This window comes from Schistocerca americana, chromosome X (assembly GCF_021461395.2).
Source record: "Schistocerca americana isolate TAMUIC-IGC-003095 chromosome X, iqSchAmer2.1, whole genome shotgun sequence".
Lineage (NCBI taxonomy): Eukaryota > Metazoa > Arthropoda > Insecta > Orthoptera > Acrididae > Schistocerca > Schistocerca americana.
In genome coordinates this window covers 83,013,018-83,085,106 of record NC_060130.1, presented here as the reverse complement: position 1 = coordinate 83,085,106, position 72,089 = coordinate 83,013,018, and positions in this window count along the sequence as shown.

The window sequence follows — 72,089 nt, the reverse complement described above, 5'->3', positions numbered from 1 at the left end:
TTTCTGTGTTTCATAGTCAGTAAGAAGATCCAAGGTATACAGTAAATCTGAAGTGAAGCATCGGAATCTAAAACTGGACTCACAGGTGAGGTTCAAATCATAGAAAGTTAGGGTGTCAGTCCTCTTTTACTTAAGTCGGCATTGTGCCTTCTGTATTAAATTCGGATGCAATTTCTGTGTTTCATCGTCAATAAGAAGGTCCATGGGATACAGTAAACCAGAAGTGAAATATCGGAATCTAAAACTGGACTCACACGAGAGGTTCAAATCATAGAGTGTTAGAGTGTCAGTCCTCTTGTACTTAAGTCGGCATTGTGCCTTTTGTATTAAATTCGGATGCAATTTCTGTGTTTCTTCGTCAATAAGAAGGTCCAAGGGATACAGTAAACCTGAAGTGAAACATCGGAAACTTAAACTGGACTCACAGGGCAGGTTCAAATAAAAGTAAGTTGGAGTGTCAGTCCTCCTGTACTTAAGTCGGCATTGTGCCTTTTGAATTAAATTCGGATGCAATTTCTGTGTTTCATTGTCAATAAGAAGGTGCAAGGGATACAGTAAACCTGAAGTGAAGCATCGCAATCCAAAACTGGACTCACAGGAGAGGTTCAAATCATAGAAAGTTAGAGTGTCAGTCCTCTTGTACTTTAGTCGGCATTGTGCCTTTTGTATTAAAATCGGATGCTATTTCTGTGTTTCATCGTCAATAAGAAGGTCCAAGGGATACAGTTAACCTGAAGTGAAGCATCGGAATCTCAAACTGGACTCACAGGAGAGGTTCAAATCATAGAATTTTAGAGTGTCAGTCCTCCTGTACTTAAGTCAGCATTGTGCCTTTTGTATTAAATTCGGATGCAATTTCTGTGTTTCATCGTCAATAAGAAGGTCCCAGGGATACAGCAAACCTAAAGTGAAGCATCCGAATCTAAAACTGGACTCACAGTATAGGTTCAAATCATTGAAAGTTAGAGTGTCAGTCCTCTTGTACTTAAGTCGGCATTATGCCTCTTGTATTAAACTCGGATGCAATTTCTGTGTGTCATCGTCAATAAGAAGGTCCAAGGGATACAGTAAACCTGAAGTGAAAAATCGGAATCCAAAACTGGACTCACAGTAGAGGTTCAAATCATAGAAAGTCAGAGTGTCATTCCTCTTGGACTTAAGTCGGCATTGTGCCTTTTGTATATATTTCCGATGCAATTTCTGTGTTTCATCGTCAATAAGAAGTTCCATGGTATACAGTAAACCTGAAGTGAAGCATCGGATTCTAAAACTGGACTCACAGGAGAGGATCGAATCATAGGAAGTGAGAATGTCAGTCCTCTTGTACTTAAGTCGGCATTGTGCTTTTGTATTAATTTCGGATGCAATTTCTGTGTTTCATCGTCAATAAGAATGTCCAAGGGATACAGTAAACCTGAAGTGAAGCATCGGAAACTTAAACTAGACTCACAGGGCAGGTTCAAATAATATTAAGTTGGAGTGTCAGTCCTCCTGTACTTAAGTCGGTATTGTGCCTTTTGTATTAAATTCGGATGCAATCTCTGTGTTTCATTGTCAATAAGAAGGTCCAAGGGATACAGTAAACCTGAAGTGAAGCATCGGAATCTAAAACTGGACTCACAGGAGAGGTTCAAATCGTAGAAAGTTAGAATGTCAGTCCTCTTGTACTTAAGTCGGCATTGTGCCTTTTGTATTAGATTCGGATGCAATTTCTGTGTTTCATCGTCAATAAGAACGTCCAAGGGATACAGTAAAGCTGAAGCGAAGCATCGGAAACTAAAACTGGACTCACAGGAGAGGTTCCAATCATAGAAAGTTAGAGTGTCAGTCCTCTTGTACTTAGGTCGGCATTGTGCCTTTTGTATTAAAATCGGATGCAATTTCTGTGTTTCATCGTCAATAAGAAGGTCCAAGGGATACAGTAAACCTGATGTGAAGCATCGGAAGCTCAAACTGGACTCACAGGAGAGGTTCAAATCATAGAATGTTAGAGTGTCAGTCCTCCTGTACTTAAGTCAGCATTGTGCCTTTTGTATTAAATTCTAATGCAATTTCTGTGTTTCATCGTCAATAAGATGGTCCAAGGGATACAGTAAACCTGAAGTGAATCATCGGAATATAAAACTGGACTCACAAAGGGGTTCAAATCATAGAATGTTAGAGTATCAGTCCTCTTGTACTTAAGTCGGCATTGTGCCTCTTGTATTAAATTCGGATGCAATTTCTGTGTTTCATCGTCAATAAGAATGTCCAAGGGATACAGTAAACCTGAAGTGAAGCATCGGAAACTTAAACTAGACTCACAGGGCAGGTTCAAATAATATTAAGTTGGAGTGTCAGTCCTCCTGTACTTAAGTCGGCATTGTGCCTTTTGAATTAAATACGGATGCAATTTCTGTGTTTCATTGTCAATAAGAAGGTGCGAGGGACACAGTAAAGCTGAAGCGAATAATCGGAAACTAAAACTGGACTCACAGGAGAGGTTCGAATCATATAAAGTTAGAGTGTCAGTCCTCTTGTACTTAAGTCGGCATTGTGCCTTTTGTATTAAATTCGGATGCAATTTCTGTGTTTCATCGTCAATAAGAATGTTCAAGGGATACAGTAAACCTGAAGTGAAGCATCGGAATCTAAAACTGGACTCACAGGAGAGGTTCAAATCATATAAAGTGAGAGTGTCAGTCCTCTTGTACTTAAGTCGGCATTATGCCTCTTGTATTAAATTCGGATGCAATTTCTGTGTCTCATCGTCAGTAAGAAGGTCCAAGGGATACAGTAAACCTGAAGTGAAGCATCGGAATCCAAAACTGGACACACAGTAGAGGTTCAAATCATAGAAAGTTAGAATGTCAGTCCTCCTGTACTTAAGTCAGCATTGTGCCTTTTGTATTAAATTCGGATGCAATTTCTGTGTTTCGTCGGCAACAAGAACGTCCAAGGGATACAGTAAAGCTGAAGCGAAGCATCGGAAACTAAAACTGGACTCACAGGAGAGGTTCGAATCATAAAAAGTTTGAGTGTCAGTCCTCTTGTACTTAAGTCGGCATTGTGCCTTTTGTATAAAATTCGGATGCAATTTCTGTGTTTCATCGTCAATAAGATGGTCCAAGGCATACAGTAAACCTGAAATGAAGCATCGGAATCTAAAAATGGACTCACTGAATTGGTTCAAATCATAGAAAGTTAGAGTGTCAGTTCTCTTGTACTTTAGTCGGCATTGTGCTTTTTGTATTAAATTCGGATGCAATTTCTGTGTTTCATCGTCAATAAGAAGGTCCAAGAGATCGGTATCTAAAACAGGACTCACAGGAGAGGTTCAAATCATGGAAAGTTTGAGTGTCAGTCCTCTTGTGCTTAAGTCGGCATTGTGCCTTTTGTATTAATTTCGGATGCAATTTCTGTGTTTGATCGTCAATAAGAACGTCCAAGGTATTCAGTAAACCTAAAGGGAAGCATCGGAATCTAAAACTGGACTCACAGGAGCCGTTCAAATCATAGAATGTTAGAGTGTCAGTCCTCCTGTACTTAAGTCGGCATTGTGGCTTTTGTATGAAATTCGGATGCAATTTCTGTGTTTCATCGTCAATAAGAAGGTCCCAGGGATACAGTAAACCTGAAGTGAAGCATTGGAATCTAAAATTGGACTCACAGGAGAGGTTCATATCATAGAAAATTAGAGTGTCAGTCCTCTTGTACTTAAGTCGGCATTGTGCCTTTTGTTTTATATTCGGATGCAATTTCTGTGTTTCATCGTCAATAAGAAGGTCCAAGGTATTTAGTAAACCTGAAGTGAAGCATCGGAAAATAAAACTGGACTCACAGGAGAGGTTCAAATCATATAAAGTGAGAGTGTCAGTCCTCTTGTACTTAAGTCGGCATTATGCCTCTTGTATTAAATTCGGATGCAATTTCTGTGTCTCATCGTCAATAAGGATGTCCAAGGGATACAGTAAACCTGAAGTGAAGCATCGGAAACTAAAACTGGACTCACAGTAGAGGTTCAAATCATAGAAAGTCTGAGTGTCATTCCTCTTGGACTTATGTCGGCATTGTGCCTTTTGAATTTATTTCCGATGCAATTTCTGTGTTTCATCGTCAATAAGAAGTTCCATGGTATACAGTAAACCTGAAGTGAAGCATCGGAATCTAAAACTGGACTCACAGGAGAGGATCGAATCATAGGAAGTGAGAATGTCAGTCCTCTTGTACTTAAGTCGGCATTGTGCCTTTTGTATTAATTTCAGATGCAATTTCTGTGTTTCATCGTCAATACGAAGGTCCAAGGGATACAGTAAACCTGAAGTGAAGCATCGGAAACTTAAACTGGACTCACAGGGCAGGTTCAAATAATATTAAGTTGGAGTGTCAGTCCTCCTGTACTTAAGTCGGTATTGTGCCTTTTGTATTAAATTCGGACGCAATCTCTGTGTTTCATTGTCAATAAGAAGGTCCAAGGGATACAGTAAACGTGAAGTGAAGCATCCGAATCTAAAACTGGACTCACAGGAGAGGTTCAAATCATAGAAAGTTAGAAAGTCAGTCCTCTTGTAATTAAGTCGGCATTGTGCGTTTTGTATTAATTTCGGATGCAATTTCTGGGTTTCATCGTCAATAACAACGTCCAAGGGATACAGTAAAGCTGAAGCGAAGCATCCGAAACTAAAACCGGACTCACAGGAGAGGTTCGAATCATAAAAAGTTTGAGTTTCAGTCCTCTTGTACTTAAGTCGGAATTGTGCCTTTTGTATTAAATTCGGATGCAATTTCTGTGTTTCACCGTCAATAAGAAGGTCCAAGGGATACAGTAAACCCGAAATGAAGCATCGGAATCTAAAAATGGACTCACTGAATTGGTTCAAATCATAGAAAGTTAGAGTGTCAGTTCTCTTGTACTTAAGTTTGCATTGTGCTTTTGTATTAAATTCGGATGCAATTTCTGTGTTTCATCGTCAATAAGAAGGTCCAAGAGATCGGTATCTAAAACAGGACTCACAGGAGAGATTCAAATCATGGAAAGTTTGAGTGTCAGTCCTCTTGTACTTAAGTCGTCATTGTGCCTTTTGTATTAAATTCGGATGCAATTTCTGTGTTTCATCGTCAATAAGAACGTCCAAGGTATTCAGTAAACCTGAAATGAAGCATCGGAAACTAAAACTGGACTCACAGGATAGGTTCAAATCATAGAAAGTTTGAGTGTCAGTCCTCTTCAACTTAAATCGGCATTGTGCCTTTTGTATTAAATTCGGATGCAATTTCTGTCTTTCATCGTCAATAAGAAGGTCCAAGGGATACAGTAAACCTGACATGAAGCATCGGTATCTAAAACTGGAGTCACAGGAGAGGTTCTAATCATAGAAAGTCTGAGTGTCAGTCCTCTTGTACTTAAGCCGGCATTGTGCCTTTTGTATAAAGTTCGGATGCAATTTCTGTGTTTCATCGTCAATAAGAAGGTCCAAGATATTCAGTAAACGTAAAGGGAAGCATCGGAATCTAAAACTGGACTCACAGGAGACGTTCAAATCATAGAATGTTAGAGTGTCAGTCCTCCTGTACTTAAGTCGGCATTGTGGCTTTTGTATTAAATTCGGATGCAATTACTGTGTTCCATCGTCAAAAAGAAGGTCCCAGGGATACAGTAAACCTGAGGTGAAGCATCCGAATCTAAAACTGGACTCACAGGATAGGTTCAAATCATAGAAAGTAAGAGTGTCAATCCTCTTGTACTTAAGTCGGCATTGTGCCTTTTGTATTAAATTCGGATGCAGTTTCTGTGTTTCATCGTCAATAAGATGGTCCAAGGGATACAGTAAACCTAAAGTGAAGCATTTAAATCTAAAATTGGACTCACAGGAGAGGTTCATATCATAGAAAATTAGAGTGTCAGTCCTCTTGTACTTAAGTCGGCATTGTGCCTTTTGTTTTATATTCGGATGCAATTTCTGTGTTTCATCGTCAATAAGAAGGTCCAAGGTATTTAGTAAACCTGAAGTGAAGCATCGGAATTTAAAACTGGACTCACAGGAGAGGTTCAAATCATAGAGAGTTAGAATGTAAGTCCTCTTGTACTTAAGTCGGCATTCTGCCTTTTGTATTAAATTCGGATGCAATTCCTGCGTTTCATCGTCAATAAGAAGGTCCAAGGGATATAGTTAACCAAAAGTGAAGCATCGGCATCTCAAACTGGACTCACAGGACAGGTTCAAATTATAGAATGTTAGAGTGTCAGTCCTCCTGTACTTAAGTCTGCTTTGTTCCTTTTGTATTAAATTCGGATGCGATTTCTGTGTTTCATCGTCAATAAAAAGGTCCCAGGGATACAGTAAACCTGAAGTGAAGCATCCGAATCTAAAACTGGACTCACAGGATAGGTTCAAATCATAGAAAGTTAGAGTGTCAGTCCTCTTGTACTTAAATCGGCATTGTGCCTTTTGTATTAAATTCGGATGCTATATCTGTGTTTCATCGTCAGTATGTAGATACAAGGTATACAGTAAATCTGAAGTGAAGCATCGGAATCTAAAACTGGACTCACAGGTGAGGTTCAAATCATAGAAAGTTAGAGTGGCAGTCCTCTTGTACTTAAGTCGGCATTGTGCCGTTTGTATTAAATTCGAATGCAATTTCTGTGTTTCATCGTCAATAAGAAGGTCCAAGGGATACAGTGAACCTGATGTGAGGCATCGGAATCTAAAACTGGACTCACAGGAGAGGTTCAAATCATAGAATGTTAGAGTGTCAGTCCTCTTGTACCTATGTCGGCATTGTGCCTTTTGTATTAAATTCGAATGCAATTTCTGTGTTTCATCGTCAATAAGAAGGTCCAAGGTATATAGTAAACCTGAAGTGAGGCATCTGAATCTAAAACTCGACTCACAGGAGAGGTTCAAATCATAGAAAATAAGAGTGTCAGTCCTCTTGTACTTAAGTCGGCAATGTGCCTTTTGTATTAAATTCGGATGCAATTTCCGTGTTTCATCGTCAATAAGAAGGTCCAAGGTATTCAGTAAACCTGAAGTGAAGCATCGGAATCTAAAACAGGACTCACAGGAGAGGTTCAAATCATAGAAAGTTAGAATGTCAGTCCTCTTGTACTTAAGTCGGCATTGTGCCTTTTGTATTAGATTCGGATGCAATATCTGTGTTTCATCGTCAATTAGAAGGTCCAAGGGATACAGTGAACCTGAAGTAAAGCATCGGAATCCAAATCTGGACTCACAGGAGAGGTTCAAATCATAGAAAGTAAGAGTGTCAGTCCTCTTGTACTTAAGTCGGCATTGTGCCGTTTGTATTAAATTCGAATGCAATTTCTGTGTTTCATCGTCAATAAGAAGGTCCAAGGGATACAGTAAACCTGAAGTGAAGCACTGGAATCTAAAATTGGACTCACAGGAGAGGTTCATATCATAGAAAATCAGAGTGTCAGTCCTCTTGTACTTAAGTCGGCATTGTGCCTTTTGTTTTATATTCGGATGCAATTTCTGTGTTTCATCGTCAATAAGAAGGTCCAAGGTATTTAGTAAACCTGAAGTGAAGCATCGGAAATTAAAACTGGACTCACAGGAGAGGTTCTAATCATAGACAGTTAGAATGTAAGTCCTCTTGTACTTAGGTCGGCATTGTGCCTTTTGTATTAAATTCGGATGCAATTCCTGTGTATCATCGTCAATAAGAAGGTCCAAGGGATACAGTTAACCTGAAGTGAAGCATCGGAATCTCAAACTGGACTCACAGGACAGGTTCAAATCATAGAATGTTAGAGTGTCAGGCCTCCTGTGCTTAAGTCGGCTTTGTTCCTTTTGTATTAAATTCGGATGCGATTTCTATGTTTCATCGTCAATAAGAAGGTCCCAGGGATACGGTAAACCTGAAGTGAATCATCCGAATCTAAAACTAGACTCACAGGATAGGTTCAAATCATAGAAAGTTAGAGTGTCAGTCCTCTTGTACTTAAATCGGCATTGTGCCTTTTCTATTAAATTCGGATGCTATATCTGTGTTTCATCGTCAGTATGTAGATACAAGGTATACAGTAAATCTGAAGTGAAGCATCGGAATCTAAAACTGGACTCACAGGTGAGGTTCAAATCATAGAAAGTTAGAGTGTCAGTCCTCTTGTACTTAAGTCAGCATTGTGCCGTTTGTATTAAATTCGAATGCAATTTCTGTGTTTCATCGTCAATAAGAAGGTCCAAGGGATACAGTAAAACTGAAGTGAAGCATCGGAAATTAAAACTGGACTCACAGGAGAGGTTCAAATCATAGAAAGTTAGTATGTAAGTCCTCCTGTACTTAAGTCTGCATTGTGCCTTATTTTTAAATTCGGATGCCATTTCTGTGTTTCATCGTGAATAAGAAGATCCCAGGGATACTGTAAACCTGAAGTGAAGCATCCGAATCTAAAACTGGACTCACAGGATAGGTTCAAATCATAGAAAGTTAGAGTGTCAGTCCTCTTGTACTTAAGTCGGCATTGTGCCTTTTGTATTAAATTCGGATGCTATTTCTGTGTTTCATCGTCAATAAGAAGATCCAAGGTATACAGTAAATCTAAAGTGAAGCATCGGAAACTAAAACTGGACTCACAGGAGAGGTTCGAATCATAGAAAATTAGAGTGTCAGTCCTCTTGTGCTTAAGTCGGCATTGTGCCTTTTGTATTTAATTCGGATGCAATTTCTGTGGTTCATCGTCAATAAGAAGGTCAAAGGGATACAGTAAACCTGAAGTGAAGCATCGGAATCTAAAACTGGACTCACAGGAGAGGTTCAAATCACAGAAAATAAGAGTATCAGTCCTCTTGTACTTAAGTCGGCATTGTGCCTTTTGTATTAAATTCGGATGCGATTTCCGTGTCTCATCGTCAATAAGAAGGTCCTAGGTATTCAGTAATCCTGAAGTGAAGCATCGGAATCTAAAACAGGACTCACAGGAGAGGTTCAAATCACAGAAAGGTAGAATGTCAGTCCTCTTGTACTTAAGTCGGCATTGTGCCTTTTGTATTAGATTCGGATCCATTATCTGTGTTTCATCGTCAATAAGAAGGTCCAAGGGATACAGTGAACCTGAAGTGAAGCATCGGAATCTAAAACTGGACTCACAGGATAGGTTCAAATCATAGAAAATAAGAGTGTCAGTCCTCTTGTACTTAAGTTGGCAATGTGCCTTTTGTATTAAGTTCGGATGCAATTTCCGTGTTTCATCGTCAATAAGAAGGTCCAACGTATTCAGTAAACCTGATGTGAAGCATCGGAATCTAAAACAGGACTCACAGGAGAGATTCAAATCATAGAAAGTTAGAATGTCAGTCCTCTTGTACTTAAGTCGGCATTGTGCCTTTTGTATTAGATTCGGATGCAATATCTGTGTTTCATCGTCAATAAGAAGGTCCAAGGGATACAGTGAACCTGAAGTAAAGCATCGGAATCCAAATCTGGACTCACAGGAGGGGTTCAAATCATAGAAAGTAAGAGTGTCAGTCCTCTTGTACTTAAGTCGGCATTGTGCCTTTTGTATTAAATTCGGATGCAATTTCTGTGTTTCATTGTCAATAAGAAGGTCCAAGGTATTCAGTAAACCTGAAGTGAAGCATCGGAATCTAAAACAGGAATCACAGGAGAGGTTCAAATCATAGAAAGTTAGAGTGTCAGTCCTGTTGTACTTAAGTCGGCATTGTGCCGTTTGTATTAAATTCGAATGCAATTTCTGTGTTTCATCGTCAATAAGAAGGTCCAAGGGATACAGTAAACCTGAAGATAAGCATCGGAAATTAAAACTGCACTCACAGGAGAGGTTCAAATCATAGAGAGTTAGAATGTAAGTCCTCTTGTACTTAAGTCGGCATTGTGCCTTTTGTATTAAATTCGGATGCAATTCCTGTGTTTCATCGTCAATAAGAAGGTCCAAGGGATACAGTAAACCTGATGTGAAGCATCGGAATCTAAAACTGGACTCACAGGAGAGGTTCAAATCATAGAATGTTAGAGTGTCAGTCATCTTGTACCTATGTCGGCAATGTGCCTTTTGTATTAAATTCGGATGCAATTTCTGTGTTTCATCGTCAATAAGAAGGTCCAAGGTATACAGTAAACCTGAAGTGAGGCATCGGAATCTAAAACTCGACTCACAGGAGAGGTTCAAATCATAGAAAATTAGAGTGTCAGTCCTCTTGTACTTAAGTCGGCATTGTGCTTTTTGTATTAAATTCGGATGCAATTTCTGTGTTTCATCGTCAATAAGATGGTCCAAGGTATTCAGTAAAGCTGAAGTGAAGCATCGGAATCAAGAACTGGAGTCACAGGATAGGTTCAAATCATAGAAAATAGGAGTGTCAGTCCTCTTGTACTTAAGTCGGCATTGTGCCTTTTGTATTGAATTCGGATGCAATTTCCGTGTTTCGTCGTCAATAAGAAGGTCCAAGGTATTCAGTAATCCTGAAGTGAAGCATCGGAATCTAAAACAGGACTCACAGGAGAGGTTCAAATCATAGAAAGTTAGAATGTCAGTCCTCTTGTACTTAAGTCTGCATTGTGCCTTTTGTATTAGATTCGGATGCAATATCTGTGTTCCATCGTCAATCAGAAGGTCCAAGGGATACAGTGAACCTGAAGTAAAGCGTCGGAATCCAAATCTGGACTCACAGGAGAGGTTCAACTCATAGAAAGTAAGAGTGTCAGTCCTCTTGTACCTAAGTCGGCATTGTGCCTTTTGTATTAAATTCGGAAGCAATTTCTGTGTTTCATTGTCAATAAGAACGTCCAAGGTATTCAGTAAACCTGAAGTGAAGCATCGGAATCTAAAACAGGAATCACAGGAGAGGTTCAAATCATAGAAAGTTAGAGTGTCAGTCGTGTTGTACTTAAGTCGGCATTGTGCCGTTTGTATTAAATTCGAATGCAATTTCTGTGTTTCATCGTCAATAAGAAGGTTTAAGGGATACAGTAAACCTGAAGTGAAGCATCGGAATCTAAAACTGGACTCACAGGGCAGGTTCAAATCATAGTAAGTTAGAGTGTCAGTCCTCCTGTTCTTAAGTCGGCATTGGGCCGTTTGTATTAAATTCGGATTAAATTTCTGTGTTTCATCGTCAATAAGAAGGTCCAAGGGATACAGTAAACTTGAAGTGAAGCATCGGAAATTAAAACTGGACTCACAGGAGAGGTTCAAATCATAGAAAGTTAGTATGTAAGTCCTCTTGTACTTAAGTCGGCATTGTGCCTTTTGTATTAAATTCGGATGCAATTTCTGTGTTTCATCGTCAATAAGAAGGTCCTAGGGATACAGTTAACCTGAAGTGAAGCATAGGAATCTAAAACTGGACTCACAGGAGAGATTCAAATCACAGAATGTTAGAGTGTCAGTCCTCCTGTACTTAAGTCTGCATTGTGCCTTTTGTTTCAAATTCGGATGCAATTTCTGTGTTTCATCGTCAATAAGAAGGTCCCTGGGATACTGTAAACCTGAAGTGAAGCATCCGAATCTAAAACTGGACTCACAGGATAGGTTCAATACATAGAAAGTTAGAGTGTCAGTCCTCTCGTACTTAAGTCGGCATTGTGCCTTTTGTATTAAATTCGGATGCTATTTCTGTGTTTCATCGTCAATAAGAAGATCCAAGGTATACAGTAAATCTAAAGTGAAGCATCGGAAACTAAAACTGGACTCACAGGAGAGGTTCGAATCATAGAAAGTTAGAGTGTCAGTCCTCTTGTGCTTAAGTCGGCATTGTGCCTTTTGTATTTAATTCGGTTGCAATTTCTGTGTTTCATCGTCAATAAGAAGGTCAAAGGGATACAGTAAACCTGAAGTGAAGCATCGGAATCTAAAACTGGACTCACTGGCGAGGTTCAAATCATAAAATGTTAGAGTGTCAGTCCTTCTGTACTTAAGTCTGCATTGTGCCTTTTGTTTTAAATTCGGATGCAATTTCTGTGTTTCATCGTCAATAAGAAGGTCCCAGGGATACTGTAAACCAGAAGTGAAGCATCCGAATCTAAAACTGGACTCACAGGTGAGGTTCAAATCATAAATAGTGAGAGTGTCAGTCCTCTTGTACTTAAGTCGGCATTGTGCCTTTTGTATTAAATTCGGATGCAATTTCTGCTTTTTCATCGTCAATAAGAACGTACAAGGGATACAGTAAAGCTGAAGTAAAGCATCGGAAACTAAAACTGGACTCACAGGAGAGGTTCGAATCATAGAAAGTTAGAGTGTCAGTCCTCTTGTGCTTAAGTCGGCATTGTGCCTTTTGTATTTAATTAGGATGCAATTTCTGTGTTTCATCGTCAATAAGAAGGTCAAAGGGATACAGTAAACCTGAAGTGAAGCATCGGAATCTAAAACTGGACTCACAGGAGAGGTTCAAATCACAGAAAATAAGAGTATCAGTCCTCTTGTACGTAAGTCGGCATTGTGCCTTTTGTATTAAATTCGGATGCAATTTCCGTGTCTCATCGTCAATAAGAAGGTCCTAGGTATTCAGTAATCCCGAAGTGAAGCATCGGAATCTAAAACAGGACTCACAGGAGAGGTTCAAATCACAGAAAGGTAGAATGTCAGTCCTCTTGTACTTAAGTCGGCATTGTGCCTTTTGTGTTAGATTCGGATCCATTATCTGTGTTTCATCGTCAATAAGAAGGTCCAAGGGATACAGTGAACCTGAAGTGAAGCATCGGAATCTAAAACTGGACTCACAGGAGAGGTTCAAAACATAGAAAGTAAGAGTGTCTGTCCTCTTGTACTTATGTCGGCATTGTGCCTTTTGTATTAAATTCGGATGCAATTTCTGTGTTTCATTGTCAATAAGAAGGTCCAAGGTATTTAGTAAACCTGAAGTGAAGCATCGGAAATTAAAACTGGACTCACAGGAGAGGTTCTAATCATAGACAGTTAGAATGTAAGTCCTCTTGTACTTAGGTCGGCATTGTGCCTTTTGTATTAAATTCGGATGCAATTCCTGTGTATCATCGTCAATAAGAAGGTCCAAGGGATACAGTTAACCTGAAGTGAAGCATCGGAATCTCAAACTGGACTCACAGGACAGGTTCAAATCATAGAATGTTAGAGTGTCAGTCCTCCTGTGCTTAAGTCGGCTTTGTTCCTTTTGTATTAAATTCGGATGCGATTTCTATGTTTCATCGTCAATAAGAAGGTCCCAGGGATACGGTAAACCTGAAGTGAATCATCCGAATCTAAAACTAGACTCACAGGATAGGTTCAAATCATAGAAAGTTAGAGTGTCAGTCCTCTTGTACTTAAATCGGCATTGTGCCTTTTCTATTAAATTCGGATGCTATATCTGTGTTTCATCGTCAGTATGTAGATACAAGGTATACAGTAAATCTGAAGTGAAGCATCGGAATCTAAAACTGGACTCACAGGTGAGGTTCAAATCATAGAAAGTTAGAGTGTCAGTCCTCTTGTACTTAAGTCAGCATTGTGCCGTTTGTATTAAATTCGAATGCAATTTCTGTGTTTCATCGTCAATAAGAAGGTCCAAGGGATACAGTAAAACTGAAGTGAAGCATCGGAAATTAAAACTGGACTCACAGGAGAGGTTCAAATCATAGAAAGTTAGTATGTAAGTCCTCCTGTACTTAAGTCTGCATTGTGCCTTATTTTTAAATTCGGATGCCATTTCTGTGTTTCATCGTGAATAAGAAGATCCCAGGGATACTGTAAACCTGAAGTGAAGCATCCGAATCTAAAACTGGACTCACAGGATAGGTTCAAATCATAGAAAGTTAGAGTGTCAGTCCTCTTGTACTTAAGTCGGCATTGTGCCTTTTGTATTAAATTCGGATGCTATTTCTGTGTTTCATCGTCAATAAGAAGATCCAAGGTATACAGTAAATCTAAAGTGAAGCATCGGAAACTAAAACTGGACTCACAGGAGAGGTTCGAATCATAGAAAATTAGAGTGTCAGTCCTCTTGTGCTTAAGTCGGCATTGTGCCTTTTGTATTTAATTCGGATGCAATTTCTGTGTTTCATCGTCAATAAGAAGGTCAAAGGGATACAGTAAACCTGAAGTGAAGCATCGGAATCTAAAACTGGACTCACAGGAGAGGTTCAAATCACAGAAAATAAGAGTATCAGTCCTCTTGTACTTAAGTCGGCATTGTGCCTTTTGTATTAAATTCGGATGCGATTTCCGTGTCTCATCGTCAATAAGAAGGTCCTAGGTATTCAGTAATCCTGAAGTGAAGCATCGGAATCTAAAACAGGACTCACAGGAGAGGTTCAAATCACAGAAAGGTAGAATGTCAGTCCTCTTGTACTTAAGTCGGCATTGTGCCTTTTGTATTAGATTCGGATCCATTATCTGTGTTTCATCGTCAATAAGAAGGTCCAAGGGATACAGTGAACCTGAAGTGAAGCATCGGAATCTAAAACTGGACTCACAGGATAGGTTCAAATCATAGAAAATAAGAGTGTCAGTCCTCTTGTACTTAAGTTGGCAATGTGCCTTTTGTATTAAGTTCGGATGCAATTTCCGTGTTTCATCGTCAATAAGAAGGTCCAACGTATTCAGTAAACCTGATGTGAAGCATCGGAATCTAAAACAGGACTCACAGGAGAGATTCAAATCATAGAAAGTTAGAATGTCAGTCCTCTTGTACTTAAGTCGGCATTGTGCCTTTTGTATTAGATTCGGATGCAATATCTGTGTTTCATCGTCAATAAGAAGGTCCAAGGGATACAGTGAACCTGAAGTAAAGCATCGGAATCCAAATCTGGACTCACAGGAGGGGTTCAAATCATAGAAAGTAAGAGTGTCAGTCCTCTTGTACTTAAGTCGGCATTGTGCCTTTTGTATTAAATTCGGATGCAATTTCTGTGTTTCATTGTCAATAAGAAGGTCCAAGGTATTCAGTAAACCTGAAGTGAAGCATCGGAATCTAAAACAGGAATCACAGGAGAGGTTCAAATCATAGAAAGTTAGAGTGTCAGTCCTGTTGTACTTAAGTCGGCATTGTGCCGTTTGTATTAAATTCGAATGCAATTTCTGTGTTTCATCGTCAATAAGAAGGTCCAAGGGATACAGTAAACCTGAAGATAAGCATCGGAAATTAAAACTGCACTCACAGGAGAGGTTCAAATCATAGAGAGTTAGAATGTAAGTCCTCTTGTACTTAAGTCGGCATTGTGCCTTTTGTATTAAATTCGGATGCAATTCCTGTGTTTCATCGTCAATAAGAAGGTCCAAGGGATACAGTAAACCTGATGTGAAGCATCGGAATCTAAAACTGGACTCACAGGAGAGGTTCAAATCATAGAATGTTAGAGTGTCAGTCATCTTGTACCTATGTCGGCAATGTGCCTTTTGTATTAAATTCGGATGCAATTTCTGTGTTTCATCGTCAATAAGAAGGTCCAAGGTATACAGTAAACCTGAAGTGAGGCATCGGAATCTAAAACTCGACTCACAGGAGAGGTTCAAATCATAGAAAATTAGAGTGTCAGTCCTCTTGTACTTAAGTCGGCATTGTGCTTTTTGTATTAAATTCGGATGCAATTTCTGTGTTTCATCGTCAATAAGATGGTCCAAGGTATTCAGTAGAGCTGAAGTGAAGCATCGGAATCAAGAACTGGAGTCACAGGACAGGTTCAAATCATAGAAAATAGGAGTGTCAGTCCTCTTGTACTTAAGTCGGCATTGTGCCTTTTGTATTGAATTCGGATGCAATTTCCGTGTTTCGTCGTCAATAAGAAGGTCCAAGGTATTCAGTAATCCTGAAGTGAAGCATCGGAATCTAAAACAGGACTCACAGGAGAGGTTCAAATCATAGAAAGTTAGAATGTCAGTCCTCTTGTACTTAAGTCTGCATTGTGCCTTTTGTATTAGATTCGGATGCAATATCTGTGTTCCATCGTCAATCAGAAGGTCCAAGGGATACAGTGAACCTGAAGTAAAGCGTCGGAATCCAAATCTGGACTCACAGGAGAGGTTCAACTCATAGAAAGTAAGAGTGTCAGTCCTCTTGTACCTAAGTCGGCATTGTGCCTTTTGTATTAAATTCGGAAGCAATTTCTGTGTTTCATTGTCAATAAGAACGTCCAAGGTATTCAGTAAACCTGAAGTGAAGCATCGGAATCTAAAACAGGAATCACAGGAGAGGTTCAAATCATAGAAAGTTAGAGTGTCAGTCGTGTTGTACTTAAGTCGGCATTGTGCCGTTTGTATTAAATTCGAATGCAATTTCTGTGTTTCATCGTCAATAAGAAGGTTTAAGGGATACAGTAAACCTGAAGTGAAGCATCGGAATCTAAAACTGGACTCACAGGGCAGGTTCAAATCATAGTAAGTTAGAGTGTCAGTCCTCCTGTTCTTAAGTCGGCATTGGGCCGTTTGTATTAAATTCGGATTAAATTTCTGTGTTTCATCGTCAATAAGAAGGTCCAAGGGATACAGTAAACCTGAAGTGAAGCATCGGAAATTAAAACTGGACTCACAGGAGAGGTTCAAATCATAGAAAGTTAGTATGTAAGTCCTCTTGTACTTAAGTCGGCATTGTGCCTTTTGTATTAAATTCGGATGCAATTTCTGTGTTTCATCGTCAATAAGAAGGTCCTAGGGATACAGTTAACCTGAAGTGAAGCATAGGAATCTAAAACTGGACTCACAGGAGAGATTCAAATCACAGAATGTTAGAGTGTCAGTCCTCCTGTACTTAAGTCTGCATTGTGCCTTTTGTTTCAAATTCGGATGCAATTTCTGTGTTTCATCGTCAATAAGAAGGTCCCTGGGATACTGTAAACCTGAAGTGAAGCATCCGAATCTAAAACTGGACTCACAGGATAGGTTCAATACATAGAAAGTTAGAGTGTCAGTCCTCTCGTACTTAAGTCGGCATTGTGCCTTTTGTATTAAATTCGGATGCTATTTCTGTGTTTCATCGTCAATAAGAAGATCCAAGGTATACAGTAAATCTGAAGTGAAGCATCGGAAACTAAAACTGGACTCACAGGAGAGGTTCGAATCATAGAAAGTTAGAGTGTCAGTCCTCTTGTGCTTAAGTCGGCATTGTGCCTTTTGTATTTAATTCGGTTGCAATTTCTGTGTTTCATCGTCAATAAGAAGGTCAAAGGGATACAGTAAACCTGAAGTGAAGCATCGGAATCTAAAACTGGACTCACTGGCGAGGTTCAAATCATAAAATGTTAGAGTGTCAGTCCTTCTGTACTTAAGTCTGCATTGTGCCTTTTGTTTTAAATTCGGATGCAATTTCTGTGTTTCATCGTCAATAAGAAGGTCCCAGGGATACTGTAAACCAGAAGTGAAGCATCCGAATCTAAAACTGGACTCACAGGTGAGGTTCAAATCATAAATAGTGAGAGTGTCAGTCCTCTTGTACTTAAGTCGGCATTGTGCCTTTTGTATTAAATTCGGATGCAATTTCTGCTTTTTCATCGTCAATAAGAACGTACAAGGGATACAGTAAAGCTGAAGTAAAGCATCGGAAACTAAAACTGGACTCACAGGAGAGGTTCGAATCATAGAAAGTTAGAGTGTCAGTCCTCTTGTGCTTAAGTCGGCATTGTGCCTTTTGTATTTAATTAGGATGCAATTTCTGTGTTTCATCGTCAATAAGAAGGTCAAAGGGATACAGTAAACCTGAAGTGAAGCATCGGAATCTAAAACTGGACTCACAGGAGAGGTTCAAATCACAGAAAATAAGAGTATCAGTCCTCTTGTACGTAAGTCGGCATTGTGCCTTTTGTATTAAATTCGGATGCAATTTCCGTGTCTCATCGTCAATAAGAAGGTCCTAGGTATTCAGTAATCCCGAAGTGAAGCATCGGAATCTAAAACAGGACTCACAGGAGAGGTTCAAATCACAGAAAGGTAGAATGTCAGTCCTCTTGTACTTAAGTCGGCATTGTGCCTTTTGTGTTAGATTCGGATCCATTATCTGTGTTTCATCGTCAATAAGAAGGTCCAAGGGATACAGTGAACCTGAAGTGAAGCATCGGAATCTAAAACTGGACTCACAGGAGAGGTTCAAAACATAGAAAGTAAGAGTGTCTGTCCTCTTGTACTTATGTCGGCATTGTGCCTTTTGTATTAAATTCGGATGCAATTTCTGTGTTTCATTGTCAATAAGAAGGTCCAAGGTATTCAGTAAACCTGAAGTGAAGCATCGGAATCTAAAACAGGACTCACAGGAGAGGTTCAAAGCGTAGAAAGTTAGAATGTAAGTCCTCTTGTACTTAAGTCGGCATTGTGCCTTTTGTATTAAATTCGGATGCAATTTCTGTGTTTCATCGTCGAAAAGAAGGTCCCAGGGATACAGTAAAGCTGAAGTGAAGCATCCGAATCTAAAACTGGACACACAGGATAGGTTCCAATCATAGAAAGTTAGAGTGTCAGTCCTCTTGTACTGAAGTCGGCATTGTGACATTTGTATTAAATTCGGATGCTGTTTCTGTGTTTCATCGTCAATAAGAAGATCCAAGGTATACAGTAAATCTGAAGTGAAGCATCGGAATCTAAAACTGGACTCACAGGTGAGGTTCAAATCATAGAAAGTTAGAGTGTCAGTCCTCTTGTACTTAAGTCGGTATTGTGCCTTTTGTATTAAATTCGGATGCAATTTCTGTGTTTCATCTTCAATAAGAACGTCCAAGGGATACAGTAAAGCTGAAGTGAAGCATCGGAAACTAAAACTGGACTCACAGGAGAAGTTCGAATCATAGAAAGTTAGAGTGTCAGTCCTCTTGTACTTAAGTCGGCATTGTGCCTTTTGTATTAAATTCGGATGCAAATTCTGTGTTTCATCGTCAATACGAAGGTCCAAGGGATACAGTAAACCTGAAGTGAAGCATCGGAATCCAAAAATGGACTCACAGGAAGGTTCAAATCATAGAAAGTTAGAGTGTCAGTTCTCTTGTACTTAAGTCGGCATTGTGCTTTTTGTATTAAATTCGGATGCAATTTCTGTGTTCCATCGTCAATAAGAAGGTCCAAGAGATCGGTATCTACAACTGGCCTCACAGGAGAGGTTCAAATCATGGAAACTTTGAGTGTCAGTCCTCTTGCACTGAAGTCGGCATTGTGCCTTTTGTATTAAATTCGGATGCAATATCTGTGTTACATCGTCAGTAGGAAGGTCCAAGGTATTCAGTAAACCTAAAGTGAAGCATCGGAATCTGAAACTGGACTCACAGGAGAGGTTCAAATCATTGAAAGTTAGAGTGTCAGTCCTCTAGCACTTATGTCGGCATTGTGCCTTTTGTATGAAATTCGGATGCAATATCTGTGTTTCATCCTCAGTAAGAAGGTGCAAGGGATACAGTAAACCTGAGGTGAAGCATCGGAATCTTAAACTGGACTCACAGGAGAGGTTCAAATCATAGAAAGTTTGAGTGTCAGTCCTCTTGTACTTAAGTCGGCATTGTGCCTTTTGTATTAAATTCGGATGCAATTTCTGTGTTTCATCGTCAATACGAAGGTCCAAGAGATCGGTATCTAAAACTGGACTCACAGGAGAGGTTCAAATCATGGAAAGTTTGAGTGTCAGTCCTCTTGCACTGAAGTCGGCATTGTGCCTTTTGTATTAAATTCGGATGCAATATCTGTGTTTCATCGTCAGTAGGAAGGTCCAAGGTATTCAGTAAACCTAAAGTGAAGCATCGGAATCTGAAACTGGACTCACATTAGAAGTTCAAATCATTGAAAGTTAGAGTGTCAGTCCTCTAGTACTTATGTCGGCATTGTGCCTTTTGTATAAAATTCGGATGCAATTTCTGTGTTTCATCGTCAGTAAGAAGGTCCAAGGGATACAGTAAACCTGAAGTGAAGCATCGGAATCTAAAACTGGACTCACAGGAGAGGTTCAAATCATAGACAGTTTGAGTGTCAGTCCTCTTGTACTTAAGTCGGCATTGTGCCTTTTGTATTAAATTCGGATGCAATTTCTGTGTTTCATCGTCAATAAGAAGGTCCAAGGTATTCAGTAAACATAAAGTGAAGCATCGGAATCTAAAACTGGACTCACAGGAGAGGTTCAAATCATAGAATGTTAGAGTGTCAGTCCTCCTGTACTTAAGTCGGCATTGTGGCTTCTGTATTAAATTCGGAAGCAATTTCTGTGTTTCATTGTCAATAAGAAGGCCCCAGGGATACAGTAAACCTGAGGTGAAGCATCCGAATATAAAACTGGACTCACAGGATAGGTTCAAATCATAGAAAATTAGAGTGTCAGTCATCTTGTACTTAAGTCGGCATTGTGCCTTATGTAATTAATTCGGATGCAATTTCTGTGTTTCATCGTCAATAAGATAGTCCAAGGGATACAGTAAACCTGAAGTGAAGCATTGGAATCTAAAACTGGACTCACAGGAGCGGTTCAAATCATAGAAAATTAGAGTGTCAGTCCTCTTGTACTTAAGTCGGAATTGTGCCTTTTGTATTATATTCGGATGCAATTTATGTGTTTCATCGTCAATAAGAAGGTCCAAGATAATCAGTAAGCCGGAAGTGAAGCATCGGATTATTAAACTGGACTCACAGGGCAGGTTCAAATCATAGTAAGTTAGAGTGTCAGTCCTCCTGTTCTTAAGTCGGCATTGGGCCTTTTGTATTAAATTCGGATGTAATTTCTGTGTTTCATCGTCAATAAGAAGGTCCAAGGGATAGAGTAAACCTGAAGAGAAGCATCGGAAAATAAAACTGGGCTCACAGGAGAGGTTCAAATCATAGAAAGTTAGAGTGTCAGTCCTCTTGTACTTAAGTCGGCATTGTGCTTTTTGTATTAAATTCGGATGCAATTTCTGTGCTCCATCGTCAATAAAATGGCCCAAGAGATCGGAATCTAAAACTGGACTCACAGGAGAGGTTCATATCATGGAAAGTATGAGTGTCAGTCCTCTTGTACTTAAGTCGGCATTGTGCCTTTTGTATCAAATTCGGATGCAATTTCTGTGTTTCATCGTCAATAAGAAGGTCCAAGGAATTCAGTAAACATAAAGTGAAGCATCGGATTCTAAAACTGGACTCACAGGAGAGGTTCACATCATAGAATGCTAGAGTGTCAGTCCTCCTGTACTTAAGTCGGCATTGTGGCTTTTGTATTAAATTCGGAAGCAATTTCTGTGTTTCATTGTCAATAAGAAGGTCCCAGGGATACAGTAAACCTGAGGTGAAGCATCCGAATCTAGAACTGGACTCACAGGATAGGTTCAAATCATAGAAAATTAGAGTGTCAGTCATCTTGTACTTAAGTTGGCATTGTGCATTTTGTATTAAATTCGGATGCTATTTCTGTGTTTCATCGTCAATAAGAAGGTCCAAGGTATTCAGTAAACATAAAGTGAAGCATCGGATTCTAAAACTGGACTCACAGGAGAGGTTCAAATCATAGAAAGTTAGTATGTAAGTCCTCTTGTACTTAAGTCGGCATTGTGCCTTTTGTATTAAATTCGGATGCAATTTCTGTGTTTCATCGTCAATAAGAAGGTCCTAGGGATACAGTTAACCTGAAGTGAAGCATAGGAATCTAAAACTGGACTCACAGGAGAGATTCAAATCACAGAATGTTAGAGTGTCAGTCCTCCTGTACTTAAGTCTGCATTGTGCCTTTTGTTTCAAATTCGGATGCAATTTCTGTGTTTCATCGTCAATAAGAAGGTCCCTGGGATACTGTAAACCTGAAGTGAAGCATCCGAATCTAAAACTGGACTCACAGGATAGGTTCAATACATAGAAAGTTAGAGTGTCAGTCCTCTCGTACTTAAGTCGGCATTGTGCCTTTTGTATTAAATTCGGATGCTATTTCTGTGTTTCATCGTCAATAAGAAGATGCAAGGTATACAGTAAATCTAAAGTGAAGCATCGGAAACTAAAACTGGACTCACAGGAGAGGTTCGAATCATAGAAAGTTAGAGTGTCAGTCCTCTTGTGCTTAAGTCGGCATTGTGCCTTTTGTATTTAATTCGGTTGCAATTTCTGTGTTTCATCGTCAATAAGAAGGTCAAAGGGATACAGTAAACCTGAAGTGAAGCATCGGAATCTAAAACTGGACTCACTGGCGAGGTTCAAATCATAAAATGTTAGAGTGTCAGTCCTTCTGTACTTAAGTGTGCATTGTGCCTTTTGTTTTAAATTCGGATGCAATTTCTGTGTTTCATCGTCAATAAGAAGGTCCCAGGGATACTGTAAACCAGAAGTGAAGCATCCGAATCTAAAACTGGACTCACAGGTGAGGTTCAAATCATAAATAGTGAGAGTGTCAGTCCTCTTGTACTTAAGTCGGCATTGTGCCTTTTGTATTAAATTCGGATGCAATTTCTGCTTTTTCATCGTCAATAAGAACGTACAAGGGATACAGTAAAGCTGAAGTAAAGCATCGGAAACTAAAACTGGACTCACAGGAGACGTTCGAATCATAGAAAGTTAGAGTGTCAGTCCTCTTGTGCTTAAGTCGGCATTGTGCCTTTTGTATTTAATTCGGATGCAATTTCTGTGTTTCATCGTCAATAAGAAGGTCAAAGGGATACAGTAAACCTGAAGTGAAGCATCGGAATCTAAAACTGGACTCACAGGAGAGGTTCAAATCACAGAAAATAAGAGTATCAGTCCTCTTGTACGTAAGTCGGCATTGTGCCTTTTGTATTAAATTCGGATGCAATTTCCGTGTCTCATCGTCAATAAGAAGGTCCTAGGTATTCAGTAATCCTGAAGTGAAGCATCGGAATCTAAAACAGGACTCACAGGAGAGGTTCAAATCACAGAAAGGTAGAATGTCAGTCCTCTTGTACTTAAGTCGGCATTGTGCCTTTTGTATTAGATTCGGATCCATTATCTGTGTTTCATCGTCAATAAGAAGGTCCAAGGGATACAGTGAACCTGAAGTGAAGCATCGGAATCTAAAACTGGACTCACAGGAGAGGTTCAAAACATAGAAAGTAAGAGTGTCTGTCCTCTTGTACTTATGTCGGCATTGTGCCTTTTGTATTAAATTCGGATGCAATTTCTGTGTTTCATTGTCAATAAGAAGGTCCAAGGTATTCAGTAAACCTGAAGTGAAGCATCGGAATCTAAAACAGGACTCACAGGAGAGGTTCAAAGCGTAGAAAGTTAGAATGTAAGTCCTCTTGTACTTAAGTCGGCATTGTGCCTTTTGTATTAAATTCGGATGCAATTTCTGTGTTTCATCGTCGAAAAGAAGGTCCCAGGGATACAGTAAAGCTGAAGTGAAGCATCCGAATCTAAAACTGGACACACAGGATAGGTTCCAATCATAGAAAGTTAGAGTGTCAGTCCTCTTGTACTGAAGTCGGCATTGTGACATTTGTATTAAATTCGGATGCTGTTTCTGTGTTTCATCGTCAATAAGAAGATCCAAGGTATACAGTAAATCTGAAGTGAAGCATCGGAATCTAAAACTGGACTCACAGGTGAGGTTCAAATCATAGAAACTTAGAGTGTCAGTCCTCTTGTACTTAAGTCGGTATTGTGCCTTTTGTATTAAATTCGGATGCAATTTCTGTGTTTCATCTTCAATAAGAACGTCCAAGGGATACAGTAAAGCTGAAGTGAAGCATCGGAAACTAAAACTGGACTCACAGGAGAAGTTCGAATCATAGAAAGTTAGAGTGTCAGTCCTCTTGTACTTAAGTCGGCATTGTGCCTTTTGTATTAAATTCGGATGCAAATTCTGTGTTTCATCGTCAATACGAAGGTCCAAGGGATACAGTAAACCTGAAGTGAAGCATCGGAATCCAAAAATGGACTCACAGGAAGGTTCAAATCATAGAAAGTTAGAGTGTCAGTTCTCTTGTACTTAAGTCGGCATTGTGCTTTTTGTATTAAATTCGGATGCAATTTCTGTGTTCCATCGTCAATAAGAAGGTCCAAGAGATCGGTATCTACAACTGGACTCACAGGAGAGGTTCAAATCATGGAAACTTTGAGTGTCAGTCCTCTTGCACTGAAGTCGGCATTGTGCCTTTTGTATTAAATTCGGATGCAATATCTGTGTTACATCGTCAGTAGGAAGGTCCAAGGTATTCAGTAAACCTAAAGTGAAGCATCGGAATCTGAAACTGGACTCACAGGAGAGGTTCAAATCATTGAAAGTTAGAGTGTCAGTCCTCTAGTACTTATGTCGGCATTGTGCCTTTTGTATGAAATTCGGATGCAATATCTGTGTTTCATCCTCAGTAAGAAGGTCCAAGGGATACAGTAAACCTGAGGTGAAGCATCGGAATCTAAAACTGGACTCACAGGAGAGGTTCAAATCATAGAAAGTTTGAGTGTCAGTCCTCTTGTACTTAAGTCGGCATTGTGCCTTTTGTATTAAATTCGGATGCAATTTCTGTGTTTCATCGTCAATACGAAGGTCCAAGGGATACAGTAAACCTGAAGTGAAGCATCGGAATCCAAAAATGGACTCACAGGAAGGTTCAAATCCTAGAAATTTAGAGTGTCAGTTCTCTTGTACTTAAGTCGGCATTGTGCTTTTTGTATTAAATTCGGATGCAATTTCTGTGTTCCATCGTCAATAAGAAGGTCCAAGAGATCGGTATCTAAAACTGGACTCACAGGAGAGGTTCAAATCATGGAAAGTTTGAGTGTCAGTCCTCTTGCACTGAAGTCGGCATTGTGCCTTTTGTATTAAATTCGGATGCAATATCTGTGTTTCATCGTCAGTAGGAAGGTCCAAGGTATTCAGTAAACCTAAAGTGAAGCATCGGAATCTGAAACTGGACTCACATTAGAAGTTCAAATCATTGAAAGTTAGAGTGTCAGTCCTCTAGTACTTATGTCGGCATTGTGCCTTTTGTATAAAATTCGGATGCAATTTCTGTGTTTCATCGTCAGTAAGAAGGTCCAAGGGATACAGTAAACCTGAAGTGAAGCATCGGAATCTAAAACTGGACTCACAGGAGAGGTTCAAATCATAGACAGTTTGAGTGTCAGTCCTCTTGTACTTAAGTCGGCATTGTGCCTTTTGTATTAAATTCGGATGCAATTTCTGTGTTTCATCGTCAATAAGAAGGTCCAAGGTATTCAGTAAACATAAAGTGAAGCATCGGAATCTAAAACTGGACTCACAGGAGAGGTTCAAATCATAGAATGTTAGAGTGTCAGTCCTCCTGTACTTAAGTCGGCATTGTGGCTTCTGTATTAAATTCGGAAGCAATTTCTGTGTTTCATTGTCAATAAGAAGGCCCCAGGGATACAGTAAACCTGAGGTGAAGCATCCGAATATAAAACTGGACTCACAGGATAGGTTCAAATCATAGAAAATTAGAGTGTCAGTCATCTTGTACTTAAGTCGGCATTGTGCCTTATGTAATTAATTCGGATGCAATTTCTGTGTTTCATCGTCAATAAGATGGTCCAAGGGATACAGTAAACCTGAAGTGAAGCATTGGAATCTAAAACTGGACTCACAGGAGCGGTTCAAATCATAGAAAATTAGAGTGTCAGTCCTCTTGTACTTAAGTCGGAATTGTGCCTTTTGTATTATATTCGGATGCAATTTCTGTGTTTCATCGTCAATAAGAAGGTCCAAGATAATCAGTAAGCCGGAAGTGAAGCATCGGATTATTAAACTGGACTCACAGGGCAGGTTCAAATCATAGTAAGTTAGAGTGTCAGTCCTCCTGTTCTTAAGTCGGCATTGGGCCTTTTGTATTAAATTCGGATGTAATTTCTGTGTTTCATCGTCAATAAGAAGGTCCAAGGGATAGAGTAAACCTGAAGAGAAGCATCGGAAAATAAAACTGGGCTCACAGGAGAGGTTCAAATCATAGAAAGTTAGAGTGTCAGTCCTCTTGTACTTAAGTCGGCATTGTGCTTTTTGTATTAAATTCGGATGCAATTTCTGTGCTCCATCGTCAATAAGATGGCCCAAGAGATCGGAATCTAAAACTGGACTCACAGGAGAGGTTCATATCATGGAAAGTTTGAGTGTCAGTCCTCTTGTACTTAAGTCGGCATTGTGCCTTTTGTATTAAATTCGGATGCAATTTCTGTGTTTCATCGTCAATAAGAAGGTCCAAGGTATTCAGTAAACATAAAGTGAAGCATCGGATTCTAAAACTGGACTCACAGGAGAGGTTCACATCATAGAATGCTAGAGTGTCAGTCCTCCTGTACTTAATTCGGCATTGTGGCTTTTGTATTAAATTCGGAAGCAATTTCTGTGTTTCATTGTCAATAAGAAGGTCCCAGGGATACAGTAAACCTGAGGTGAAGCATCCGAATCTAGAACTGGACTCACAGGATAGGTTCAAATCATAGAAAATTAGAGTGTCAGTCATCTTGTACTTAAGTCGGCATTGTGCCTTTTGTATTAAATTCGGATGCTATTTCTGTGTTTCATCGTCAATAAGAAGGTCCAAGGGATACAGTTAACCTGAAGTGAAGCATCGGAATCTAAAACTGGACTCACAGGGGAGGTTCAAACATAGAAAGTAAGAGTGTCTGTCCTCTTGTACTTATGTAGGCATTTTGCCTTTTGTATTAAATTCGGATGCAATTTCTGTGTTTCATAGTCAATAAGAAGGTCCAAGGTATTCAGCAAACCTGAAGTGAAGCATTGGAATCTAAAACAGGACTCACAGGAGAGGTTCAAAACATAGAAAGTTAGAATGTAAGTCCTCTTGTACTTAAGTCAACATTGTGCATTTTGTATTAAATTCGGATGCAATTTCTGTGTTTCATCGTCAATAATAAGGTCCCAGGGATACAGTAAACCTGAAGTGAAGCATCCGAATCTAAAACTGGACACACAGGATAGGTTCAAGTCATAGAAAGTTCGAGTGTCATTCCTCTTGTACCTAAGTCGGCATTGTGCCTTTTGTATTAAATTCGGATGCTATTTCTGTGTTTCATCGTCAATAAGAAGATCCAAGGTATACAGTAAATCTGAAGTGAAGCATCGGAATCTAAAACTGGACTCACAGGTGAGGTTCAAATCATAGAAAGTTAGAGTGTCAGTCCTCTTGTACTTAAGTCGATATTGTGCCTTTTGTATTAAATTCGGATGCAATTTCTGTGTTTCATCGTCAATAAGAACGTCCAAGGGATACAGTAAAGCTGAAGTGAAGCATCGGAAACTAAAACTGGACTCACAGGAGAAGTTCGAATCATAGAAAGTTAGAGTGTCAGTCCTCTTGTACTTAAGTCGGCATTGTGCCTTTTGTATTAAATTCGGATGCAATTTCTGTGTTTCATCGTCATTACGAATGTCCAAGAGATACAGTAAACCTGAAGTGAAGCATCGGAATCCAAAAATGAACTCACAGGAAGGTTCAAATCATAGAAAGTTAGAGTGTCAGTTCTCTTGTTCTTAAGTCGGCATTGTGCTTTTTGTATTAAATTCGGATGCAATTTCTGTGTTCCATCGTCAATAAGATGGTCCAAGAGATCGGTATCTAAAACTGGACTCACAGGAGTGGTTCAAATCATGGAAAGTTTGAGTGTCAGTCCTCTTGCACTGAAGTCGGCATTGTGCCTTTTGTATTAAATTCGGATGCAATTTCTGTGTTTCATCGTCAGTAAGAAGGTCCAAGGGATACAGTAAACCTGAAGTGAAGCATCGGAATCTAAAACTGGACTCACAGGAGAGGTTCAAATCATAGAATGTTAGAGTGTCAGTCCTCCTGTACTTAAGTCGGCATTCTGGCTTCTGTATTAAATTCGGAAGCAATTTCTGTGTTTCATTGTCAATAAGAAGGTCCCAGGGATACAGTAAACCTGAGGTGAAGCATCCGAATATAAAACTGGACTCACAGGATAGGTTCAAATCATAGAAAATTAGAGTGTCAGTCATCTTGTACTTATGTCGGCATTGTGCCTTATGTAATTAATTCGGATGCAATTTCTGTGTTTCATCGTCAATAAGATGGTCCAAGGGATACAGTAAACCTGAAGTGAAGCATTGGAATCTAAAACTGGACTCACAGGAGAGGTTCAAATCATAGAAAGTTAGAGTGTCAGTCCTCTTGTACTTAAGTCGGAATTGTGCCTTTTGTATTATATTCGGATGCAATTTCTGTCTTTCATCGTCAATAAGAGGGTCCAAGGTATTCAGTAAACCTGAAGTGAAGCACGGAATATTAAACTGGACTCACAGGGCAGGTTCAAATCATAGTAAGTTAGAGTGTCAGTCCTCCTGTTCTTAAGTCGGCATTGGGCCTTTTGTAGTAATTTCGGATGTAATTTCTGTGTTTCATCGTCAATAAGAAGGTCCAAGGGATACAGTAAACCTGAAGAGAAGCATCGGAAAATAAAACTGGGCTCACAGGAGAGGTTCAAATCATAGAATGTTAGAGTGTTAGTCCTCCTGTATTTAAGTCTGCATTGTGCCTTTTGTTTTAAATTCGGATGCAATTTCTGTGTTTCATCGTCAATAAGAAGGTCCCAGGGATACAGTAAACCTGAAGTGAAGCATCCGAATCTAAAACTGGACTCACAGGTGAGGTTCAAATCATAGAAAGTTAGAGTGTCAGTCCCCTTGTACTTAAATCGGCATTGTGCTTTTTGTATTAAATTCGGATGCAATTTCTGTGCTCCATCGTCAATAAGAAGGCCCAAGAGATCGGTATCTAAAACTGGACTCACAGGAGAAGTTCAAATCATGGAAAGTTTGAGTGTCAGTCATCTTGTACTTAAGTCGGCATTTTGCCTTTTGTATTAAATTCGGATGCAATTTCTGTGTTCCATCGTCAATAAGAAGGTCCAACGTATTCAGTAAACATAAAGAGAAGCATCGGATTCTAAAACTGGACTCACAGGAGAGGTTCAAATCATAGAATGCTAGAGTGGTAGTCCTCCTGTACTTAAGTCGGCATTGTGGCTTTTATATTAAATTCGGAAGCAATTTCTGTGTTTCATTGTCAATAAGAAGGTCCCAGGGATACAGTAAACCTGAGGTGAAGCATCCGAATCTAGAACTGGACTCACAGGATAGGTTCACATCATAGAAAATTAGAGTGTCAGTCATCTTGTACTTAAGTCGGCATTGTGCCTTTTGTATAAATTTCGGATGCAATTTCTGTGTTTCATCGTCAATAAGAAGGTCCAAGGGATACAGTTAACCTGAAGTGAAGCATCGGAATCTAAAACTGGACTCACAGGGCAGGATCAAATCTTAGTAAGTTAGAGTGTCAGTCCTCCTGTTCTTAAGTCGGCATTGTGCCTTTTGTATTAAATTCGGATGCAATTTCTGTGTTTCATCGTCAATAAGAAGGTCCAAGGGATACAGTAAACCTGAAGAGAAGCATCGGAAAATAAAACTGGGCTCACAGGAGAGGTTCAAATCATAGAATGTTAGAGTGTTAGTCCTCCTGTATTTAAGTCTGCATTGTGCCTTTTGTTTTAAATTCGGATGCAATTTCTGTGTTTCATCGTCAATAAGAAGGTCCAAGGTATTCAGTAAACATAAAGTGAAGCATCGGAATCTAAAACTGGACTCACAGGAGAGGTTCAAATCATAGAATGTTAGAGTGTCAGTCCTCCTGTACTTAAGTCGGCATTGTGGCTTCTGTATTAAATTCGGAAGCAATATCTGTGTTTCATTGTCAATAAGAAGGCCCCAGGGATACAGTAAACCTGAGGTGAAGCATCCGAATATAAAACTGGACTCACAGGATAGGTTCAAATCATAGAAAATTAGAGTGTCAGTCATCTTGTACTTAAGTCGGCATTGTGCCTTATGTAATTAATTCGGATGCAATTTCTGTGTTTCATCGTCAATAAGATGGTCCAAGGGATACAGTAAACCTGAAGTGAAGCATTGGAATCTAAAACTGGACTCACAGGAGCGGTTCAAATCATAGAAAATTAGAGTGTCAGTCCTCTTGTACTTAAGTCGGAATTGTGCCTTTTGTATTATATTCGGTTGCAATTTCTGTGTTTCATCGTCAATAAGAAGGTCCAAGATAATCAGTAAGCCGGAAGTGAAGCATCGGATTATTAAACTGGACTCACAGGGCAGGTTCAAATCATAGTAAGTTAGAGTGTCAGTCCTCCTGTTCTTAAGTCGGCATTGGGCCTTTTGTATTAAATTCGGATGTAATTTCTGTGTTTCATCGTCAATAAGAAGGTCCAAGGGATAGAGTAAACCTGAAGAGAAGCATCGGAAAATAAAACTGGGCTCACAGGAGAGGTTCAAATCATAGAAAGTTAGAGTGTCAGTCCTCTTGTACTTAAGTCGGCATTGTGCTTTTTGTATTAAATTCGGATGCAATTTCTGTGCTCCATCGTCAATAAGATGGCCCAAGAGATCGGAATCTAAAACTGGACTCACAGGAGAGGTTCATATCATGGAAAGTTTGAGTGTCAGTCCTCTTGTACTTAAGTCGGCATTGTGCCTTTTGTATTAAATTCGGATGCAATTTCTGTGTTTCATCGTCAATAAGAAGGTCCAAGGTATTCAGTAAACATAAAGTGAAGCATCGGATTCTAAAACTGGACTCACAGGAGAGGTTCACATCATAGAATGCTAGAGTGTCAGTCCTCCTGTACTTAAGTCGGCATTGTGGCTTTTGTATTAAATTCGGAAGCAATTTCTGTGTTTCATTGTCAATAAGAAGGTCCCAGGGATACAGTAAACCTGAGGTGAAGCATCCGAATCTAGAACTGGACTCACAGGATAGGTTCAAATCATAGAAAATTAGAGTGTCAGTCATCTTGTACTTAAGTCGGCATTGTGCCTTTTGTATTAAATTCGGATGCTATTTCTGTGTTTCATCGTCAATAAGAAGGTCCAAGGGATACAGTTAACCTGAAGTGAAGCATCGGAATCTAAAACTGGACTCACAGGGGAGGTTCAAACATAGAAAGTAAGAGTGTCTGTCCTCTTGTACTTATGTAGGCATTTTGCCTTTTGTATTAAATTCGGATGCAATTTCTGTGTTTCATAGTCAATAAGAAGGTCCAAGGTATTCAGCAAACCTGAAGTGAAGCATTGGAATCTAAAACAGGACTCACAGGAGAGGTTCAAAACATAGAAAGTTAGAATGTAAGTCCTCTTGTACTTAAGTCAACATTGTGCATTTTGTATTAAATTCGGATGCAATTTCTGTGTTTCATCGTCAATAATAAGGTCCCAGGGATACAGTAAACCTGAAGTGAAGCATCCGAATCTAAAACTGGACACACAGGATAGGTTCAAGTCATAGAAAGTTCGAGTGTCATTCCTCTTGTACCTAAGTCGGCATTGTGCCTTTTGTATTAAATTCGGATGCTATTTCTGTGTTTCATCGTCAATAAGAAGATCCAAGGTATACAGTAAATCTGAAGTGAAGCATCGGAATCTAAAACTGGACTCACAGGTGAGGTTCAAATCATAGAAAGTTAGAGTGTCAGTCCTCTTGTACTTAAGTCGATATTGTGCCTTTTGTATTAAATTCGGATGCAATTTCTGTGTTTCATCGTCAATAAGAACGTCCAAGGGATACAGTAAAGCTGAAGTGAAGCATCGGAAACTAAAACTGGACTCACAGGAGAAGTTCGAATCATAGAAAGTTAGAGTGTCAGTCCTCTTGTACTTAAGTCGGCATTGTGCCTTTTGTATTAAATTCGGATGCAATTTCTGTGTTTCATCGTCAATACGAATGTCCAAGAGATACAGTAAACCTGAAGTGAAGCATCGGAATCCAAAAATGAACTCACAGGAAGGTTCAAATCATAGAAAGTTAGAGTGTCAGTTCTCTTGTTCTTAAGTCGGCATTGTGCTTTTTGTATTAAATTCGGATGCAATTTCTGTGTTCCATCGTCAATAAGATGGTCCAAGAGATCGGTATCTAAAACTGGACTCACAGGAGTGGTTCAAATCATGGAAAGTTTGAGTGTCAGTCCTCTTGCACTGAAGTCGGCATTGTGCCTTTTGTATTAAATTCGGATGCAATTTCTGTGTTTCATCGTCAGTAAGAAGGTCCAAGGGATACAGTAAACCTGAAGTGAAGCATCGGAATCTAAAACTGGACTCACAGGAGAGGTTCAAATCATAGAATGTTAGAGTGTCAGTCCTCCTGTACTTAAGTCGGCATTCTGGCTTCTGTATTAAATTCGGAAGCAATTTCTGTGTTTCATTGTCAATAAGAAGGTCCCAGGGATACAGTAAACCTGAGGTGAAGCATCCGAATATAAAACTGGACTCACAGGATAGGTTCAAATCATAGAAAATTAGAGTGTCAGTCATCTTGTACTTATGTCGGCATTGTGCCTTATGTAATTAATTCGGATGCAATTTCTGTGTTTCATCGTCAATAAGATGGTCCAAGGGATACAGTAAACCTGAAGTGAAGCATTGGAATCTAAAACTGGACTCACAGGAGAGGTTCAAATCATAGAAAGTTAGAGTGTCAGTCCTCTTGTACTTAAGTCGGAATTGTGCCTTTTGTATTATATTCGGATGCAATTTCTGTCTTTCATCGTCAATAAGAGGGTCCAAGGTATTCAGTAAACCTGAAGTGAAGCACGGAATATTAAACTGGACTCACAGGGCAGGTTCAAATCATAGTAAGTTAGAGTGTCAGTCCTCCTGTTCTTAAGTCGGCATTGGGCCTTTTGTAGTAATTTCGGATGTAATTTCTGTGTTTCATCGTCAATAAGAAGGTCCAAGGGATACAGTAAACCTGAAGAGAAGCATCGGAAAATAAAACTGGGCTCACAGGAGAGGTTCAAATCATAGAATGTTAGAGTGTTAGTCCTCCTGTATTTAAGTCTGCATTGTGCCTTTTGTTTTAAATTCGGATGCAATTTCTGTGTTTCATCGTCAATAAGAAGGTCCCAGGGATACAGTAAACCTGAAGTGAAGCATCCGAATCTAAAACTGGACTCACAGGTGAGGTTCAAATCATAGAAAGTTAGAGTGTCAGTCCCCTTGTACTTAAATCGGCATTGTGCTTTTTGTATTAAATTCGGATGCAATTTCTGTGCTCCATCGTCAATAAGAAGGCCCAAGAGATCGGTATCTAAAACTGGACTCACAGGAGAGGTTCAAATCATGGAAAGTTTGAGTGTCAGTCATCTTGTACTTAAGTCGGCATTTTGCCTTTTGTATTAAATTCGGATGCAATTTCTGTGTTCCATCGTCAATAAGAAGGTCCAACGTATTCAGTAAACATAAAGAGAAGCATCGGATTCTAAAACTGGACTCACAGGAGAGGTTCAAATCATAGAATGCTAGAGTGGTAGTCCTCCTGTACTTAAGTCGGCATTGTGGCTTTTATATTAAATTCGGAAGCAATTTCTGTGTTTCATTGTCAATAAGAAGGTCCCAGGGATACAGTAAACCTGAGGTGAAGCATCCGAATCTAGAACTGGACTCACAGGATAGGTTCACATCATAGAAAATTAGAGTGTCAGTCATCTTGTACTTAAGTCGGCATTGTGCCTTTTGTATAAATTTCGGATGCAATTTCTGTGTTTCATCGTCAATAAGAAGGTCCAAGGGATACAGTTAACCTGAAGTGAAGCATCGGAATCTAAAACTGGACTCACAGGGCAGGATCAAATCTTAGTAAGTTAGAGTGTCAGTCCTCCTGTTCTTAAGTCGGCATTGTGCCTTTTGTATTAAATTCGGATGCAATTTCTGTGTTTCATCGTCAATAAGAAGGTCCAAGGGATACAGTAAACCTGAAGAGAAGCATCGGAAAATAAAACTGGGCTCACAGGAGAGGTTCAAATCATAGAATGTTAGAGTGTTAGTCCTCCTGTATTTAAGTCTGCATTGTGCCTTTTGTTTTAAATTCGGATGCAATTTCTGTGTTTCATCGTCAATAAGAAGGTCCAAGGTATTCAGTAAACATAAAGTGAAGCATCGGAATCTAAAACTGGACTCACAGGAGAGGTTCAAATCATAGAATGTTAGAGTGTCAGTCCTCCTGTACTTAAGTCGGCATTGTGGCTTCTGTATTAAATTCGGAAGCAATATCTGTGTTTCATTGTCAATAAGAAGGCCCCAGGGATACAGTAAACCTGAGGTGAAGCATCCGAATATAAAACTGGACTCACAGGATAGGTTCAAATCATAGAAAATTAGAGTGTCAGTCATCTTGTACTTAAGTCGGCATTGTGCCTTATGTAATTAATTCGGATGCAATTTCTGTGTTTCATCGTCAATAAGATGGTCCAAGGGATACAGTAAACCTGAAGTGAAGCATTGGAATCTAAAACTGGACTCACAGGAGCGGTTCAAATCATAGAAAATTAGAGTGTCAGTCCTCTTGTACTTAAGTCGGAATTGTGCCTTTTCTATTATATTCGGATGCAATTTCTGTGTTTCATCGTCAATAAGAAGGTCCAAGATAATCAGTAAGCCGGAAGTGAAGCATCGGATTATTAAACTGGACTCACAGGGCAGGTTCAAATCATAGTAAGTTAGAGTGTCAGTCCTCCTGTTCTTAAGTCGGCATTGGGCCTTTTGTATTAAATTCGGATGTAATTTCTGTGTTTCATCGTCAATAAGAAGGTCCAAGGGATAGAGTAAACCTGAAGAGAAGCATCGGAAAATAAAACTGGGCTCACAGGAGAGGTTCAAATCATAGAAAGTTAGAGTGTCAGTCCTCTTGTACTTAAGTCGGCATTGTGCTTTTTGTATTAAATTCGGATGCAATTTCTGTGCTCCATCGTCAATAAGATGGCCCAAGAGATCGGAATCTAAAACTGGACTCACAGGAGAGGTTCATATCATGGAAAGTTTGAGTGTCAGTCCTCTTGTACTTAAGTCGGCATTGTGCCTTTTGTATTAAATTCGGATGCAATTTCTGTGTTTCATCGTCAATAAGAAGGTCCAAGGTATTCAGTAAACATAAAGTGAAGCATCGGATTCTAAAACTGGACTCACAGGAGAGGTTCACATCATAGAATGCTAGAGTGTCAGTCCTCCTGTACTTAAGTCGGCATTGTGGCTTTTGTATTAAATTCGGAAGCAATTTCTGTGTTTCATTGTCAATAAGAAGGTCCCAGGGATACAGTAAACCTGAGGTGAAGCATCCGAATCTAGAACTGGACTCACAGGATAGGTTCAAATCATAGAAAATTAGAGTGTCAGTCATCTTGTACTTAAGTCGGCATTGTGCCTTTTGTATTAAATTCGGATGCTATTTCTGTGTTTCATCGTCAATAAGAAGGTCCAAGGGATACAGTTAACCTGAAGTGAAGCATCGGAATCTAAAACTGGACTCACAGGGGAGGTTCAAACATAGAAAGTAAGAGTGTCTGTCCTCTTGTACTTATGTAGGCATTTTGCCTTTTGTATTAAATTCGGATGCAATTTCTGTGTTTCATTGTCAATAAGAAGGTCCAAGGTATTCAGCAAACCTGAAGTGAAGCATTGGAATCTAAAACAGGACTCACAGGAGAGGTTCAAAACATAGAAAGTTAGAATGTAAGTCCTCTTGTACTTAAGTCAACATTGTGCATTTTGTATTAAATTCGGATGCAATTTCTGTGTTTCATCGTCAATAATAAGGTCCCAGGGATACAGTAAACCTGAAGTGAAGCATCCGAATCTAAAACTGGACACACAGGATAGGTTCAAGTCATAGAAAGTTCGAGTGTCATTCCTCTTGTACCTAAGTCGGCATTGTGCCTTTTGTATTAAATTCGGATGCTATTTCTGTGTTTCATCGTCAATAAGAAGATCCAAGGTATACAGTAAATCTGAAGTGAAGCATCGGAATCTAAAACTGGACTCACAGGTGAGGTTCAAATCATAGAAAGTTAGAGTGTCAGTTCTCTTGTACTTAAGTCGATATTGTGCCTTTTGTATTAAATTCGGATGCAATTTCTGTGTTTCATCGTCAATAAGAACGTCCAAGGGATACAGTAAAGCTGAAGTGAAGCATCGGAAACTAAAACTGGACTCACAGGAGAAGTTCGAATCATAGAAAGTTAGAGTGTCAGTCCTCTTGTACTTAAGTCGGCATTGTGCCTTTTGTATTAAATTCGGATGCAATTTCTGTGTTTCATCGTCAATACGAATGTCCAAGAGATACAGTAAACCTGAAGTGAAGCATCGGAATCCAAAAATGAACTCACAGGAAGGTTCAAATCATAGAAAGTTAGAGTGTCAGTTCTCTTGTTCTTAAGTCGGCATTGTGCTTTTTGTATTAAATTCGGATGCAATTTCTGTGTTCCATCGTCAATAAGATGGTCCAAGAGATCGGTATCTAAAACTGGACTCACAGGAGTGGTTCAAATCATGGAAAGTTTGAGTGTCAGTCCTCTTGCACTGAAGTCGGCATTGTGCCTTTTGTATTAAATTCGGATGCAATTTCTGTGTTTCATCGTCAGTAAGAAGGTCCAAGGGATACAGTAAACCTGAACTGAAGCATCGGAATCTTAAACTGGACTCACAGGAGAGGTTCAAATCATAGAATGTTAGAGTGTCAGTCCTCCTGTACTTAAGTCGGCATTCTGGCTTCTGTATTAAATTCGGAAGCAATTTCTGTGTTTCATTGTCAATAAGAAGGTCCCAGGGATACAGTAAACCTGAGGTGAAGCATCCGAATATAAAACTGGACTCACAGGATAGGTTCAAATCATAGAAAATTAGAGTGTCAGTCATCTTGTACTTATGTCGGCATTGTGCCTTATGTAATTAATTCGGATGCAATTTCTGTGTTTCATCGTCAATAAGATGGTCCAAGGGATACAGTAAACCTGAAGTGAAGCATTGGAATCTAAAACTGGACTCACAGGAGAGGTTCAAATCATAGAAAGTTAGAGTGTCAGTCCTCTTGTACTTAAGTCGGAATTGTGCCTTTTGTATTATATTCGGATGCAATTTCTGTCTTTCATCGTCAATAAGAGGGTCCAAGGTATTCAGTAAACCTGAAGTGAAGCACGGAATATTAAACTGGACTCACAGGGCAGGTTCAAATCATAGTAAGTTAGAGTGTCAGTCCTCCTGTTCTTAAGTCGGCATTGGGCCTTTTGTAGTAATTTCGGATGTAATTTCTGTGTTTCATCGTCAATAAGAAGGTCCAAGGGATACAGTAAACCTGGAGAGAAGCATCGGAAAATAAAACTGGGCTCACAGGAGAGGTTCAAATCATAGAATGTTAGAGTGTTAGTCCTCCTGTATTTAAGTCTGCATTGTGCCTTTTGTTTTAAATTCGGATGCAATTTCTGTGTTTCATCGTTAATAAGAAGGTCCCAGGGATACAGTAAACCTGAAGTGAAGCATCCGAATCTAAAACTGGACTCACAGGTGAGGTTCAAATCATAGAAAGTTAGAGTGTCAGTCCCCTTGTACTTAAATCGGCATTGTGCTTTTTGTATTAAATTCGGATGCAATTTCTGTGCTCCATCGTCAATAAGAAGGCCCAAGAGATCGGTATCTAAAACTGGACTCACAGGAGAGGTTCAAATCATGGAAAGTTTGAGTGTCAGTCATCTTGTACTTAAGTCGGCATTTTGCCTTTTGTATTAAATTCGGATGCAATTTCTGTGTTTCATCGTCAATAAGAAGGTCCAACGTATTCAGTAAACATAAAGAGAAGCATCGGATTCTAAAACTGGACTCACAGGAGAGGTTCAAATCATAGAATGCTAGAGTGGTAGTCCTCCTGTACTTAAGTCGGCATTGTGGCTTTTATATTAAATTTGGAAGCAATTTCTGTGTTTCATTGTCAATAAGAAGGTCCCAGGGATACAGTAAACCTGAGGTGAAGCATCCGAATCTAGAACTGGACTCACAGGATAGGTTCACATCATAGAAAATTAGAGTGTCAGTCATCTTGTACTTAAGTCGGCATTGTGCCTTTTGTATAAATTTCGGATGCAATTTCTGTGTTTCATCGTCAATAAGAAGGTCCAAGGGATACAGTTAACCTAAAGTGAAGCATCGGAATCTAAAACTGGACTCACAGGGCAGGATCAAATCTTAGTAAGTTAGAGTGTCAGTCCTCCTGTTCTTAAGTCGGCATTGTGCCTTTTGTATTAAATTCGGATGCAATTTCTGTGTTTCATCGTCAATAAGAAGGTCCAAGGGATACAGTAAACCTGAAGTGAAGCATCGGAAAATAAAACTGGGCTCACAGGAGAGGTTCAAATCATAGAATGTTAGAGTGTTAGTCCTCCTGTATTTAAGTCTGCATTGTGCCTTTTGTTTTAAATTCGGATGCAATTTCTGTGTTTCATCGTCAATAAGAAGGTCCAAGCTATACTCTAAACCTGAAGTGAAGCATCGGAATCTAAAACTGGACTCACAGGAGAGGTTAAAATCATAGGAAGTTATTGTGTCAGTCCTCTTGTACTTATGTCGGCAATGTGCCTTTTTATTAAATTCGGGTGCAATTTCTGTGTTTCATCGTCAATAAGAAGGTCCAAGCCATACCGTAAACCTAAAGTGAAGCATCAGAATCTAAAACTGGACTCACAGGAGAGGTTCAAATCATAGAAAGTTAGAGTGTCAGTCTTCTTGTACTTAAGTCGGCATTGTGCCTTTTGTATAAAATTCGGATGCAGTTTCTGTGTTTCATCGTCAATAAGAAGGTCCAAGGGATACAGTAAACCTAAAGTGGAGCATCGAAATCTAAAACTGGACTCACAGGATAGGTTCAAATCAAAGAAAGTTAGGGTGTCAGTCCTCTTGTACTTAAGTCGGCATTGTGCCTTTTGTATTAAATTCGTATGCAATTTCTGTGTTTCATCGTCAGTAGGAAGGTCCAAGGTATTCAGTAGACCTAAAGTGAAGCATCGGAATCTAGAACTGGACTCACATTAGAGGTTCAAATCATTGAAAGTTAGAGTGTCAGTCCTCAAGTACTTATGTCGGCATTGTGCCTTTTGTATTAAATTCGGATGCAATTTCTGTGTTTCATCGTCAATAAGAAGGTCCAAGGGATACAGTAAACCTGAAGTGAAGCATCGGAATCTAAAACTGGACTCACAGGAGAGGTTCAAATCATAGAAAGTTAGAGTATCAGTCCACTTGTACTTAAGTCGGCATTGTGCCTTTTGTATTAAATTCGGATGCTATTTCTGTGTTTCATCGTCAATAAGAAGATCCAAGGTATACAGTAAATCTGAAGTGAAGCATCGGAATCTAAAACTAGACTCACAGGTGAGGTTCAAATCATAGAAAGTTAGAGTGTCAGTCCTCTTGTACATAAGTCGGTATTGTGCCTTTTGTAATAAATTCGGATGCAATTTCTGTGTTTCATCATCTATAAGAACGTCCAAGGGATACAGTAAAGCTGAAGGGAAGCATCGGAAACTAAAACTGGACTCACAGGAGAGGTTCGAATAATAGAAAGATAGAGTGTCAATCCTCTTGTACTTAAGTCGGCATTGTGCCTTTTGTATTAAATTCGGATGCAATTTCTGTGTTTCATCGTCAATACGAAGGTCCAAGTGATATAGTAAACCTGAAGTGAAGCATCGGAATCTATAAATGGACTCACAGGAGAGGTTCAAATCATAGAAAGTTAGAGTGTCAGTTCTGTTGTACTTAAGTCGGCATTGTGATTTTTGTATTAAATTCGGATGCAATTTCTGTGTTCCATCGTCAATAAGAAGGTCCAAGTGATCGGTATCTAAAACTGGACTCACAGGAGATGTTCATATCATGGAAAGTTTGAGTGTCAGTCCTCTTGTACTTAAGTCGGCATTGTGCCTTTTGTATTAAATTCGCAATCAATTTCTGTGTTTCATCGTCAATAAGGAGGACCAAAGTATACAGTAGATCTGAAGTGAAGCATCGGAATCTAAAACTGGACTAACAGGTGAGGTCGAAATCATAGAAAATTAGAGTGTCAGTCCTCTTGTACTTATGTCGGCATTGTACCTTTTGTATTAAATTCGGATGCATTTTCTGTGTTACATCGTAAATAGGAAGGTCCAAGAGATACAGTAAACCTGACGTGAAGCATCGGAATCTAATACTGGACTCACAGGAGAGGTTCAAATCATAGAAAGTTAGAGTGTCAGTTCTCTTGTAATTAAGTCGGCATTGTGCCTTTTGTATTAAATTCGGATGCAATTTCTATGTTTCATCGTCAATAAGAACGTCCAAGGGATACAGTAAAGCTGAAGGGAAGCATCGGAAACTAAAACTGGACTCACAGGAAAGGTTCGAATCATAGAAAGATAGAGTGTCAGTCCTCTTGTACTTAAGTCGGCATTGTGCCTTTTGTATTAAATTCGGATGCAATTTCTGTGTTTCATCGTCAATAAGAAGGTCCAAGGTAATCAGTAAACATAAAGTGAAGCATCGAATTCTAAAACTGGACTCACAGGAGAGGTTCAAATCATAGAATGTTAGAGTGTCAGTCCTCCTGTACTTAAGTCGGCATTGTGGCTTTTGTATTAAATTCGGAAGCAATTTCTGTGTTTCATTGTCAATAAGAAGGTCCCAGGGATACAGTAAACCTGAGGTGAAGCATCCGAATCTAGAACTGGACTCACAGGATAGGTTCAAATCATAGAAAATTAGAGTGTCAGTCATCTTGTACTTAAGTCGGCATTGTGCATTTTGTATAAAATTCGGATGGAATTTCTGTGTTTCATCGTCAACGAGAAGGTCCAAGGGATACAGTTAACCTGAAGTGAAGCATCGGAATCTAAAACTGGACTCACAGGAGAGGTATAAATCATAGAATGTTAGAGAGTCCGTCCTCCTGTACTTAATTCAGCATTGTGCCTTTTGTATTAAATTCGGATGCTATTTCTGTGATTCATCGTCAATAAGAAGGTCCCAGGGATATAGTAAACCTGAAGTGAAGCATCCAAATCTAAAACTGGACTCACAGGATAGGTTAAAATCATAGAAATTTAGTGTGTCAGTCCTCTTGTACTTAAGTCGGCATTGTGCCTTTTGTATAAAATTCGGATGCAATTTCTGTGTTTCATCGTGAATAAGAAAGTCCTAGGGATACAGTAAACCTGAAATGAAGTATCGGAATCTAAAACTGGACTCACAGGGCTGGATCAAATCTTAGTAAATTAGAGTGTCAGTCCTCCTGTTCTTAAGTCGGCATTGTGCCTTTTGTATTAAATTCGAATGCAATTTCTGTGTTTCATCGTTAATAAGAAGGTCCAAGCTATACAGTAAACCTGAAGTGAAGCATCGGAATCTAAAACTGGACTCACAGGAGAGGTTAAAATCATAGAAAGTTATTGTGTCAGTCCTCTTGTACTTAAGTCGGCATTGTGCCTTTTGTATTAAATTCGGATGCAGTTTCTGTGGTTCATCGTCAATAAGAAGGTCCAAGGGATACAGTAAACCTGAAGTGTTGCATCGAAATCTAAAACTGTACTCACAGGACAGGATCAAATCAAAGAAAGTTAGAGTGTCAGTGCTCTTGTACTTAAGTCGGCATTGTGCCTTTTGTATTATATTCGGATGCAAATTCTGTGTTTCATCGTCAATAAGATGGTCCAAGAGATACAGTAGTCCTGAAGTGAAGCGTCGGAATCTAAAACTGGACTCACAGGAGAGGTTCAAATCATAGAAAGTTAGAGTGTCAGTCCTCTTGTACTTAAGTCGGCATTGTGCCTTTTGTATTAAATTCGTATGCAATTTCTGTGTTTCATCGTCAGTAGGAAGGTCCAAGGTATTCAGTAGACCTAAAGTGAAGCATCGGAATCTAGAACTGGACTCACATTAGAGGTTCAAATCATTGAAAGTTAGAGTGTCAGTCCTCTTTTACATAAGTCGGTATTGTGCCTTTTGTAATAAATTCGGATGCAATTTCTGTGTTTCATCGGCTATAAGAACGTCCAAGGGATACAGTAAAGCTGAAGGGAAGCATCGGAAACTAAAACTGGACTCACAGGAGAGGTTCGAATAATAGAAAGATAGAGTGTCAATCCTCTTGTACTTAAGTCGGCATTGTGCCTTTTGTATTAAATTCGGATGCAATTTCTGTGTTTCATCGTCAATACGAAGGTCCAAGTGATATAGTAAACCTGAAGTGAAGCATCGGAATCTATAAATGGACTCACAGGAGAGGTTAAAAACATAGAAAGTTAGAGTGTCAGTTCTGTTGTACTTAAGTCGGCATTGTGATTTTTGTATTAAATTCGGATGCAATTTCTGTGTTCCATCGTCAATAAGAAGGTCCAAGTGATCGGTATCTAAAACTGGACTCACAGGAGATGTTCATATCATGGAAAGTTTGAGTGTCAGTCCTCTTGTACTTAAGTCGGCATTGTGCCTTTTGTATTAAATTCGTATGCAATTCCTGTGTTTCATCGTCAGTAGGAAGGTCCAAGGTATTCAGTAAACCTAAAGTGAAGCATCGGTATCTAAAACTGGACTCACATTAGAGGTTCAAATCATTGAAAGTTAGAGTGTCAGTCCTCTAGTACTTATGTCGGCATTGTGCCTTTTGTATTAAATTCGGATGCAATTTCTGTGTTTCATCGTCAATAAGAAGGTCCAAGGGTTACAGTAAACCTGAAGTGAAGCATCGGAATCTAAAACTGGACTCACAGGAGAGGTTCAATTCATAGAAAGTTTGAGTGTCAGTCCTCTGGTACTTAAGTCGGCATTGTGCCTTTTGTATTATATTCGGATGGAATTTCTGTGTTTCATCGTCAATAAGAAGGTCCAAGATATTCAGTAAACATAAAGTGAAGCATCGAATTCTAAAACTGGACTCACAGGAGAGGTTCAAATCATAGAATGTTAGAGTGTCAGTCCTCCTGTACTTAAGTCGGCATTGTGGCTTTTGTATTAAATTCGGAAGCAATTTCTGTGTTTCATTGTCAATAAGAAGGTCCCAGGGATACAGTAAACCTGAGGTGAAGCATCCGAACCTAGAACTGGACTCACAGGATAGGTTCAAATCATAGAAAATTAGAGTGTCAGTCATCTTGTACTTAAGTCGGCATTGTGCCTTTTGTATAAAATTCGGATGGAATTTCTGTGTTTCTTCGTCAATAAGAAGGTCCAAGGTATACAGTTAACCTGAAGTGAAGCATCGGAATCTAAAACTGGACTCACAGGAGAGGTTCAAATCATAGAATGTTAGAGAGTCCGTCCCCCTGTACTTAATTCTGCATTGTACCTTTTGTATTAAATTCGGATGCAATTTCTGTGATTCATCGTCAATAAGAAGGTCCCAGGGATACAGTAAACCCGAAGTGAAGCATCTGAATCTAAAACTGGACTCACAGGATAGGTTCAAATCATAGAAAGTTAGAGTGTCAGTCCTCTTGTACTTAAGTCAGCATTGTGCCTTTTGTATTAAATTCGCATGCAATTTCTGTGTTTCATCGTCAATAAGGAGGACCAAAGTATACAGTAGATCTGAAGTGAAGCATCGGAATCTAAAACTGGACCAACAGGTGAGGTCGAAATCATAGAAAATTAGAGTGTCAGTCCTCTTGTACTTATGTCGGCATTGTACCTTTTGTATTAAATTCGGATGCATTTTCTGTGTTACATCGTAAATAGGAAGGTCCAAGAGATACAGTAAACCTGACGTAAAGCATCGGAATCTAAAACTGGACTCACAGGAGAGGTTCAAATCATAGAAAGTTAGAGTGTCAGTTCTCTTGTACTTAAGTCGGCATTGTGCCTTTTGTATTAAATTCGGATGCAATTTCTATGTTTCATCGTCAATAAGAACGTCCAAGGGATACAGTAAAGCTGAAGGGAAGCATCGGAAACTAAAACTGGACTCACAGGAAAGGTTCGAATCATAGAAAGATAGAGTGTCAGTCCTCTTGTACTTAAGTCGGCATTGTGCCTTTTGTATTAAATTCGGATGCAATTTCTGTGTTTCATCGTCAATAAGAAGGTCCAAGGTAATCAGTAAACATAAAGTGAAGCATCGAATTCTAAAACTGGACTCACAGGAGAGGTTCAAATCATAGAATGTTAGAGTGTCAGTCCTCCTGTACTTAAGTCGGCATTGTGGCTTTTGTATTAAATTCGGAAGCAATTTCTGTGTTTCATTGACAATAAGAAGGTCCCAGGGATACAGTAAACCTGAGGTGAAGCATCCGAATCTAGAACTGGACTCACAGGATAGGTTCAAATCATAGAAAGTTAGAGTGTCAGTCCTCTTGTACTAAAGTCAGCATTGTGCCTTTTGTATTAAATTCGGATGCAATTTCTGTGTTTCATCGTCAATAAGGAGGACCAAAGTATACAGTAAATCTGAAGTGAAGCATCGGAATCTAAAACTGGACTCACAGGAGAGGTATAAATCATAGAATGTTAGAGAGTCCGTCCACCTGTACTTAATTCTGCATTGTGCCATTTGTATTAAATTCGGATGCTATTTCTGTGATTCATCGTCAATAAGAAGGTCCCAGGGATATAGTAAACCTGAAGTGAAGCATCCGAATCTAAAACTGGACTCACAGGATAGGTTAAAATCATAGAAATTTAGTGTGTCAGTCCTCTTGTACTTAAGTCGGCATTGTGCCTTTTGTATAAAATTCGGATGCAATTTCTGTGTTTCATCGTGAATAAGAAGGTCCTAGGGATACAGTAAACCTGAAATGAAGCATCGGAATCTAAAACTGGACTCACAGGGCTGGATCAAATCTTAGTAAATTAGAGTGTCAGTCCTCCTGTTCTTAAGTCGGCATTGTGCCTTTTGTATTAAATTCGAATGCAATTTCTGTGTTTCATCGTTAATAAGAAGGTCCAAGCTATACAGTAAACCTGAAGTGAAGCATCGGAATCTAAAACTGGACTCACAGGAGAGGTTAAAATCATAGAAAGTTATTGTGTCAGTCCTCTTGTACTTAAGTCGGCATTGTGCCTTTTGTATTAAATTCGGATGCAGTTTCTGTGGTTCATCGTCAATAAGAAGGTCCAAGGGATACAGTAAACCTGAAGTGTTGCATCGAAATCTAAAACTGTACTCACAGGACAGGATCAAATCAAAGAAAGTTAGAGTGTCAGTCCTCTTGTACTTAAGTCGGCATTGTGCCTTTTGTATTATATTCGGATGCAAATTCTGTGTTTCATCGTCAATAAGATGGTCCAAGGGATACAGTAGTCCTGAAGTGAAGCGTCGGAATCTAAAACTGGACTCACAGGAGAGGTTCAAATCATAGAAAGTTATAGTGTCAGTCCTCTAGTACTTAAGTCGGCATTGTGCTTTTTGTATTTAATTCGGATGCAATTTCTGTGTTTCATCGTCAATAAAATGTTCCAAGGGATACAGTAAACCTGAAGTGTAGCATCGGAATCTAAAACTGGATTACAGGAGAGGTTCAAATCATAGAAAGTTATTGTGTCTGTCCGCTTGTACTTAATTCGGCATTGTGCTTTTTGTATTAAATTCGGATGCAATTTCTGTGTTTCATCGTCAATAAGAAGGTCCAGGGTGCTCAGTAAACCTGAAGTTAAGCTTCGGAATCTAAAACTGGACTCACAGGAGAGGTTCAAATCATAGAAAGTTAGAGTGTCAGTCCTCTTGTACTTATGTCGGCATTGTGCCATTTGGATTAAATTCGGATGCAATTTCTGTGTTTCATCGTCAGTAAGAAAGTCCAAGGGATACAGTAAACCTGAAGTGAAGCATCGGAAATTAAAACTGGACTCACAGGAGAGGTTCAAATCATAGAAAGTTGGAATATCAGTCCTCTTGTACTTAAGTCGGCATTGTGCCTTTTGTATTAAATTCGGATGCAATTTCTGTGTTTCATCGTCAATAAGAAGGTCCAAGGGATACATTTAACCTGAAGTGAAACGTCGGAATCTAAAACTGGACTCACAGGAGACGTTCAAATCATAGAATGTTAGAGAGTCAGTCCTCCTGTTCTTAAGTCTGCATTGTGCCTTTTGTATTTAATTCGGATGCAATTTCTGTGTTTCATCGTCAATAAGAAGGCCCCGGGATACAGTAAACCTGAAGTGAAGCATCTGAATCTAAAACTGGACTCACAGGATAGGTTCAAATCATAGAAAGTTAGAGTGTCAGTCCTCTTGTACTAAAGTCAGCATTGTGCCTTTTGTATTAAATTCGGATGCAATTTCTGTGTTTCATCGTCAATAAGGAGGACCAAAGTATACAGTAAATCTGAAGTGAAGCATCGGAATCTAAAACTGGAATAACAGGTGAGGTCCAAATCATAGAAAGTTAGAGTGTCAGTCCTCTTGTACTTAAGTCGGCATTGTACCTTTTGTATTAAATTCGGATGCATTTTCTGTGTTACATCGTAAATAGGAAGGTCCAAGAGATACAGTAAACCTGAAGTGAAGCAACGGAATCTAAAACTGGACTCACAGGAGAGGTTCAAGTCATAGAAAGTTAGAGTGTCAGTTCTCTTGTACTTAAGTCGGCATTGTGCCTTCTGTATTAAATTCGGATGCAATTTCTGTGTTTCATCGTCAATAAGAACGTCCAAGGGATACAGTAAAGCTGAAGTGAAGCAACGGAATCTAAAACTGGACTCACAGGAGAGGTTCAAGTCATAGAAAGTTAGAGTGTCAGTTCTCTTGTACTTAAGTCGGCATTGTGCCTTCTGTATTAAATTCGGATGCAATTTCTGTGTTTCATCGTCAATAAGAACGTCCAAGGGATACAGTAAAGCTGAAGGGAAGCATCGGAAACTAGAACTGGACTCACAGGAGAGGTTCGAATCATAGAAAGATAGAGTGTCAGTCCTCCTGAACTTAAGTCGGCATTGTGCTTTTTGTATAAAATTCGAATGCAATTTCTGTGTTCCATCGTCAATAAGAAGGTCCATGAGATCGGTATCTAAAAGTGGACTCACAGGAGAGGTTCATATCATGGAAAGTTTTAGTGTCAGTCCTCTTGTACTCAAGTCGGCATTGTGCCTTTTGTATTAAATTCGTATGCAATTTCTGTGTTTCATCGTCAGTAGGAAGGTCCAAGGTATTCAGTAAACCTAAAGTGAAGCATCGGAATCTAAAACTGGACTCACATTAGAGGTTCAAATCATTGAAAGTTAGAGTGTCAGTCCTCTAGTACTTATGTCGGCTTTGTGCCTTTTGTATTAAATTCGGATGCAATTTCTGTGTTTCATCGTCAATAAGAAGGTCCAAGGGATACAGTAAACCTGAAGTGAAGCATCGGAATCTAAAACTGGACTCACAGGAGAGGTTCAAATCATAGAAAGTTTGAGTGTCAGTCCTCTGGTACTTAAGTCGGCAATGTGCCTTTTGTATTAAATTCGGATGCAATTTCTGTGTTTCATCGTCAATAAGAAGGTCCAAGGTATTCAGTAAACATAAAGTGAAGCATCGAATTCTAAAACTGGACTCACAGGAGAGGTTCAAAACATAGAATGTTAGAGTGTCAGTCCTCCTGTACTTAAGTCGGCATTGTGGCTTTTGTTTTAAATTCGGAAGCAATTTCTGTGTTTCATTGTCAATAAGAAGGTCCCAGGGATACAGTAAACCTGAGGTGAAGCATCCGAATCTAGAACTGGACTCACAGGATAGGTTAAAATCATAGAAAGTTAGAGTGTCAGTCCTCTTGTACTTAAACCGGCATTGTGATTTTTGTATAAAATTCGGATGCAATTTCTGCGTTTCATCGTGAATAAGAAGGTCCCTGGGATACAGTAAACCTGAAATGAAGCATTGGAATCTAAAACTGGACTCACAGGGCAGGATCAAATCTTAGTAAGTTAGAGTGTCAGTCCTCCTGTTCTTAAGTCGGCATTGTGCCTTTTGTATTAAATTCGGATGCAATTTCTGTGTTTCATCGTCAATAAGAAGGTCCAAGGGATACGGTAAACCTGATGTGAAGCATCCGAATCTAAAACTGGACTCACAGGAGGGGTTAAAATCATAGAAAGTTATTGTGTCAGTCCTCTTGTACTTAAGTTGGCATTCTGCCTTTTGTATCAAATTCGGGTGCAATTTCTTTGTTTCATCGTCAATTAGAAGGTCCAAGCTATACGGTAAACCTGAAGTGAAGCATCGGAATCTAAAACTGGGCTCACAGGAGAGGTTCAAATCATAGAAAGTTAGAGTGTCAGTCCGCTTGTACTTAAGTCGGCATTGTGCCTTTTGTATTAAATTCGGATGCAGTTTCTGTGTTTCATCGTCAATAAGAAGGTATAAGGGATACAGTAAACCTGAAGTGGAGCATCGAAATCTAAAACTGGACTCACAGGACAGGTTCAAATCAAAGAAAGTTAGAGTGTCAGTCCTCTTGTACTTAAGTCGGCATTGTGCCTTTTGTATTATATTCGGATGCAATTTTTGTGTTTCATCGTCAATAAGATGGTCCAAGGGATACAGTAGTCCTGATGTGATGCGTCGGATTCTAAAACTAGACTCACAGGAGAGGTTCAAATCATAAAAAGTTAGAGTGTCAGTCTTCTTGTACTTAAGTCGGCATTGTGCCTTTTGTATTTAGTTCGGATGCAATTTCTGTGTTTCATCGTCAATAAGAAAGTCCAAGGGATACAGTAAACCTGAAGTGAAGGATCGGAATCTAGAACTGGACTCTCAGGAGAGGTTCAAATCATAGAAAGTTATTGTGTCTGTCCGCTTGTACTTAATTCGGCATTGTGCTTTTTGTATTAAATTCGGATGCAATTTCTGTGTTTCATCGTCAATAAGAAGGTCCAGGGTGCTCAGTAAACCTGAAGTGAAGCTTCGGAATCTAAAACTGGACTCACAGGAAAGGTTCAAATCATAGGAAGTTAGAGTGTCAGTCCTCTTGTACTTATGTCGGCATTGTGACATTTGTATTAAATTCGGATGCAATTTCTGTGTTTCATCGTCAGTAAGAAAGTCCAAGGGATACAGTAAACCTGAAGTGAAGCATCGGAAATTATAACTGGACTCACAGGAGAGGTTTAAATCATAAAAAGTTAGAGTGTCAGTCTTCTTGTACTTAAGTCGGCATTGTGCCTTTTGTATTTAATTCGGATGCAATTTCTGTGTTTCATCGTCAATAAGAAAGTCCAAGGGATACAGTAAACCTGAAGTGAAGGATCGGAATCTAAAACTGGACTCACAGGAGAGGTTCAAATCATAGAAAGTTAGAGTGTCGGTCCTCTTGTACTTAAGTCGGCATTAAGCATTTTCTATCAAATTCGGATGCAACTTCTGTGTTTCATCGTCAACAAGAAGGCCCAAGGGATACAGTAAACCTGATGTGAAGCATCGGAATCTAAAACTGGACTCACAGGAGAGGTTCAAATCATAGAAAGTTAGAGTGTCAGTCATCTTGTACTTAAGTCGGCATTGTGTTTTTGTATTAAATTCGGATTCAATTTCTGTGTTTCATCGTCAATAAGAAGGTCCAAGGGATACAGTTAACCTGAAGTGAAGCTTCGGAATCTAAAACTGGACTCACAGGAGAGGTTCAAATCATAGAATGTTAGAGTGTCAGTCCTCCTGTACTTAAGTCTGCATTGTGCCATTTGTATTAACTTCGGATGCAATTTCTGTGTTTCATCGTCTATAAGAAGGTCCCAGGGATACAGTAAACATGAAATGAAGCATCCGAATCTAAAACTGGACTCTCAGGATAGGTTCAAATCCCAGAAAGTTAGAGTGTCAGTCCTCTTGTACTTAAGTCGGCATTGTGCCTTTTCTATCAAATTTGGATGCAATTTCTGTGTTTCATCGTCAATAAGAAGGTCCAAGGGATACAGTGAACCTGAAGTGAAGCATCGGAATCTAAAACTGGACTCACTGGAGAGGTTCAAATCATAGAAAGTTTGAGTGTCAGTCCTCTTGTACTGAAGTCGGCATTGTGCCTTTTGTATTAAATTCGGGTGCAATTTCCGTGTTTCATCGTCAATAAGAAGGTCCAAGGTATTCGGTAAACCTGAAGTGAAGCATCGGAATCTAAAACTGGACTCACAGGAGAGGTTCAAGTCATAGAAAGTTAGAGTGTCAGTCCTCTTGTACTTAAGTTGGCATTGTGCCTTTTGTATTAAATTCCGATGCAATTTCTGTGTTTCATCGTTAATAAGAAGGTCCAAGGTGTTCAGTAAACCTGAAGTGAAGCATCGGAATGTAAAACTGGACCCACAGGAGAGGTTCAATTCATAGGAAGTAAGAGTGTCAGTCCTCTTGTACTGAAGTCGGCATTGTGCCTTTTGTATTAAATTTGGATGCAATTTGTGTGTTTCATCGTCAATAAGAAAGTCCAAATGAAACAGTATACCTGAAGTGAAGCATCGGAAATTAAAACTGGACTCACAGGAGAGGTTCAAATCATAGAAAGTTGGAATGTCAGTCCTCTTGTACTTAAGTCGGCATTGTGCCTTTTGTATTAAATTCGGATGCAATTTCTGTGTTTCATCGTCAATAAGAAGGTCCAAGCGATACAGTGAACCTAAAGTGAAGCATCGGAATCTAAAACTGGACTCACTGGAGAGGTTCAAATCATAGAAAGTTAGAGTGTCAGCCCTCTTGTACTTAAGTCTGCATTAAGCATTTTGTATCAAATTCGGATGCAACTTCTGTGTTTCATCGTCAACAAGAAGGATCCAGGGATACAGTAAACCTGAAGTGAAGCATCGGAATCTAAAACTGGACTCACAGGAGAGGTTCACATCATAGAAAGTTAGGTGGCAGTCATCTTGTACTTAAGTCGGCATTGTGTTTTTGTATTAAATTCGGATGCAATTTCTGTGTTTCATCGTCAATAAGAAGATCCAAGGGATACAGTTAACCTGAAGTGAAGCTTCGGAATCTAAAACTGGACTCACAGGAGAGGTTCATATCATAGAATGTTAGAGTGTCAGTCCTCCTGTACTTAAGTCTGCATTGTGCTTTTGTATTAACTTCGGATGCAATTTCTGTGTTTCATCGTCTATAAGAAGGTCCCAGGGATACAGTAAACCTGAAGTGAAGCATCATAATCTAAAACTGGACTCACAGGATAGGTTCAAATAATAGAAACTTAGAGTGTCAGTCCTCTTGTACTTAAGTCGGCATTGTGCCTTTTCTATTAAATTCGGATGCAATTTCTGTGTTTCATCGTCAATAAGAAGGTCCAAGGGATACAGTAAACCTGAAGTGAAGCATCGGAATCTAAAACTGGACTCACAGGAGAGGATGAAATCATAGAATGTTAGAGTGTCAGTCCTCTTGTACTTATGCCGGCATTGTGCCTTTTGTATTAAATTCGGATGCAATTTCTGTGTTTCATCGCCAATCAGAAAGTCCAAGGGATACAGTAAACCTGAAGTGAAGCATCGGAATCTAAAACTGGACTCACAGGAGAGGTTCAAATCATAGAAAGTTATTGTGTCTGTCATCTTGTACTTAAGTCGGCATTGTGCCTTTTTCTATTAAATTCGGGTGCAATTTCTGTGTTTCATCGTCAATAAGAAGGTCCAAGCGATACAGTGAACCTGAAGTGAAGCATCGGAATCTAAAACTGGACTCACAGGAGAGGTTCAAATCATAGAAATTTGAGTGTCAGTCCTCTCGTACTGAAGTCGGCATTGTGCCTTTTGTATTAAATTCGGGTGCAATTTCTGTGTTTCATCGTCAATAAGAAGGTCCAAGGTATTCAGTAAACCTGAAGTAAAGCATCGGAATCTAAAACTGGACTCACAGGAGAGGTTCAAATCATAGAAAGTTTAGTGTCAGTCCTCTTGTACTGAAGTCGGCATTGTGCCTTTTGTACTAAATGCGGGTACAATTTCTGTGTTTCATCGTCAATAAGAAGGTCCAAGGTATTCAGTAAACCTGAAGTGAAGCATCGGAATCTAAAACTGGATTCACAGGAGAGGTTCAAATCATACAAAGTTACAGTGTCAGTCCTCTTGTACTTAAGTCGGCATTGTGCCTTTTGTATTAAATTCGGATGCAATTTCTGTGTTTCATCGTCAATAAGAAGTTCCAAGGTGTTCAGTAAACCTGCAGTGAAGCATCGGAATGTAAAACTGGACTCACAGGAGAGGTTCAATTCATAGGAAGTAAGAGTGTCAGTCCTCTTGTACTGAAGTCGGCATCCTGCCTTTTGTATTAAATTTGGATGCAATTAGTGTGTTTCATCGTCAATAAGAAAGTCCAAATGAAACAGTATACCTGAAGTGAAGCATCGGAAATTAAAACTGGACTCACAGGAGAGGTTCATATCATAGAAAGTTGGAATGTCAGTCCTCTTGTACTTAAGTCGGCATTGTGCCTTTTGTATTAAATTCGGATGCAATTTCTGTGTTTCATCGTCAATAAGAAGGTCCAAGCGATACAGTGAACCTAAAGTGAAGCATCGGAATCTAAAACTGGACTCACTGGAGAGGTTCAAATTATAGAAAGTTAGAGTGTCAGCCCTCTTGTACTTAAGTCTGCATTAAGCCTTTTGTATCAAATTCGGATGCAACTTCTGTGTTTCATCGTCAACAAGAAGGATCAAGGGATACAGTAAACCTGAAGTGAAGCATCGGAATCTAAAACTGGACTCACAGGAGAGGTTCAAATCATAGAAATTTGAGTGTCAGTCCTCTCGTACTGAAGTCGGCATTGTGCCTTTTGTATTAAATTCGGGTGCAATTTCTGTGTTTCATCATCAATAAGAAGGTCCAAGGTATTCAGTAAACCTGAAGTAAACCATCGGAATCTAAAACTGGACTCACAGGAGAGGTTAAAATCATAGAAAGTTTAGTGTCAGTCCTCTTGTACTGAAGTCGGCAATGTGCCTTTTGTACTAAATGCGGGTACAATTTCTGTGTATCATCGTCAATAAGAAGGTCCAAGGTATTCAGAAAACGTGAAGTGAAGCATCGGAATCTAAAACTGGACTCACAGGAGAGGTTCAAATCATACAAAGTTACAGTGTCAGTCCTCTTGTACTTAAGTCGGCATTGTGCCTTTTGTATTAAATTCGGATGCAATTTCTGTGTTTCATCGTCAATAAGAAGGTCCAAGGTGTTCAGTAAACCTGCAGTGAAGCATCGGTATCTAAAACTGGACTCACAGGAGAGGTTCAAGTCATAGAAAAATAGAGTGTCAGTCCTCTGTACTTGATTCGGCATTGTGCCTTTTGTATTAAATTCGGATACAATTTCTGTGTTTCGTCGTCAATAAGAAGGTCCAAGGGATACAGTAAACCTGAAATGAAGCAACGGAATCTAAAACGGACTCACAGGAGAGGTTCAAATCATAGGAAGTTATTGTGTCAGTCCTCTTCTACTTAAGTCGGCATTGTGTTTTTGTATTAAATTCCGAAGCAATTTCTGTGTTTCATCGTCAATAAGATTGTCCAAGGGATACAGTAAACCTGAAGTGAAGCAACGGAATCTAAAACTGGACTCACAGGAGAGGTTTAAATCATAGAAAGTTAGATTGTCAGTCCTCTTGTACTTAAGTCAGCATTGTGCATTTTGTATTAAATTCGGATGCAATTTCTGTGTTTCATCATCAATAAGATGGTCCAAGGGATACAGTAGACCTGAAGTGAAGCATCGGAATCTAAAACAGGACTCACAGCAGAGGTTCATATCATAGAAAGTTAGAGTGTGAGTCCTCTTGTACTTAAGGCGGCATTGTGCCTTTTGTATTAAATTCGGATGCATTTTATGTGTTTCATCGTCAATAAAAAGGTCCAAGGTATACAGTAAACCTGTAGTGAAGCATCGGTACCTAAAACTGGACTCACAGGAGAGGTTCAAATCATAGAAAAATAGAGTGTCAGTCCTCTGTACTTGATTCGGCATTGTGCCTTTTGTATTAAATTCGGATACAATTTCTGTGTTTCGTCGTCAATAAGAAGGTCCAAGGGATACAGTAAACCTGAAGCGTAGCATCGGAATCTAAAACGGACTCACAGGAGATGTTCAAATCATAGGAAGTTATTGTGTCAGTCCTCTTCTACTTAAGTCGGCATTGTGTTTTTGTATTAAATTCCGAAGCAATTTCTGTGTTTCATCGTCAATAAGATTGTCCAAGGGATACAGTAAAACTGAAGTGAAGCAACGGAATCTAAATTTGGACTCACAGGAGAGGTTTAAATCATAGAAAGTTAGATTGTCAGTCCTCTTGTACTTAAGTCGGCATTGTGCCTTTTGTATTAAATTCGGATGCATTTTCTGTGTTTCATCGTCAATAAAGAGGTCCAAGGGATACAGTATACCTGAAGTGAAGCATCGGAATCTTAAACTGGACTCGCAGGAGAGGTTCGAATCATAGAAAGTTAGAGTGTCAGTCCTCTTGTAGTTGAGTCGGCATTGTGCCTTTTGTATTAAATTCGGATGCAATTTCTGTGTTTCATCGTCAATAAGAAGGTCCAAGGGATACAGTAAACCTGAAGTGAAGCATCGGAATCTTAAACTGGACTCGCAGGAGAGGTTCGAATCATAGAAAGTTAGTGTGTCAGTCCTCTTGTAGTTGAGTCGGCATTGTGCCTTTTGTATTAAATTCGGATGCAGTTTCTGTGTTTCATCGTCAATAAGAAGGTGCAAGGGATACAGTAAACCTGAAGTGAAGCATCGGGATCCAAAACTGGACTCACTGAAGAGGTTCAAATCATAGAAAGTTAGAGTGTCAGTCCTCTTGTACTTAAGTCGGCATTCTGCCATTTGTATTACATTCATTTGCAATTTCTGTGTTTCATCGTCAATAAGAAGGTGCAAGGTATACAGTAAACCTGAAGTGAAGCATTGGAATCTAAAACTGGCCTCACAGGAGAGGTTCAAAACATAGAAAGTTAGAGTGTCAGTCATCTTGTACTTAAGTCGGCATTGTGTTTTTGTATTAAATTCGGATTCAATTTCTGTGTTTCATCGTCAATAAGAATGTCCATGGGATACAGTAAACCTGAAGTGAAGCATCGGAATCTAAAACTGGACTCAAAGCAGAGGTTCAAATCATAGAAAGTTAGAGTGTCAGTCCTCTTGTACTTAAGTCGGCATTGTGCCTTTTGTATTAAATTCGGATGCAATTTCTGTGTTTCATCGCCAATAAGAAGGTCCAAGGTATACAGTAAACCTGTAGTGAAGCATCGGTACCTAAAACTGGACTCACAGGAGAGGTTCAAATCATAGAAAAATAGAGTGTCAGTCCTCTGTACTTGATTCGGCATTGTGCCTTTTGTATTAAATTCGGATACAATTTCTGTGTTTCGTCGTCAATAAGAAGGTCCAAGGGATACAGTAAACCTGAAGCGTAGCATCGGAATCTAAAACGGACTCACAGGAGATGTTCAAATCATAGGAAGTTATTGTGTCAGTCCTCTTCTACTTAAGTCGGCATTGTGTTTTTGTATTAAATTCCGAAGCAATTTCTGTGTTTCATCGTCAATAAGATTGTCCAAGGGATACAGTAAAACTGAAGTGAAGCAACGGAATCTAAATTTGGACTCACAGGAGAGGTTTAAATCATAGAAAGTTAGATTGTCAGTCCTCTTGTACTTAAGTCGGCATTGTGCCTTTTGTATTAAATTCGGATGCATTTTCTGTGTTTCATCGTCAATAAAGAGGTCCAAGGGATACAGTATACCTGAAGTGAAGCATCGGAATCTTAAACTGGACTCGCAGGAGAGGTTCGAATCATAGAAAGTTAGAGTGTCAGTCCTCTTGTAGTTGAGTCGGCATTGTGCCTTTTGTATTAAATTCGGATGCAATTTCTGTGTTTCATCGTCAATAAGAAGGTCCAAGGGATACAGTAAACCTGAAGTGAAGCATCGGGATCCAAAACTGGACTCACTGGAGAGGTTCAAATCATAGAAAGTTAGAGTGTCAGTCCTCTTGTAATTAAGTCGGCATTCTGCCATTTGTATTACATTCAGTTGCAATTTCTGTGTTTCATCGTCAATAAGAAGGTGCAAGGTATACAGTAAACCTGAAGTGTAGCATCGGAATCTAAAACTGGACTCACAGGAGAGGTTCAAATCATAGAAAGTTAGAGTGTCAGTCATCTTGTACTTAAGTCGGCATTGTGTTTTTGTATTAAATTCGGATTCAATTTCTGTGTTTCATCGTCAATAAGAATGTCCAAGGGATACAGTAAACCTGAAGTGAAGCAACGGAATCTAAAACTGGACACACAGGAGAGGTTCAAATCATAGAAAGTTAGATTTGCAGTCCTCTTGTACTTGAGTCGGCATTGTGCCTTTTGTATTATATTCGGATGCAATTTCTGTGTTTCATCATCAATAAGATGGTCCAAGGGATACAGTAGACCTGAAGTGAAGCATCGGAATCTAAAACTGGACTCACAGCAGAGGTTCAAATCATAGAAAATTAGAGTGTCAGTCCTCTTGTACTTAAGTCGGCATTGTGCCTTTTGTATTAAATTCGGATGCAATTTCTGTGTTTCATCGTCAATAAAAAGGTCCAAGGGATACAGTAAACCTGAAGTGTAGCATCGGAATCTAAAACTGGACTCACAGGAGAGGTTCAAATCATAGTAAGTTATTGTGTCAGTCCTCTTGTACTTAAGGCGGCATTGTGCCTTTTGTATTAAATTCGGATGCAATTTCTGTGTTTCATCGTCAATAAGAAGGTCCAAGGGATACAGTAAACCTGAAGTGAAGCATCGGGATCTAAAACTAGACTCACAGGAGAGGTTCAAGTCATAGAAAGTTAGAGTGTCAGTCCTCTTGTACTTAAGTCGGCATTGTGTTTTTGTATTAAATTCGGATTCAATTTCTGTGTTTCATCGTCAATAAGAATGTCCAAGGGATACAGTAAACCTGAAGTGTAGCAACGGAAACTAAAACTGGAGTCACAGGAGAGGTTCAAATCATAGAAAGTTAGATTTGCAGTCCTCTTGTACTTGAGTCGGCAATGTGCCTTTTGTATTACATTCAGTTGCAATTTCTGTGTTTCATCGCCAATAAGAAGGTGCAAGGGATACAGTAAATCTGAAGTTAAGCATTGGAATCTAAAACTGGACTCACAGGAGAGGTTCAAATCATAGAAAGTTAGAGTGTCAGTCATCTTGTACTGAAGTCGGCATTGTGTTTTTGTATTAAATTCGGATGCAATTTCTGTGTTTCATCGTCAATAAGAATGTCCAAAGGATACTGTAAACCTGAAGTGAAGCAACAGAATCTATAACTGGAATCACAGGAGAGATTCAAATAATAGAAAGTTAGATTGTCAGTCCTCTTGTACTTAAGTCGGCATTGTGCATTTTGTATTAAATTCGGATGCAATTTCTGTGTTTCATCGTCAATAAGAAGGTCCAAGAGATACAGTAAACCTGAAGTGAGGCATCGGAATCAAAAACTGGACTCACGGGAGAGGTTCAAATCATAGATAGTTTGAGTGTCAGTCCTCTTGTACTTAAGTCGGCACTGTGCCTTTTGTATTAAATTCGGAAGCAATTTCTGTGTTTCATCGTCAATAAGAAGGTCCAAGGGATACAGTTAAACTGAAGAGAAGCATCGGAATCTAAAACTGGACTCACAGGAGAGGTTCAAATCATAGAAAGTTAGAGTGTCAGTCCTCTTGTATTTAAGTCGGCCGTAAGCTTTTTGTATTAAATTCGGATGCAATTTCTGTGTTTCATCGTCAATAAAGAGGTCCAAGGGATACAGTAGACTAGAAGTGAAGCATCGGAATCTTAAACTGGACACACAGGAGAGGTTCGAATCATAGAAAATTTGAGTGTCAATCCTCTTATACTTAAGACGGCATTGTGCCTTTTGTATAAAATTGGGATGCTATTTCACTGTTTCATCGTCAATAATAAGGTCCAACGGATACAGTGAACCTGAAGTGTAGCATCGGAATCTAAACCTGGACTCACAGGAGAGGTTCAAATCATAGAAAGTTAGAGTGTCAGTCCTGTTGTACTTAAGTCGGCATTGTACCTTTTGTATTAAATTAGGATGCAATTTCTGTGTTTCATCGTCAATAAGTATGTCCAAGGGATACAGTAGACCTGAAGTGAAGCATCGGAATCTAAAACTGGACTCACAGGAGAGGTTCAAATCATAGAAAGTTAGAGTGTCAGTCCTCTTCTACTTATGTCGGCATTGTGCCTTTTGTGTTAAATTCGGATGCAGTTTCTGTGTTTCATCGTCAATAAGAAGGTCCAAGGGATACAGTAAACCTGAAGTGAAGCATCGGGATCCAAAACTGTACTCACAGGAGAGTTTCAAATCATAGCAAGTTAAAGTGACAGTCCTCTTGTACTTAAGTCGGCATTCTGCCCTTTGTGTAATGCATTCAGTTGCAATTTCTGTGTTTCATCGTCAATAAGAAGGTGCAAGGGGTACAGTAAACCTGAAGTGAAGCATTGGAATCTGAAACTGGACTCACAGGAGAGGTTCAAATCATAAAAAGTTAGAGAGTCAGTCCTCTTGTACTTAAGTCGGCATTGTGCTTTTGTATTAAATTCGGATGCAATTTCTGTGTTTCATCGTCAATACGAAGGTCCAAGGGATACAGTAAACCTGAAGTGTAGCATCGGAATCTAAAACTGGACTCACAGGAGAGGTTCGAATCATAGAAAGTTAGATTGTCAGTCCTCTTGTACTTAAGTCGGCATTGTGCATTTTGTATTAAATTCGGATGCAATTTCTGTGTTTCATCGTCAATAAGAAGGTCCAAGGGATACAGTAAACCTGAACTGAAGCATCGGAATCTTAAACTGGACTCATGGGAGAGGTTCAAATCATAGAAAGTTAGAGTGTCAGTCCTCTTGTACTTAAGTCGGCATTGTGCCTTTTGTATTAAATTCGGAAGCAATTTCTGTGTTTCATCGTCAATAAGAAGGTCAAAGGGATACAGTTAACCTGAAGTGAAGCATCGGAATCTAAAACTGGACTCACAGGAGAGGTTCAAGTCATAGAAAGTTAGAGTGTCAGTCCTCTTGCACTTAAGTCGGCAGTAAGCCTCTTGTATTAAATTCGGATGCAATTTCTGTGTTTCATCGTAAATAAAAAGGTCCAAGGGATACAGTAAACCTGAAGTGAAGCATAGGAATCTTAAACTGGACTCACTGGAGAGGTACGAATCATAGAAAGTAAGAGTGTCAGTCCTCTTGTACTTAAGTCGGCATTGTGCCTTTTGTACTAAATTCGGATGCAATATCTCTGTTTCATCGTCAAAAACCAGAAGAGAAGCATTGGAATCTAAAACTGGACTCACAGGAGATGTTCAAATCATAGAAAGTTAGAGAGTCAGTCATCTTGTACTTAAGTTGGCATTGTGCTTTTGTATTAAATTCGGATGCAATATCAGTGTTTCATCGTCAATAAAAAGGTCCATGGGAAACAGTAAACCTGAAGTGTAGCATCGGAATTTAAAACTGGACTCACAGGAGAGGTTCAAATCATAGAAAGTTAGATTGTCAGTCCATTTGTACTTAAGTCGGCATTGTGCATTTTGTATTAAATTCGGATGCAATTTCTGTGTTTCATCGTCAATAAGAAGGTCCAAGGGATACAGTAAACCTGAACTGAAGTATCGGAATCTTAAACTGGACTCATGGGAGAGGTTCAAATCATAGAAAGTTAGAGTGTCAGTCCTCTTGTACTTAAGTCGGCATTGTGCCTTTTGTATTAAATTCGGAAGCAATTTCTGTGTTTCATCGTCAATAAGAAGGTCAAAGGGATACAGTTAACCTGAAGTGAAGCATCGGAATCTAAAACTGGACTCACAGGAGAGGTTCAAGTCATAGAAAGTTAGTGTGTCAGTCCTCTTGTACTTAAGTCGGCATTGTGCCTTTTGTATTATATTCGGATGCAATTTCTGTGTTTCATCGACAATAAGATGGTGCAAGGGATACAGTAGACCTGAAGTGAAGCTTCGGAATCATAAACTGGACTCACAGGAGAGGATCAAATCATAGAAAGTTAGAGTGTCAGTCCTCTTGTACTTAAGTCGGCATTGTGCTTTTGTATTAAATTCGGATGCAATTTCTGTGTTTCGTCGTCAATACGAAGGTCCAAGGGATACAGTAAACCTGAAGTGTAGCATCGGAATCTAAAACTGGACTCACAGGAGACGTTCAAATCATAGGAAGTTATGGTGTCAGTCCTCTTGTACTTAAGTCGGCATTGTGCCTTTTGTATTAAATTTGAATGCAATATCTGCGTTTCATCGTCAAAAACCTGAAGAGAAGCATTGGAATCTAAAACTGGACTCACAGGAGAGGTTCAAATCATAGAAAGTTAGAGAGTCAGTCCTCTTGTACTTAAGTCGGCATTGTGCTTTTGTATTAAATTCGGATGCAATATCAGTGTTTCATCGTCAATAAAAAGGTCCATGGGATACAGTAAACCTGAAGTGTAGCATCGGAATCTAAAACTGGACTCACAGGAGAGGTTCAAATCATAGTAAGTTATTGTGTCAGTCCTCTTGTACTTAAGGCGGCATTGTGCCTTTTGTATTAAATTCGGATACAATTTCTGTGTTTCATCGTCAATAAGAAGGTCCAGGGGATACAGTAAACCTGAAGTGAAGCATCGAGATCAAAAACTGGACTCACAGCAGAGGTTCACATCATAGAAAGTTAGTGCGTCAGTCCTCTTGTACTTTAGTCAGCATTGTGCCTTTCGTATTAAATTCGGTTGCAATTTCTGTGTTTCAACGTCAATAAAAAGTCCAAGGGATACAGTAAACCTGAAGTGAAGCATCGGACTCTTAAACTGGACTCACAGGAGAGGTCCGATCATAGAAAGTTAGAGTGTCAGTCCTCTTGTAGTTGAGTCGGCATTGTGCCTTTTGTGTTAAATTCGGATGCAGTTTCTGTGTTTCATCGTCAATAAGAATGTCCAAGGGATACAGTAAACCTAAAGTGAAGCATCGGGATCCAAAACTGGACTCACAGGAGAGGTTCAAATCATAGAAAGTTAAAGTGACAGTCCTCTTGTACTTATGTCGGCATTCTGCCGTTTGTATTACATTTAGTTGCAATTTCTGTGTTTCATCGTCAATAAGAAGGTGCAAGGGATACAGTAAACCTGAAGTGAAGCATTGGAATCTGAAACTGGACTCACAGGAGAGGATCAAATCATAAAAAGTTAGAGAGTCAGTCCTCTTGTACTTAAGTCGGCATTGTGCTTTTGTATTAAATTCGGATACAATTTCTGCGTTTGATCGTCAATACGAAGGTCCAAGAGATACAGTAAACCTGAAGTGTAGCATCAGAATCTAAAACTGGACTCATAGGAGAGGTTCAAATCATAGAAAGTTATTGTGTCAGTCCTCTTGTACTTAAGGCGGCATTGTGCCTTTTGTATTAAATTCGGATGCAATTTCTGTGTTTCATCGTCAATAAGAAGGTCCAAGGGATACAGTAAACATGAAGTGAAGCATGGGGATCTAAAACTGGTCTCACAGGAGAGGTTCAAATCATAGAAAGTTAAAGTGTCAGTCCTCTTGTACTTACTCGGCATTCTGCCGTTTGTATTACATTCAGTTGCAATTTCTGTGTTTCATCGTCAATAAGAAAGTGCAAGGGATACAGTAAACCTGAAGTGAAGCAACAGAATCTATAACTGGAATCACACGAGAGGTTCAAATCATAGAAAGTTAGAGTGTCAGTCCTCTTGTACTTAAGTCGGCTTTGTGCCTTTTGTATTAAATTCGGAAGCTATTTCTGTGTTTCATCGTCAATAAGAAGGTCCAAGGGATACAGTAAACCTGAAGTGCAGCTGCGGAATCTTAAACTGGACTCACAGGAGAGGTTCAAATCATAGAAAATTGGAGTGTCAGTCCTCTTGCACTTAAGTCGGCATTGTGCCTTTTGTATTAAATTCGGATGCTATTTCAGTGTTTCATCGTCAATAAGATGGTCCAAGGGATTCAGGAAACCTGAAGTGATGCATCGAAATCTAAAACTGGGCTCACAGTAGAGGTTCAAATCATATAAAGTTAGAGTGTCAGTCCTCTTGTACTTAAGTCGGCATTGTGCCTTTTGTATTAAATTCGGATGCAATATCTGTGTCTCATCGTCAATACGAAGGTCCAAGGGATACAGTAAACCTGAAGTGAAGCATTGGAATCTAAAACTGGACTCACACTAGATGTTCAAATCATAGGAAGTTAGAGTGTCAGTCCTCTTGTACTTAAGTCGGCATTGTGCCTTTTGTATTGGATTCGGAAGCGATTTCTGTGTTTCATCGTCAATAAGAAGGTCCAAGGGATACGGTTAAACTGAAGTGAGGCATCGGAATCTAAAACTGGACTCACAGGAGAGGTTCAAATCATAGAAAGTTAGAGTGTCAGTCCTCTTGTTCTTAAGTCGGCAGTAAGCCTTGTGTATTAAATTCGGATGCAATTTCTGTGTTTCATCGTCAATAAAAAGGTCCAAGGGATACAGTAAACCTGAAGTGAAGCATCGGAATCTTAAACTGGACTCACAGGAGGGGTTCGAATCATAGAAAGTTAGAGTGCCAGTCCTCTTGTACTTAAGTCGGCATTGTGCCTTTTGCATAAAATTCGGATGCTATTTCAGTGTTTCATCGCCATTAAGAAGGACCAAGGGGTACAGTAAACCTGAAGTGAAACATCGGAATATAAAACTGGACTCACAGGAGAGGCTGAAATCATAGAAAGTTAGAGTGTCAGTCCTCTTGTACTTAATCGGCATTGTGCCTTTTGTATTAAATTCGGATGCAATATCTGTGTTTCATCGTCAATAAGCAGGTCCAAGGGATACAGTAAACCGAAGTGTAGCATCGGAATCTAAAACTGGACTCACAGGAGAGGTTCAAATCATAGAAATATAGAGCGTCAGTCCTCTTGTACTTAAGTCGACATTCTGCCGTTTGTATTACATTCAGTTGCAATTTCTGTGCTTCATCGTCAATAGGAAGGTGCAAGGGATACAGTAAACCTGAAGTGAAGCATTGGAATCTAAAACTGGACTCACAGGAGAGGTTCAAATCATAGAAAGTTAGAGGGTCAGTCATTTTGTACTTCAGTCGGCATTGTGTTTTTGTATTAATTTCGGATGCAATTTCTGTGTTTCATCGTCAATAAGAATGTCCAAGGGAAACAGTAAACCTGAAGTGAAGCAACGGAATCTAAAACTGGACTCACAGGAGAGGTTCAAATCATAGAAAGTTAGAGTGTCAGTCCTGTTGTACTTAAGTCGGCATTGTGCCTTTTGTATTAAAATCGGATGCAATTTCTGTGTTTCATCGTCAATAAGAAGGTCCAAGGTATACAGTAAACCTGATGTGAAGCATCGGAATATAACACTGGACTCACTGGAGAGGTTCAAATCATAGAAAGTTAGAGTGTCAGTCCTCCTGTACTTAAGTCGGCATTGTGCCTTTTGTATTAAATTCGGATACAATTTCTGTGTTTCATCGTCAATATGAAGGTCCAAAGGATACAGTAAACCTGAAGTGAAGCATCGGAATCTAATACTGGACACATAGGAGAGGTTCTAATCATAGAAAGTTAGAGTGTCAGTCCTCTTGTACTTAAGTCGGCATTCTGCCGTTTGTATTACATTCGGTTGCCATTTCTGTGTAACATCGTCAATAAGAAGGTGCAAGGGATACAGTAAACCTGAAGTGAACCATTGTAATCTGAAACTGGACTCACAGGAGAGGTTCAAATCATAAAAAGTTAGGGAGTCAGTCCTCTTGTACTTAAGTCGGCATTGTGCTTTTGTATTAAATTCGGATACAATTTCTGTGTTTCGTCGTCAATAAGAAGGTCCAAGGGATACAGTAATCCTGAAGCGTAGCATCGGAATCTAAAACGGACTCACAGGAGAGGTTCAAATCATAGGAAGTTATTGTGTCAGTCCTCTTCTACTTAAGTCGGCATTGTGCCTTTTGTATTAAATTTGGATGCAATATCTGTGTTTCATCGGCAAAAACCTGAAGAGAAGCATTGGAATCTAAAACTGGACTCACAGGAGAGGTTCAAATCATAGAAAGTTAGAGTGTCAGTCCTCTTGTACTTAAGTCGGCTTTGTGCCTTTTGTATTAAATTCGGAAGCTATTTCTGTGTTTCATCGTCAATAAGAAGGTCCAAGGGATACAGTAAACCTGAAGTGCAGCTGCGGAATCTTAAACTGGACTCACAGGAGAGGTTCAAATCATAGAAAGTTAGAGTGTCAGTCCTCTTGTACTTAAGTCGGCTTTGTGCCTTTTGTATTAAATTCGGAAGCTATTTCTGTGTTTCATCGTCAATAAGAATGTCCAAGGGATACAGTAAACCTGAAGTGAACCATTGGAATCTGAAACTGGACTCACAGGAGAGGTTCAAATCATAGAAAGTTAGAGTGTCAGTCCTCTTGTTCTTAAGTCGGCAGTAAGCCTTATGTATTAAATTCGGATGCAATTTCTGTGTTTCATCGTCAATAAAAAGGTACAAGGGATGCAGTAAACCTGAAGTGAAGCATCGGAATCTTAAACTGGATTCACAGGAGGGGTTCGAATCATAGAAAGTTAGAGTGCCAGTCCTCTTGTACTTAAGTCGGCATTGTGCCTTTTGCATAAAATTCGGATGCTATTTCAGTGTTTCATCGCCAATAAGAAGGACCAAGGGATACAGTAAACCTGAAGTGAAGCATCGGAATATAAAACTGGACTCACAGGAGAGGCTGAAATCATAGAAAGTTAGAGTGTCAGTCCTCTTGTACTTAATCGGCATTGTGCCTTTTGTATTAAATTCGGATGCAATATCTGTGTTTCATCGTCAATAAGCAGGTCCAAGGGATACAGTAAACCTGAAGAGAAGCATTGGAATCTAAAACTGGACTCACAGGAGAGGTTCAAATCATAGAAAGTTAGAGCGTCAGTCCTCTTGTACTTAAGTCGGCATTCTGCCGTTTGTATTACATTCAGTTGCAATTTCTGTGCTTCATCGTCAATAGGAAGGTGCAAGGTATACAGTAAACCTGAAGTGAAGCATTGGAATCTGAAACTGGACTCACAGGAGAGGATCAAATCATAAAAAGTTAGAGAGTCAGTCTTCTTGTACTTAAGTCGGCATTGTGCTTTTGTATCAAATTCGGATACAATTTCTGTGTTTCATCGTCAATACGAAGGTCCAAGAGATACAGTAAACCTGAAGTGTAGCATCAGAATCTAAAACTGGACTTACAGGAGAGGTTCAAATCATAGAAAGTTATTGTGTCAGTCCTCTTGTACTTAAGACGGCATTGTGCCTTTTGTATTAAATTCGGATGCAATTTCTGTGTTTCATCGTCAATAAGAAGGTCCAAGGGATACAGTAAACATGATTTGAAGCATAGGGATCTAAAACTGGTCTCACAGGAGAGGTTCAAATCATAGAAAGTTACAGTGTCAGTCCTCTTGTACTTACGTCGGCATTGTGCCTTTTGTATTAAATTCGGATGCAATATCTGTGTCTCATCGTCAATAAGAAGGTCCAAGGGATACAGTGAACCTGAAGAGAAGCATTGGAATCTAAAACTTTACTCACAGGAGAGGTTCAAATCATAGAAAGTTAGAGAGTCACTCCTCTTGTACTTAAGTCGGCATTGTGCTTTTGTATTAAATTCGGATGCAATATCAGTGTTTCATCGTCAATAAAAATGTCCAAGGGATACAGTAAACCTGAAGTGTAGCATCGGAATCTAAAACTGGACTCACAGGAGAGGTTCAAATCATAGAAAGTTAGAGCGTCAGTCCTCTTGTACTTAAGTCGGCATTCTGCCGTTTGTATTACATTCAGTTGCAATTTCAGTGCTTCATCGTCAATAGGAAGGTGCAAGGGATACAGTAAACCTGAAGTGAAGCATTGGAATCTAAAACTGGACTCACAGGAAAGGTTCAAATCAGAGAAAGTTAGAGGGTCAGTCCTTTTGTACTTCAGTCGGCATTGTGTTTTTGTACTAATTTCGGAAGCAATTTCTGTGTTTCATCGTCAATAAGAATGTCCAAGGGAAACAGTAAACCTGAAGTGAAGCAACGGAATCTAAAACTGGACTCACAGGACAGGTTCAAATCATAGAAAATTTGATTGTCAGTCATCATGTACGTAAGTCGGCATTGTGCCTTTTGTATTAAATTCGGATGCAATTTCTGTGTTTCATTGTCAATAAGAAGGTCCAAGGGATACAGTAAACCTGAAGTGAAGGATCAGTATCTAAAACTGGACCCACAGGAGAGGTTCAAATAATAGAAAGTTAGAGTGTCACTCCTCTTGTACTTAAGTCGGCATTGTGCAATTTTTATTTTAATTCGGATGCAATTTCTGTGTTTCATTGTCAATAAGAAGGTCCAAGGTATACAGTAAACCTGATGTGAAGCATCGGAATATAACACTGGACTCACTGGAGAGGTTCAAATCATAGAAAGTTAGAGTGTCAGTCCTCCTGTACTTAAGTCGGCATTGTGCCTTTTGTATTAAATTCGGATACAATTTCTGTGTTTCATCGTCAATATGAAGGTCCAAAGGATACAGTAAACCTGAAGTGAAGCATCGGAATCTAAAACTGGACTCATAGGAGAGGTTCTAATCATAGAAAGTTAGAGTGTCAGTCCTCTTGTACTTAAGTCGGCATTGTGCCTTTTGTATTAAATTCGCATGCTACTTCAGTGTTTCATCGTCAATAAGATGGTCCAAGGGATTCAGGAAACCTGAAGTGAAGCATCGAAATCTAAAACTGGGTTCACAGCAGAGGTACAAATCATATAAAGTTAGAGTGTCAGTCCTCTTGTACTTAAGTCGGCATTGTGCCTTTTGTATTAAATTCGGATGCAATATCTGTGTCTCATCGTCAATAAGAAGGTCCAAGGGATACAGTAAACCTGAAGTGAAGCATTGGAATCTAAAACTGGACTCACACTAAGAGGTTCAAATCATAGGAAGTTACAGTGTCAGTCCTCTTGTACTTAAGTCGGCATTGTGCTTTTGTATTTAATTCGGATGGAATTTCTGTTTTTCATCGTCAATAAGAAGGTCCAAGGGATACAGTAAACGTCAAGTGTAGCATCGGAATCTAAAACTGGACTCACAGGAGAGGTTCAAATCATAGAAAGTTAGAGTGTCAGTCCTCTTGTTCTTAAGTCGGCAGTAAGCCTTGTGTATTAAATTCGGATGCAATTTCTGTGTTTCATCGTCAATAAAAAGGTACAAGGGATACAGTAAAACTGAAGTGAAGCATCGGAATCTTAAACTGGACTCACAGGAGGGGTTCGAATCATAGAAAGTTAGAGTGCCAGTCCTCTTGTACTTAAGTCGGCATTGTGCCTTTTGCATAAAATTCGGATGCTATTTCAGTGTTTCATCGCCAATAAGAAGGACCAAGGGATACAGTAAACCTGAAGTGAAGCATCGGAATATAAAACTGGACTCACAGGAGAGGCTGAAATCATAGAAAGTTAGATTGTCAGTCCTCTTGTACTTAATCGGCATTGTGCCTTTTGTATTACATTCGGATGCAATATCTGTGTTTCATCGTCAATAAGCAGGTCCAAGGGATACAGTAAACCTGAAGTGAAGCAACGGAATCTAAAACTGGACTCACAGGAGAGGTTCAAATCATAGAAAGTTAGAGCGTCAGTATTCTAGTACTTAAGTCGGCATTCTGCCGTTTGTATTACATTCAGTTGCAATTTCTGTGCTTCATCGTCAATAGGAAGGTGCAAGGGATACAGTAAACCTGAAGTGAAGCATTGGAATCTAAAACTGGACTCACAGGAGAGGTTCAAATCATAGAAAGTTAGAGGGTCAGTCATTTTGTACTTCAGTCGGCATTGTGTTTTTGCATTAATTTCGGATGCAATTTCTCTGTTTCATCGTCAATAAGAATGTCCAAGGGAAACAGTAAACCTGAAGTGAAGCAACGGAATCTAAAACTGGACTCACAGGAGAGGTTCAAATCATAGAAAATTAGATTGTCAGTCCTCTTGTACGTAAGTCGGCATTGTGCCTTTTGTATTAAATTCGGATGCAATTTCTGTGTTTCATTGTCAATAAGAAGGTCTAAGGGATACAGTAAACCTGAAGTGAAGGATCAGAATCTAAAACTGGACCCACAGGAGAGGTTCAAATCATAGAAAGTTAGAGTGTCAGTCCTCTTGTACTTAAGTCGGCATTGTGCAATTTTTATTTTAATTCGGATGCAATTTCTGTGTTTCATTGTCAATAAGAAGGTCCAAGGTATACAGTAAACCTGATGTGAAGCATCGGAATATAACACTGGAATCACTGGAGAGGTTCAAATCATAGAAAGTTAGAGTGTCAGTCCTCCTGTACTTAAGTCGGCATTGTGCCTTTTGTATTAAATTCGGATACAATTTCTGTGTTTCATCGTCAATATGAAGGTCCAAAGGATACAGTAAACCTGAAGTGAAGCATCGGAATCTAAAACTGGACTCATAGGAGAGGTTCTAATCATAGAAAGTTAGAGTGTCAGTCCTCTTGTACTTAAGTCGGCTTTGTGCCTTTTGTATTAAATTCGGAAGCTATTTCTGTGTTTCATCGTCAATAAGAAGGTCCAAGGGATACAGTAAACCTGAAGTGCATCTGCGGAATCTTAAACTGGACTCACAGGAGAGGTTCAAATCATAGAAAGTTAGAGTGTCAGTCCTCTTGTACTTAAGTCAGCATTGTGCCTTTTTTATTAAATTCAGATGCTATTTCATTGTTTCATCGTCAATAAGATGGTCCAAGGGATTCAGGAAACCTGAAGTGAAGCATCGAAATCTAAAACTGGGCCCACAGCAGAGGTACAAATCATTCAAAGTTAGAGTGTCAGTCCTCTTGTACTTAAGTCGGCATTGTGCCTTTTGTATTAAATTCGGATGCAATATCTGTGTCTCATCGTCAATAAGAAGGTCCAAGGGATACAGTAAACCTGAAGTGAAGCATTGGAATCTAAAACTGGACTCACACTAGAGGTTCAAATCATAGGAAGTTAGAGTGTCAGTCCTCTTGTACTTAAGTCGGCATTGTGCTTTTGTATTAAATTCGGATGGAATTTCTGTTTTTCATCGTCAATAAGAAGGTCCAAGCTATACAGTAAACCTGAAGTGAAGCATCGGAATCTAAAACTGGACTCACAGGAGGGGTTCAAATCATAGAAAGTTAGAGTGTCAGTCCTCTTGTACTTAAGTCGGCATTGTGCCTTTTGTATTAAATTCGGATGCAATTTCTGTGTTTCATCGTCAATAAGAAGTTCCAAGGGATACAGGAAACCTGAAGGGAAGCATCGGGATCTAAAACTGGACTCACAGGAGAGGTTCAAATCATAGAAAGTTAGAGTGTCAGTCCTCTTATACTTAAGTCGGCATTCTGCCGTTTGTATTACTTTCAGTTGCAATTTCTGTGTTTCATCGTCAATCAGAAGGTGCAAGGGATACAGTAAACCTGAAGTGAAGCATCGGAATCTTAAACTGGACTCACAGGAGGGGTTCGAATCATAGAAAGTTAGAGTGCCAGTCCTCTTGTACTTAAGTCGGCATTGTGCCTTTTGCATAAAATTCGGATGCTATTTCAGTGTTTCATCGCCATTAAGAAGGACCAAGGGGTACAGTAAACCTGAAGTGAAACATCGGAATATAAAACTGGACTCACAGGAGAGGCTGAAATCATAGAAAGTTAGAGTGTCAGTCCTCTTGTACTTAATCGGCATTGTGCCTTTTGTATTAAATTCGGATGCAATATCTGTGTTTCATCGTCAATAAGCAGGTCCAAGGGATACAGTAAACCGAAGTGTAGCATCGGAATCTAAAACTGGACTCACAGGAGAGGTTCAAATCATAGAAATATAGAGCGTCAGTCCTCTTGTACTTAAGTCGACATTCTGCCGTTTGTATTACATTCAGTTGCAATTTCTGTGCTTCATCGTCAATAGGAAGGTGCAAGGGATACAGTAAACCTGAAGTGAAGCATTGGAATCTAAAACTGGACTCACAGGAGAGGTTCAAATCATAGAAAGTTAGAGGGTCAGTCATTTTGTACTTCAGTCGGCATTGTGTTTTTGTATTAATTTCGGATGCAATTTCTGTGTTTCATCGTCAATAAGAATGTCCAAGGGAAACAGTAAACCTGAAGTGAAGCAACGGAATCTAAAACTGGACTCACAGGAGAGGTTCAAATCATAGAAAGTTAGAGTGTCAGTCCTGTTGTACTTAAGTCGGCATTGTGCCTTTTGTATTAAAATCGGATGCAATTTCTGTGTTTCATCGTCAATAAGAAGGTCCAAGGTATACAGTAAACCTGATGTGAAGCATCGGAATATAACACTGGACTCACTGGAGAGGTTCAAATCATAGAAAGTTAGAGTGTCAGTCCTCCTGTACTTAAGTCGGCATTGTGCCTTTTGTATTAAATTCGGATACAATTTCTGTGTTTCATCGTCAATATGAAGGTCCAAAGGATACAGTAAACCTGAAGTGAAGCATCGGAATCTAATACTGGACTCATAGGAGAGGTTCTAATCATAGAAAGTTAGAGTGTCAGTCCTCTTGTACTTAAGTCGGCATTCTGCCGTTTGTATTACATTCAGTTGCCATTTCTGTGTAACATCGTCAATAAGAAGGTGCAAGGGATACAGTAAACCTGAAGTGAACCATTGTAATCTGAAACTGGACTCACAGGAGAGGTTCAAATAATAAAAAGTTAGGGAGTCAGTCCTCTTGTACTTAAGTCGGCATTGTGCTTTTGTATTAAATTCGGATACAATTTCTGTGTTTCGTCGTCAATAAGAAGGTCCAAGGGGTACAGTAATCCTGAAGCGTAGCATCGGAATCTAAAACGGACTCACAGGAGAGGTTCAAATCATAGGAAGTTATTGTGTCAGTCCTCTTCTACTTAAGTCGGCATTGTGCCTTTTGTATTAAATTTGGATGCAATATCTGTGTTTCATCGGCAAAAACCTGAAGAGAAGCATTGGAATCTAAAACTGGACTCACAGGAGAGGTTCAAATCATAGAAAGTTAGAGTGTCAGTCCTCTTGTACTTAAGTCGGCTTTGTGCCTTTTGTATTAAATTCGGAAGCTATTTCTGTGTTTCATCGTCAATAAGAAGGTCCAAGGGATACAGTAAACCTGAAGTGCAGCTGCGGAATCTTAAACTGGACTCACAGGAGAGGTTCAAATCATAGAAAGTTAGAGTGTCAGTCCTCTTGTACTTAAGTCGGCTTTGTGCCTTTTGTATTAAATTCGGAAGCTATTTCTGTGTTTCATCGTCAATAAGAATGTCCAAGGGATACAGTAAACCTGAAGTGAACCATTGGAATCTGAAACTGGACTCACAGGAGAGGTTCAAATCATAGAAAGTTAGAGTGTCAGTCCTCTTGTTCTTAAGTCGGCAGTAAGCCTTATGTATTAAATTCGGATGCAATTTCTGTGTTTCATCGTCAATAAAAAGGTACAAGGGATGCAGTAAACCTGAAGTGAAGCATCGGAATCTTAAACTGGACTCACAGGAGGGGTTCGAATCATAGAAAGTTAGAGTGCCAGTCCTCTTGTACTTAAGTCGGCATTGTGCCTTTTGCATAAAATTCGGATGCTATTTCAGTGTTTCATCGCCAATAAGAAGGACCAAGGGATACAGTAAACCTGAAGTGAAGCATCGGAATATAAAACTGGACTCACAGGAGAGGCTGAAATCATAGAAAGTTAGAGTGTCAGTCCTCTTGTACTTAATCGGCATTGTGCCTTTTGTATTAAATTCGGATGCAATATCTGTGTTTCATCGTCAATAAGCAGGTCCAAGGGATACAGTAAACCTGAAGAGAAGCATTGGAATCTAAAACTGGACTCACAGGAGAGGTTCAAATCATAGAAAGTTAGAGCGTCAGTCCTCTTGTACTTAAGTCGGCATTCTGCCGTTTGTGTTACATTCAGTTGCAATTTCTGTGCTTCATCGTCAATAGGAAGGTGCAAGGTATACAGTAAACCTGAAGTGAAGCATTGGAATCTGAAACTGGACTCACAGGAGAGGATCAAATCATAAAAAGTTAGAGAGTCAGTCCTCTTGTACTTAAGTCGGCATTGTGCTTTTGTATCAAATTCGGATACAATTTCTGTGTTTCATCGTCAATACGAAGGTCCAAGAGATACAGTAAACCTGAAGTGTAGCATCAGAATCTAAAACTGGACTTACAGGAGAGGTTCAAATCATAGAAAGTTATTGTGTCAGTCCTCTTGTACTTAAGACGGCATTGTGCCTTTTGTATTAAATTCGGATGCAATTTCTGTGTTTCATCGTCAATAAGAAGGTCCAAGGGATACAGTAAACATGATTTGAAGCATAGGGATCTAAAACTGGTCTCACAGGAGAGGTTCAAATCATAGAAAGTTAGAGTGTCAGTCCTCTTGTACTTACGTCGGCATTGTGCCTTTTGTATTAAATTCGGATGCAATAT